A 60948-nucleotide genomic window follows, 5' to 3' on the forward strand; every position below is an offset into this window, starting at 1 on the left:
AGCCTCTACCACCCCCTCCCTTCCCTCATTCCCTCTCTTTCTTTCTCTCTCTTCCAGCCACATTTCTGCCAAGATGGAGTGTTTCTCCTCAAACCATTGGCCAAAATAAACCCTGCTTTCTTTAAGTAGTTTCTTTTAAGTATTTTGTATTTTGTCACAGTGAGAAGAGTAACTAATACAAATGCCCGTAAATCTGAAGATTTAGGTCACACTAAATATGTTTTCTGACTACCATGAAATTAAATTATCAGTCAGTAACAGATCTGGAATATTCCTGAATATTTAGAAACCAAAACCCACTTATTTTGTGTGTTTTGGAAATTTGATATGATCAGGTGTGCACATGTCAGTGTGGGTACATTTTCCCATGCATGCATCTGTGAGGCCAGAGGTCAATGTTGAGTGTCTTCTTCAATCACTCTCCACCTTATCTTTTGAGTCTAAGAGTCTCTCTGTGAGTTGGTTCTTCTCTTTAGTCCAGTGGTTCTCACCCTGAAGGCCATGACCCCTTTGGAGGTTGAATGACTCTTTCACAGGGGTCACATATCAGATATTTATATTATGAATTATAACAGTCGCAAAATTACAGTTATGAAATAGCACTGAAGTAATTTTATGGTTGGAGATCGCCACAATATGAGGAACTGTTTTAAAGTGTCACAACATGAGGAAGGCTGAGAACCACTGCTAGACTGGCAGGCCAGCACCAGGTTCCAGATGTGTGATACAATGACTAGCTTTTACACGAGTACTAGAGATCTGAACCCAGGCCCTTCCACTTACAAGGCAAGTAATTAACCCACTAAGACACCCCCAGGCCCCTAAAATCCAGTCTTCTAAACAACCTATGGGCCAAAGAACCTGCCAAAACAGAATCCAGAAAGCATATTAAACTAAATAAAACAATGGCACAGCACATAACGCTTCACTGCCTAGGCGTCAGTCAAGTCAGGTCCACAGAAAACATTTACACTTTTGCACATCTGTATCGCAAAGAAGAGTGTCAAATACACACCTTGGCTTTCCCTTTAAGAAACAAGAGGAGGAAGAAGAACAAATTAAAGACAGAGAAATGCCCAGAGGAAGGGGTGGTGAAAAATAAGTCAGAGGAAGATGGCCCTGCAAATGTGGGAACCTGAGTTAGAGTCCCAGCACCCACATGAAAATCTGGGCATGGTGACGTGTTCTTGCAATTCCCACACTGGGAAGACAGAGACAGGTAGAACCCTGGAAATTTCTAACCATCTTGTCCATAAGCTTCGGGTGCCCCAGTAAGAGACCCTCCCTCCAAAAAGGCAAGGGCTTGGGAGATAGCTGGTTAGGTAAAGGGCTTACTTTTCAAGTGTGAAGACTGGAGTCTGGATTCCCAGAACCCTTGTAAATGGCAGGTGAGCATAGCAGCCTGTGTGCGTGTAGTCTCATAACTTGGGAGGCAGAGGAAGGGGGCCCAGGGGCAAGCTGGCAAGACTAGCTGAATCAGAAAGTTCTTGGTTCAAGTGAGAAAAATACCTTCAATATATAAACTAGAGAGCAAACAAGAAAGACATCTTGATCAACCTTGTGCTTCCCTGTGCACCTGCATACACACATACTCCAAAATCAAGCAACAGCACAAACAAGGTAGACAGTTCCCAAGGACTGATACCCCACGTTGGCCTTACATGCACGCACACACATGCACAAGCTCTCTCACACGTATGCAACCATTAAAAAATGCATACAAACATAAAAGGAAATAACACTGGATCTCAGAGAAACTTGAGACTTTGCTAAGATCAACAAAGTGTGGGAACATCTGACCTGACCAATCAGGGACCAAAGAAAACAGGAACTACTGAGAGTACTTACTAACTGTGGTGAAAGCATACAGGAACTAAGCCCTGTTAGAACACAGGTGCCACCATTGATGGTGAGCATGGTGAGAGAACACAGAAACCACAGGCAGGAATGCGCACAGTGACACACCTTCAACAGTGGACATTTATAAGAGTGTGACAACCTGACAGTGCAACTCTTCTCAACTCAGATAAGACGGACAGATTCCTGGAAAGATACACACATCAAAGCTTACTTGAGAAGAGGCAGAACAGCCCTATTTCTATGGAGTTATTTGATTTGGGTCAGAGACAACATCACTGGGAACTTCTGCCAACATTCATAGAAAAAATAACAGCACTCTGCACAAGCCCTTCAAGAAACCCAGAAGGGACATACATAACAGGTATAAGCTTGTCCATGAAGCTAACATTGTTCTGATACTAAAACAAGGTGCAGGAAAAAAGCCTCCATTGGGCACTCTTCATGGATGCAGATGCAAGCACCCTTGAAATTGTTTGTAACCCACATTGAAGGGAAAGGCAAGAGTGAGCACTCCTCATGTCCACTAAGTTGACCAGGTGCTCCAACCAGCAAAACCCTACAAGAAAAAAAAAGCACAATGAGAAAGGACAGAAGAAGATTGTTTTTATTGGCAGAAAACGTGATCCAGAACTGATGAAAACGCCGCCAGAACTCACAAGAACCTCTGACAAGATTCAAAGACATGAAATCGAGATATGAACCAAACTTAATTTTGCATTCTGGAAATAAACAGTCAAAAATTAAAAGGCTAATTTATGGGAGTCCCAAAACCACTGCTATGGCAGAGGCCAATCATTTTGTGTGTGGCAAGCCACAAAACATTGTAGAGCAAAATGATCAAATGTTTTGTATACTGGGTAAATGGATCGAAAGCCCAGCAGTGTCAAGAGCCCAGTTCCTTAAAGATCCCCATAGGAGAGCGAGGGGTGGTGGCTTAGGGCCACAGTGCCACTTACTCTGGAGGCTGAGACTGAAGAATCACTCGGCCCTGTGAGTTTCAGGTCATCATGGGCAACATAGCGAGATTTTGATGTTAAAAAAAAAAAAGTCCTGTTCAAAAGTAAGAAGACAATTGGAGGATGACAGCCTGAGGAAGATATCTGGACAGATAGCGCACTATAGGTGAGTTACAGATAACAAGCCCATGCAAAGATGCTCTCCCACTGCAAATCCTGTCAGTCAGGAACCACGGCGTGGACAACGGTCTAGGTGCTGAGTGCTGGCAAGGACACAAGAGTAAACAGAGGCACTGAAAACAGACTGGCCAGAGCAGAATTTCAATCGTCAGAGGAAACCCCACAGAAACAAAGGCAAACTAAACATGCCTCAGACAACTACACTGTAGAACATCACGAGCAAACAGCTCTATACTTCAAAATATTTAGTAGAACTTCCTCAGAAGGAGGGAAAACAACACAAGGAAGACATTCAGATCTCTGCAGGGCAATGAATGAGCTTAGAAGGCACCCATTGGCACAAATACAAAAGTCTTTCTAATCTCTTGAAAAGATAATTGACTGCTAAAAGCAAAAATAATAATAGTGTGCTGTGGAGGTTTAGCATATATAAAATTAAAATATGCAAGAGCAGTGGCAGGAAGGGGCGGGAAGGGAACAAAAGTGGATATTGTGGAGTCTCACATGTAAAGTGGCATCGTATTATGTGAAACGCCATCAGAGAGCACATAACAAGCTCTAACCCAGATACAAAAATGTTAAAGAGGTATAGCTAATGAGCCAATGGTAGAGATAAGGTGGCAAGCCTCCTGAACTGGTCCAGAAGAGAAAAGCAGAAAGCAAGGTCAGAGAAGCAACAGAAAGCAAGCAGCAGGACTGAGCAGCCAAGCCTACGTCTGCTGGCGCCCCCGATCAAGAGCTCTAACACTGCTGTTTTGGTTTGCTTGGTGGGGTATGGGAGGGGGACTTAAATAAGAGTCTTGCTGCGCATGTTAGGCTGTCTTTGAAAATTACAGAGATCAAGCTGGGCATGGTGACCCAATCACTGTGAGTTCGAGGCCAGCCTGGTCTACAAAGCAAGTCTAAGGCAGCCAAGGCTACACAGAGAAACCCTGTCTCGAAAAACCATTAAAAAACAAAAACAAAAAACAGAGATCAGCGGAGTGCAGTGGCACATGGCCCTAATCCCAGCACCAGGGAAAGCAGAGGCAGGTGGATCTCTGTGAGTTCGAGGCCAGCCTGGTCTACAAAGCGAATCCAAGACATCCAAGGCTACACAAAGAAACACTCTCTCGAACCTCCATACCCAAAGAGAGAAGGAGGGGGGTCCTCCTGTCTCAGCCTCTTAAGTGCTAGAATTATTGGATGAATCACCAAGCCCATTTGTCTAAATACTGCTGCAAAAAGGACCGTATTTTGAGGTTGGTTAAAACCCAAAATACATAACAAGATGGGGAAACATGCCAAAAAACAGCAGACAACAATAAGAATGGGTCAGAGACTCCATCGTAATAAAGGGCCTGATTAGTGGAGGAATAAACCCTCTGAGTATGTATGTGCCTAATGACACTGCTGCAAAATACAGAAGACAAGAGCTGAAAGTATTGAAAAGGAAAATGGAAATGTGTCCAAATAACCTCGGCCTCAGTAATTAACAGAAGTAATTAACAAGTAACACAAGTTAAGTGTAGGAATATGTGGAACCTGCACAAAACTATGCACCAATGCAACCCACCAGCATTCACAGAATACTCCACCCCAAATGCATAATTACAGGCCACAAATACAAGGAGCTCACAGAGCCTATGTGCTGGGACCACAAAGGAGTTATTAAAATTAATGACAGAAATGTATCTGGCACCTTTCCAAATATATAGACATTACTATGCAGCTAGCTAAACAACACATGGGGTCAAAGAGACCACTCGGGGAAATAGAAAGAAAATTAAAAACCAAAGGAAAACGGATGACCAGCAAGCCAGCATTTGCAGGATGCAGACAAAGCCGTGCCTATAAGAAAATGGGTAGCATTAAATGAGAAAGGTCTGCAACCAGCAATCTGCACTCCCACATCACAAAGACAATGAAAGAATAGCATATTAAATGTGAAAGAGAGGAAAGGAAATAAGCTCCACCACTACAGCTGTAAAAGGGCTTGCGGTTTCCATGCTGCCACTCTCCTGCTACGTGAGAACTTGGCGTCCCCTCTGGGGAATGCCATGCTTATGTGGCATAGTGGGAGCAGAGATTGGTTCCTCCTCACACCCCAAGCCTGCTGGCTCCTATTTCAGGCTTGGAAGTGTAAGAGAATAACTTTATGTGCTTAATAAACTACCCACTCCTGGGTGTTTTGTTACAGCAGGACAAAGAGACTTAAGACAAAGAGGATGTTCTACCTGGGCCTCTAACGTTCGATGATCTGTGAGGACTGTCTTCCTTTTGACAGTCGCTTTCTTGCCTCTGTGTCGCATCAAAACACGATCTAAACAAATAATTTCCTTCCCTTAGTCTCCAAAAATGTCTCGTTGACCCAAGGATCCACTCTGGGTTTCCACCAGGCCAAATTTCCCATGGGGCTTCTCCACAAAGGCAGAGGCAGGGCAGGTAGCTCAGGCGAGTCCTCTCCTGGGATTCACAACAATGACCCAGTCTGGGCTATTCATTGCTTAGATTGCAGGGCTGGGACAGGGTGCCCCTCCCACCCTCATCCTTTCCTGGACCCACACTGTACTATGAACGTCCTAGGGCTGTGAACAAACAACTACAAACTGGGATGGAAAAAAAAAAAAAAAAAAAACCATCCAGATGCATCCTCTCATAGCTCAGAAACACCAAAGTCCAAGATCGAGCTAGAGGCTGCTCCCCATGATGTGTCTAAGGAAGGACCTTCCCACTCTCTTCAGCTTCAAGTGGTTGGGTGGCCTATCATCAGCAAAACTCTGGTCTTACATCGCATGCCCTCCTGCAATTGTCTCATTATTCAAACCTCCCGTTTGTAAGGACATCGCTAACACTGGACAGGACCCACCAATCTATTAAACTCATCTTGATTATCTGCAAAAGATTTTCTCTCCGCATAAGGTCACCTCCACAGTGCTTCATATTAGGACTTCAGCGTCTATTGGGGAACCCAACTCAGTCCACAGCACACTCTGAACAGCTCCCCCACAAAGCAAGATCTTTAACTGGGTTTCTGCTCATGTCAGTAGACATCTTGCTCTTACACACTACCAAACACAGGTATAGCACATGGGCGCATGGGTGTGTGTGTGTGTGTGTGTGTGTGTGTGTGTGTGCGCGTGTGTGACACAGGGTCTCCTTGTCTAGTGCCAGCTGGCCTGAAATTTGCATCCTCTCGCCTCATCCTCCTCACTTGTGCAACTACGATGACAATACCAGCACACCAGGCTAACATCAAGTATCTGTAACTCCGCCCTGTCTCCCTCGATTGGAGGAGCTGGGCTAACACAGCTACACAAGATGTTCACAGCTCTCAGAGACCCAGCTCTTGATGTTCCAGCTATCCTGGTCCAGGATACCCTCAGGCTTGTTTGCCCACAGATTTCAGGTGGCACCTAGACAGCCTGTCTTCCTTGGAGGTACAGGTCTGTAGGCAAGGCTGCCAGGCCTTTGCCCCTTGATGTTCTTGAGACAGAGCTGTAGAGCCTTGGATGCTGCATCTTGTGTCTGAGATTATACAACAAATGGGAACTAGAAGCTAGGATCAGAGGGACTCTCATGGCTAGGCCACAGGACAACACAACAGAGCGCTAAGACTGCTCATAGCTCTTCAAGGTCTAGTTCTTAGCCAGAGGAGAGGCTGCATACTGCTGCTGCTGCTGCTGCTGCTGCTGCAAGGCTCATTTGGCAGAGGGGACAAGGAGGGTCTCAAGACAAAGTCAGGTGTTAAATACAAGATGAAGCTTTAAAGGGACAAGACCTGCAAGTGCAGTTTCCTCCTAGGCAATTTATCAAAACAAAGAATGGGGCTTGGCATGGCCACATTTCTGTCAGCAGTTATCAGAGGCTCTGGTCACCCCATAAACAGGATGTGGTGGGGTCTCTCGGAGCTCTGGTGCCCACAGGAACATTTTGGGGAGGTTAGATGGGAAACTAAAGGGATCTGGAGTTCGGCAGAACTTCGCTCCCTCCTCCTGTCTGGTGACTAAGGCTGGACTCTCTGTCTCCCACCCAACTACTTGTTGAGGGTTCTAGAAGATACACAAATAAATGCACCTGGTGTCACTACAAAAGGCGCTGCGTTAGTTTTTCAAATGTGTACATTTTGACCGGAAAGCTATTTTGTATCCTAATTAAAAATATGATACAAACTACAAAAGGCATTCAGTGAGTCAAATGTATACATTTTAGCAGGAAGGCTATTTTGAGCCCTAGTTAATAGCGAGGCAAAAATTATGGTCCCCTAACGTTTCCCCTTCACCTAGGATGGCGACTGGTGTACTTCAATGGTCAGGGGAAGGAAGCTGCCTGTAAGGGCTATACTGAGCTGAGAAGCGGGCTTGGCACAGTCCCGGGTCTCTCCAAGAACCTTCCTCCGTGGTCGCAGGTTCGGGCGAGTGCAGGCCCGCCCAGCTGGGTCAGTGGGGTCCTCAGCGCCGCTATGCCCACAAGCCTCCGTAGGACCTCGTTCCAGCGGCCCAAGTCGCAAGGTCTCCCTGTAATTGGGATATCGCCGGTTTCTCCGGGTTCTAGGTTAAGTCCAAGAACCTCCGGAGGCGCAGGCGCATTTCATAGTCAAAAAAAGCAGTCGGGGCGGAGCAGCGCGTTGGCCCCACCCACGTCACGCCGCCCCTCCCGCGCCTGCGCCTCCGGGCAGCCGCGCATCCTCGGCCCTCTCCCGCGCGCTCTGCTAGGTCTGCAGTCTTCTGCTCTCGGCTCCGCTCCGCTGAGCTCCGTCGGCTGTGCTCCATCTGCTCCACTCCTTGCTCAGGCGCGGGCCGCCATGAGGCTGCGGGGTCGCGGGCCGCAAGCTGCCCCCTCCTCCAGCTCTGGGGTAGGCGACGCGCGGCGGCTAGCGCCCCCGGGGCGGAACCCCTTCGTGCACGAGCTGCGGCTGAGCGCCCTGCAGAAGGCCCAGGTGGGTTCTTCGCACCGCTTCCCTGCTCTGTCCAGGATGCACCCGGGATGCGGTGGGGAGGGGCTAGGCGCCGCGCGGTCCTTCAGGAACCGCGCCCCTCCCCTGTAGCACCCTTCGAGCCCGCGCCAGGGTCCCACTTCCCGCCGCCTGTGCGCATGCTGACTTACACCCTCTTTGATTTCGGCATGGGACCCTTCACTCCATCCCTAGGGCCCCGCACCCCCATCCCAGGCCTGGCACGGATTCCCGCCAACAGGAGGCCTGGAGGTGGGCGGGGGTGGGGTGGGGTTCCTCGCATCAGGCAGCCCCTTTCGAGCGCCCTGGCTTGGCTAGGAGAGCAACTGTGAGTCTCCATGGCCTAGTGCGAGAACCTGGATGGTCATCTGGAGCAGCGGACGTTCGGGGGCCCCTAGTATATCCCAGCGGGATGATTCCCACATCAATGTTTGCAGATTGTTTCCTGTGTCGACTACACTATTTCGGCTGTTAGTGACGCTCCCTTGGGGTTGCTGTGCCCGGAATTAACTTTATACAACCTAGTTCTCACGTGAGAGGGAACCGGTGTGCCGCAGTTTGGCGGTAGTGAGTGGGGACCTGGATCCGGGCACAGTTGCCATCTGTTCATGTGGCTCTCACTGTGATACCCGGCATCTGGGACTCTACAGTTCTAGGACCAGGTCTGCGGTGCTGTGGTTACTTTTGAGACCCTTCATAGTTTCATACTTCTTTGGTCCTGTGGTTTATGGGAAGAGTAATATTTCCAACTATGAGGAACCAGCTGTGGGTAGTTTATCAGACATAATATTAAGGTTTAGTTTGTGAAGTGCATTGAAGTTGTCACTTTCCCAAGCACCGTCTCCCAATGCGCCCCCCCCCCTTTGATTTTTCAAGACAGAATCTTTCTGTATAGCCTTGGCTGTTCTGAACTCGCTTTGTAGACCAGGCTGACCATGAACTCACAGCAATCCGCCTGCCTCTGCCTCCCGAGTGCTGGGATTACAGGTGTGCGCTAATCGCCCTTGGGAATGTGATGGTTGAACGGGTTGAAAGGGTACAGGCAAGGTCACCTATCAGGCCCCAGGTCTTGTCCTCTTCCCTGCTTGTCTCTGGAGCCAGTGGGACTCTGCCTGGCGCTTTCTGTTGCTGTCAGTTGGTCCTCACTGCCCGGGCCCAGCAGGAGGGCTTAAGATGCAGTCATCTTTGAACCTAGTTACCCTGTTTCATTCTACAACCCCTAACCCTACAGCTCTGTCCTCTGTCACTTGTGGAACCGGTGGGTCTTCCTCCTCCTGGATCTGCTGCTTGTGTGGATATGGGAGCCCCTCCCAAGCCAAGTCCATTCTGGTTCAGCATACCCCATCCCAATCCAGTCACACTAAATAACCAATCCCCAATTATCCTGTCCAATCCTAGCCTTGCTAGGCCGCCTCTGACCCATCTTGGTAGGTTCCCACCGTATCGGAATCTCCTGGGTCTGCCTCACTCTCGTGGTGCCTCCACACCATACAATATGTTCCTGTCCCTCCCCTGCCTCTATGTACTGCCTCTACTCAGTCTGGATGAAGCATATCCCCCACCTACCCAAAGCTACCTCTCCACCCTTATGCATCCATCCAGCCCCGTTGCAATCTTAACCCACTTAGTCTGATTCTAGAACCAGGTCTTTGTTGCCCAAAAGCACGTGCCCCCTCAGGGCCCTACCCAGAACCTTGGTGTATATATACAAGTGCTTGGGTGACTACAGCCTGTGGCCAAAGGACATATTTATAAATGCCCCTCAGAATTTCTCTGTCATACATTCCCCAAGCTGTGCTTTGCAAGGCCTTTGCCTTTATGGAAGGCTTCCATTGAAAAGTTTCGACAGGGTGGGTGGATGACCCGTCCTTCAAGCAAAAGAGCCCTGCTTCCCCCTTAAGGAGGAAGTCCCTTAAGGCTGAAGCTCAGAAACTTCCAACTTCAAGTGGCTCTGAACTGCCCTGGGGGGGGGGTTACTGTACAGCTTTGGATTAAGGACACACAGGCCACCTCAGCCCCTAGCAGCCCCATCTGTCACTTAACTACAGATTTAGCAAGCAGCTTAAGCATTTAGTGGACAGAAAATAACAGGCTAAGATCTGCACCCTGGGTCTGAAGTACTCGCTGCTTCCTGTTACAGCAAGGATACAGATGAAGGGCAGGCCTCAGAAAGTCTTGAGCTGTAAGATAAAGTTCTTCACCAATTGTTATTTTTGAGGTCTTAGAGTAGTTTTCTGCCACAGGGTTTTGGGGGGTACTCCCCGTGAACTCTGTAGTACAAGCATTTCCAGTCACAGCTCTGATGGGTTTTTCCCAGTTTTGAAATTTAACTAGATTTGAGTTTATTTCCTGGACAGCAGAGCCACCTCCTTATGGAACCAGTCTTGCTCAAGCCGGTTCAGAGGAGGCTGTAAACCCAGGCTCATCCCAGGTGATGGTGAGGTCAGGTAGCTGACAAGTTCTGCCCTAACTTCCGAGCCCTCAGTGGAATTTGCCTAAATACTGCAAGTCTCTTTTGGCTGGCTTTTCTTCTAGTGTCTGAGTTAAGGCAAAGCGCAGCTGGGCTGTTGCTGTGGCCTGGCTCCAACGGAGCAGAGTCCTGACAGCACATATCCTGTAGCTCCTGAGGATAGCCAGTGTTTTGTGTTTAGTCTCTAGGCCCCAGGCATATGGGACAGCAATGTCCTCCTGACTTTTGTTGCCCACTGGGCACCTGGACACTGTAGGAGACTCAGTGAGGGGCACCCTGTATTTAAGAGATCCTGTTGCACCTCACCATGCCGCATGGAGGTGCTGGTGTTCTAGAGCCTTATGGACACGGCAGGGGCGGGGGAAGGGGTGGACACCGGACAGGGGAACACCAGACAGGGAAGATTTGTCAGAGGGGAGGAGAGACACTGGAGTCCACTGGCTTGGGCTGCACAGTGCCTAGCCCTCCAAGAATGCCTGGAGCAGATGTCAGGGTTGGGATGCATACTTTCTGCAGGCAACATGGCATCTGATGGTCTACCCCTGTTGGTGCCTGTGTGTCTTAGAGAGACCCAAGGTTGTTTCCTTGTGTCTGGCCTTTGGTCAGTGTTAGGCAAAGTCCTCAGAGCAGTGGTTCTTAACATGCAGGTCGAGACCCCATTGGGGCTCAAGTGACCCTTTCACAGGGGTCACATATCAGATACCTTGCATATCAAATATTTAGACTATAACAGAATTACAGTTATGAAGTAGCAATGAAATAATTTTATGGTTGGGTGTCACCACAACATGAGCAGTTGTATTAAAAGGTCGCAGTGTGAGGAAGGTTGAGAAGCACTGCTTTTGAGGCCAGTGGAAGGGCCAGCCTGAGTTTCCGTGTCTAGGATGAGGGTAGGCAGGCCCAGGCTCTGAATTGTCCCTGGCTCACAGCACTGTGGTGTACCCTAATGTGGACATCTGCTTGCCTTAACAGGGAACCCTTATCTGTAGTGAGCAGTGGGAACTGTAACTGAACAGTGGCAAAGGGATAGTTGGGAGAAGGGCCTAACTTTCACTTGTATAGCCTTTTAGAATTTGGGCTTCTAGTGTGAGTATTTATTTGTATGTACACACTTTACATGTGAATGCACAGTTTTGTTCTGAGCCTACCAGAAAGCACAGGTCGGTGCAGAGGTTAAGGCATGGACCCTGTTTTAACTCAGTGTCATTGGAACAACTCATCGCACTACAGTTTTCTTCAATTGAATTATCTGTCCTTATGCTTGTCAGATTATAAGGGACAGGAGATCATTTTGTTGTTGTCCTCGACACTTTGGTGCTGCGATGCGTGCATGCGTGCGTGCATGTTACATGCACATGTACATGAGGCCAGAGACCTGACATATGAGTATTTTTCTTAGTCTTCATCCTGCGTTTTGAGACATGATCTCTTACTGAAGTCGGTACTCACCAGTTCAGCGAGGCTGACTGGCTAGGAAGCCCCAGGCCTTTGTCCTTTCCACCTGCCCAGCACTTGGGATGGCACCCACTGCCACCACTGGCTTTTATGTGGGTACTGGAATTGAACTCTTCATGCTGTGCAGCAGCCACTTGACCAGCTGGGCCATCTGCCCAACCCCAGTGCTGTCTTTTGTTTTACTTTTGAACTCTGCGGGCTTCACTTCCACAGCCCTTAGTGACAGAAGCGTCCGGCTGTTGACTGTTCTCTGCACTTTGCTGTACTGGTCTCCACACAAGGCCTAGATAGAGTGGCACTTTCCACAGCACAGATGGGCACTAATGCCGAGAGCCTCCTCTCACCGGGGCCCTGGTCACAGCTCCCAGGGACCAGTAGAGCACACACCTTTGTAGGTATAAATATGATCCTGACCTCGAGACTGCTGTGATGTCAAGACCTACCCCCTGAATAGTGCCCAGGGCCTGGCTCCCTGCTGGATGCAGTTGGTGTCATAGCTCCCTCAGCAATTGCTTGGGGAGCGGGGGTGGGGGGTGGGGGGTGGTTGGTGTTCCAGAAGGAACCACTGGCTGGTGTAATTCCAGCCCTTTGCTACGTAAGCCTTTTAGTTTAAATTAGATGTAACCCTTTCCATCTGCAAATGGCCACCAATCATACAAGTAGCCGTGACCTCTACCTAACTTGTGAAATGGCCTTAAGAGTATGGAGCTTCAGGGAAGCTGTAGTTGCTGGGAACCCCAGGTCAGCCACCATCCCTCTAGGCCTGTGCCAGTTTCTGCAAGCAGACACTGGTATTGACTTCCATATGCTGGTGTACATGGCAGCCTGAAACTTGTAGGATGGACACGGAGCCTGAGGCTGTTTGCAGGCTGGCGTGGATGCCACTCTTCTGTACTTGTCTCCCTGTGGCAGCCTTAGTCTTTATTGCCAACATCAATGCACTATATTTTTGTGCGATTGAATTATTTCCTTTTTAAAAAGTGTGTGTGTGTGTGTGTGTGTGTGTGTGTGTGTGTGTGTGTCTGTACATGTTTGCATGTGTCCCCACTTGTGTTGGGGTCTGAGTGTGTGTGTGCGTGTGTGCACGCACACGCATGCACACACACATGCACATGGAGGCCCAAGGTTGATGCTAAGAATCATCTTCAATAGCTTTTCCACCTCATTCAATGAGGTAGGGTCTCTTAATCACACCCAGAGCTCAGCAATATGGCCAGTCTAGTTAGTCAGCTTACCCTGGGGGATCCTACCTCTCTGCCGTATGAAGCTGGGGTTACAGGTAAAAGCGGCTACACTTGCTGGAGATTTTCCTGGATTCAGGGGGATCCCAAATTCTCCTCTTCACAGCTGTCGGGCATGCACTTAGTCAATGAGCCATCTCCCTAGCCGAGTTTTATGTTTTTCAAGATCGGGAACTTTGTGCTTTAAAGAGTGGGCATCTAGACTCAGCTGCAGACCCCTTGCTGGGGGCCTACTCACTGCCCTTGTCAGGGCCTTATGTCCTGTCCCTCTACTGTGCCCCTCCCCGTAGCAGTGTGTCCACAAGTCCAATTATCTACTCCCTGACCGTGTCTGAGAAGGTTCCCCAGGCTTCCTGTCCCAGGCCTGTGAGGCTTGAGTGTCCAAGCAAATCTTTCATTAGACTCTGTCTCTCAAAGTGTCATTCCAGCATGCCTGACCCAGGGATCCAGGAGGAATTACCTGAACATGGGGCTCCTGGAAATTTAGTTTCGTTGAACATAACCTAGGGGAAAGTGTGACCATCCCAAATAATCAGGATCGCAGTTGCTCTGCACTCCATCCTTATGGGTGTGCTGTAGCAGGGTAGAGCATCCTTACTATTCCTGCGTTGGAGTCTAGATGTGAATTGTGGTGGAAATCAGCCTGGAGGGGATACCCAGTGTTGGGGGTGGGGCGTGTGTGATGTTTCACTGCAATGATGGCAGCCCACCATACATAGTATTGCCATGGCAATTTTCTAATGAGTTAAAGCTAAACCATGTGGTCCCTGGCTGTTTTTCATGCAGTGGCCCTTCGAGCATGCTGCCAGGACCATGGGTGGAGGTACGAGCTGTCACTGGACCTGGGACATGCCACTGGGGAAGGCCGTTAGAGCTGGTGACAGCTCCTTTCCTGAGACAGCACATTACTGTTCAGTCCTGTCTGCTTTAGAGTCAGAAAAGTGACTTGACATCTATAGGCTTTTTTAAAATAAAATTTTAACTGCCCAAGTAGACACAGGCCTGGACTGACCTAAAGTCTGGGAGGGCAAGGACTGGCTCTTGACCATATAGTGGAGAGGAGAGCTTGTGCTGGTCTATGTAGAGATAGATGCCTGTAGCTAGACTCAGGCTGGGTCAGGCAGCAGGAGTCTCTTAGGGTCTTTTATCCTTGCCAAGTTATCCTGTAAGGGGACAACTCCAATGGACAGATCAAAAGGTCCACCTGTCCAACAGGAAGTCTCTGACCTACAGGAAGAGGCCTTTGATTACGTCTTAGGATGTCCTGCCAGTTGTTCTTATGACTTTCTCATAGTGTCTCAAAAGTTCCCCCAAATCCCCCTCGCAAACTGCCTTCATCCTTCCCTTCTCACAGGCCTCTTTATTCGGCTCCCGTGGTCAGTGAGGTGGGAGCCTTCTCAGGAATCAAGTCAGCTCCATCCTTCGGAGGAAAGCCAGTCTCAAGGACATGGTCCCCGTACACCTCCTTCCCTGACCAGCTCAAACAGACAAGATGTACTAGGGGGGAGCCCTGTGTCTGCAGGCGGTCCGGGGTATGTGGCTGTGGTCTTACCCATCGGGGAGCGAGCGCTAGGGGCAGGGCTCCCCCACACGGGTTGTGTAAGCACCCCTCCTACCAACAGTAGAGCTGTGACCCTCCCTCTTTCCAGATACCCTGCCTGCAGCAGGGACAGAAGCTAATGTTCTGGCCTTGAACCCTGCGATTTCTCTCCCACCCCCACCCCACAGCCCAGGCAATGGGTCTTGGGAAGCCATAGGTTGGTTGGAGTGGGTCTCAGTCCTGGCTCCCCAAGGAAGATGAGTCCCTACCCATCTCTCAGGTCTGTCTGTCCCACTGCATGGTGGACCTCTCCTGTTGATGCTTTCCCAGCTGCCCCCTCCCTGTGTTGTTTTGATATTCATGGGTCTCATCCCTCACAGCCCCAGAGGACACAGTGCTGCAAGTCCCCTCTGCATTTCAACATTAGAGTTAGGATGTGAAAATGGTGCTTTGGCCGGGAGACCATGGCTCACCCTGAGCCCTGGCTGGCTGGTATCCCTAGGCAGGGCCTCCGTACCCTGGACCTGAGGAAGGAACAGTGTGTTAAAAAGTAGACACTTCTCAGCCAGCTGATACCTAAAGCGCCCTCTTCGAGGAGCCACCGTCCTCGGCAAGTAGGAGCAGCGTTAGGTTAGGGTCGGTGGGAGCCGGCAGAAGCAGGCCTTTTGACTCTGGTCTCCTGAGACTGGACTGTTCACCCATAGGAAGCCTGGACTTCTGCAGAGTCACAGGCCCTGGGAAGCTGCTGGCAGGGCTCCCGTCTCTGCACCACCTGTTCCTGGTAGCCTTGGGCTGTTGCCACACGTGATGTTGAGCCTAGTGCCTGGAAAACTCCGTTTTGGAGACTGTAATTATGGGGAGTCCTGCCCATCCGCCTCCCCCCAGTGTTCCCTAAAGTAGGTCAACAGCCATTGAGTCCCTGTAGCTCTGGAGAGGGATTTAGGACCAGTTTCTGGGTTTGAGGCTTATTCTTAGAAGGGAGTGCATACAGCCCCCCAAACGCATGACTTCAGGACTTTCTGCTGCGGCAGAGCCCTTGGGTGGCAGGCCACCCTGGCAGGACCCCAGCTGCAGTTTATTTCCTTGCAGTGTTTTACCTCTTAGGCTACAAGATTGCCAGGACAGAACTATGAGGACCAGAGGGACAGAAACCAACCACCTGCCCCCCTCCACTGCGCGCGCGCACACACACACACACACACACACTGAGGCACAGGGAAAGGACTTGTGTTGACAATTGCATGTGTAGGAGGAGGAGTGAGAAGAGCAGCCTGGAGAGACCCCTGAAGCCAGACCAAGGCTAGAGGAGAGGCCCTCACACACGCCTGCCAGGATGGCCCTGGGTCACAGAATAAGCATTGTCCTGGGTAGCCGTGTATGCTGCCCGGCCAGGGCCCTCCCACCTAAGAACTTTGCACTTACTGCTCCTTGTGTAGTACGCTGCCTTCTGCCCATTTTCTTAAGCCTTTCTGGAGTCCACCGGTCACTGCAGAGGCCTTTCCGAGTGTACGCGCCTCACACACCATTAGCTTCTTACCATGCCTCCCCCCATGTGCTCATCAATGCCAGGCCTTGGCACGTGCCGTTCTTGGCCACATCGAATAGAGACGTCGACATCACAGGTGTTCATGTGTCTGCTGAGTGGTAAGCCGACCTTCCGTCATATGCCTCTCCGTTCAGTCACATCACCCATGTGTCTGCCCAGAAGACTGCCAGCAAAGGGCTTCTGTGCTGCTGTTTTAGGAAGCCTGCCGTCAAGACAACATGTGGGTATAAGGCTGGTTAAGAGCCCAGTTCATGGGCTCCCAGCTGGAAGAACATAGTCCAGACTGGCCAGAGGAAGAGGGTGCCACAGAGCTGATGGCAACTCAGCCTTTCTAAGAGCTGGACAAGAGCACAGGGCTGCAGGCCTCTCAAAGCTCAGAGGCCTCCATAATGAGGCTAAAGAGTAGTTAGAAAGGTTTTGTTGTGGTGCCACACATCTTTAATCTCAGCACTCGAGGCAGAGGCAGGCAGATCGCTGTGAGTTCGAGTCCGGCCTGGTCTACAAAGAGAGTCCAGGACAGCCAAGGCTAACACAGAGACATCCTGTCTTGAAAAACCAAAAGTAAAAAATAAGAAAGGTTTTGTCTAACTAAGGTGGCTCCAGAGCCCTTTTTTGACAACTAGTTTGTTTTTCTCTCTGGCCTCAGGGGATCCTCCCCTAACGTGTGCCTTAAGGGAGGGTAAGTGCTTCTAGTGTGGTAACGTCTTAATCTTAGAGTGAGATGGCCATACTTGGGTGTGCTTAGGATGTTTCTTCTGAGCTTATCTGGAGCTCAGGTCGTCTCTGACACTGCAATGTCTGATAGAGCATGCTCTCGGGGTGGGGTGGGGTTCCCAGGCCTGCAGTTACTCGTCTGTGTATCTAATGCCTTGCTTCTTTCCTGCCCAAGGCAGCACTGTGTGGTTATGTAGCTTTTCCTCTAAATGCACAAGTGTTAAGGCCAGCCCTGGGCCCTCCCTGCTGGCGATGGGCTGTGCTGAGATATACAGCTACATAGCCTACCTGGCTGCATGGGGCTTGCACATAAGGAGACCTAGCCACATGGTGTCAGGGTGTGTCCTGTGGGACCTGCGGAACTACATGGATGAGCAGTTGCACAGTGGGCACCAAGTCCCAGCACCTGTCTATGGGTACACAGCTGTGAGCAGGGAATGGCCAGGTGCTAGTGCTGCACCTGCCCATGAGTGCACAGCTGTGAGCAGGGAATGGCCAGGAGCTAGTGCTGCACCTGCCCATAGGTGCACATCTGTGAGCAGGGAATGGCCAAGAGCTAGTGCAGCACCTGCCCATGGATGCACAGCTGTGAGCAGGCAATGGCCAGGTGCTAGTGCCGCACCTGCCCATGGATGCACAGCTGTGAGCAGGCAATGGCCAGGTGCTAGTGCTGCATACAAAATGGCATGGGGAGACCTGACAGGTAACCAGGGTCCTTGTTTGTTAAGTTAGGGACTTCCAGAGCTGTCTCTGGGGCCTGACCCAACTCTTCACATACTCATAGGATGTCTCGAACAAGCGATTTGTTTCCAATCTGTGTTACAGTTTGCAAAGAGGTCAACCATGTGTGGTTGGCCACAGAGAAACAGTTATATCTGGACGAAGGAGACCGACCCTCTGTAGTCTTACTTAGCCTGCAGCCTTCCATGTCACATACCAGTGTCCCCAGGTCTGGAGCAAATGCCAGGGTATTCTGGCACCGCCCCACGAATGTTGCCCCCAACATTGCCATCTGTGCCCTAGCAGTGAGGCTCTATACACAGGCCTGAATTGGGAGGATCCAGCTAACAAAAACAGTTCCCGGGGTCTTCCCACCAGGCTCACAAAGATTGATGAAAGTCATTTCCACCCTTGTGGTGTGCTGAAACCGGAGTGGCTGTGAGGACTGGACCGTAAGATTGTGTAACAGGGACAGCCCTCGAGGAAATCACTCCTGTAATTGCCTGTGTGGCTCCTAAGGTGATTCTGAGAGTTTTGAGTGTTTCCCTAAAGACAGGCTCAGCTCAGCCTGCATCAAGGATGCTCTGGATTGGGTGATACTCCCAGACTTCATTGGACAGCTCCTGGGTGAACCTGGCATAGACCTGGGGAGTTGGGACTGAAGGTTTAGAAGAAAAAAAAATAGCTCCATCTTAGAAAAGCTATATTTAATTTTAGATTTGAGTGGGAGAACTAAGAGGTACTTATAAATAGCCATAAGCACAGCCTCTGAGGAAAGTTCCGACAGAGACGTGGACATTCCTAGCTGTGCTGGAGCACCTGAAAACTCCAGCTCACTACACAATTGGGGTCTAAGGCCTTCAGGGCAGGGACATCAGCATGCTGGTGAGAAATGGACAAATGAACTCAGTGTAAACAACACTGCTGAAGTGTTCCTCAAATGTCCCCTGTATTGAGCCTTATCTTGGCCTCTGGGGTATATAGGATACTGAGCAGTGGGCAGGTGTGATACGGGATTGGTCTTGTAACATGGTTAGGGCCCGGGGAGCCTGTTCAACAGATAAGGCTCTTTGTGGTAAGATGGAGTGCCTGCAGCAGCTTAAGTCGCCTTCTCATCTTCTGCTGCCCGAGCTTTGGTGCTAAACGTGATGGCTGAGCCGTGTTCAACGGGAACAATCACCCTGGACCTAATTAAAGTACTGGGACTACCTAGGGCAGGGGTACCTGTTGGCTAGTCTGTTCATTTGCTTCCGTAGGGTCTAGCTCTAGTCGAAGTCACATGGGGCTCTGGGCTGCTGTGGGCTTCAGCAAGTGTGCCTTTGGGTTCTGGCTGAGCAACGTGTGTGGTTTGTAGTGCCTTTTGAAGCTTGCATGTGATATAAAGGAATGCATGAGATTAGCTGCATCGGCCTTGCCTGGCTGGCTGGGCAGTGCTTCTTGCAGATGGTCTTTACCTTTATAGTTGTGAGTGCTGGCCCACAGCTGACCCCAGGGCTGATTTTCCCCCGAGTGTCTCAGTGCCCTGAAGGCATCCCTGTAGTTTTTAACCTCTCTTCTCTAACCCATTTGGGAAGCCCATTGCTGTATCCCCCAGAGCCTTGAGATGTGCAGGTTGCCCACCAGCCTCCCAGGATAGCTTTACTGGAATACACAGGGACCAGATCAGCCTTCTGTTCTAGGCTCAAGAAATTCCTCTCAGGGACAGACAGCCTCGCTTCCAACAGGGCTGTGGCCTAGACTCGTACTTTTGGCTCGGATCAGTTTGGTGCTCAATGTTTCACCCATTACTTCTTGTGCTGGGGTCATACCTACCAGGAATGTGACATTTGCAGCCTTCTTTCCACCCCTCCTTGGCCACCATAGTAGTCCCAAACCCAAGAGCCAGAGGCCCATCTTGGGCTGCATTCTGAATTTGTTACGTAGGAGAAATCAAAATGCGCTGGTAAGAGAGAAAGACAACCGTCCCTTGGGATAGGACGTGTGGGGCGGGACAGCTGTACTCTGGAGAGGGGACGCAAGGAGGAGGGCAGACTCAGCCACATGCCCGTGACTGTTGGGTCCGCTGCTGACCACAAGGTGTCAGGAGGTCCGGTTGGATGCCATCGTGGTAGCACTGCCCTGCATTAGAGCCAGCATGTCAGAGACGTCCTGAGAAGGGTATGGGTCCCCCAAGTGGTCTCCTGTTGTTCCTGGAACCCTGGCCTTGGGCTCTGATTAGCTGCTGCCTTGTTCTACTCTCTGGCCAGTTTCTGGCCATTTTCCCTTTGGTTTGCAGCACAGCACTGCCTCCCTAATAGGGTTCTCTTTGTTTTCCTCTGCCGGAAGGCTGGCCGGCCCTGTGGCATGAGAGGGCATGGTCTGCCTGCCTTTCTCTGTTTCTCACTCTCGGAGGCCCACCTGTATTTCTCGTTCCCTCTAGGGTGGGTGAGGGTTTAGGTCAGTGTGTGTGTGTGTGTGTGTGTGTGTGTGTTGTCTGTCTGTCTGTCCCTGTGGCATGAGAGGGTATGATCTGCCTGCCTTTCTCTGTTTCTTATTCTCAGAGGCCCACCTGTGTCTCTTGTTCCCTCTAGAGTGGGTGAGGGTTTAGGGCAGTGTGTGTGTGTGTGTGTGTGTGTGTGTGTGTGCGCGCGCGCGCGCACACACACACATGCCTGCCTGTCTTGTCTGTCTGTCTGTGTGGTGCTGAGACAGCCCCTTGTGGCCCAGCAGCCCTTCATATTGCACACCCTCTCACCCAATCCCTGAGCAAATCTCCTAGCTCCTCCCCTGGATCTCTGGATGAGGAGATAATGTGGACCTCTGGCTTCTGGTCCATCCGCTCAGGTAGCAGGCTATGTGCTCCGTTGAGTGTGATGATTGGGCCCCTGTTGGTTTATTTTACAGTTCTGCAGGCTCTGGCTTGGGCTGGGCGCACTTGGATGTTGGCTCATTGCCTGTGATTCCAGCTAATGTTGTAGCACCCCGTCCAGTGTCTGTGGCCTCCAGACTGCTGCACCTGTCCGGCACTCCTCCAGTTGGCCATCTCTGTGACCCTTGATCTGTGTTTGCCCCCAAATGCTGAAGTCATCCAGGGAGCTGGGGAGCCGTTTCTGTTTGTTTTACCGTCCCTAAGCTTGTTGCCTCGGATCTTTCCTTGGTGCCTTGTGTGTTTTGAAGCTCCACCCTCAGTTGTCCCACAGCGAACCTAGACTCACCTGTCCCCCAGTGGTGCCCCTAGGGTGGCATCCAGCTCTGTTGCCACCAGCAACATTAAAGTTGGCAGCCTCGGACTGTCTCCCTGATGGATGGAGGCATGTAGCTCCCAAAGCTAACCCACGTTCCCACTGAGCATACAAGACCTGCATTACCTTCTGCATGGAACTGTCTGGAATAAAGAATTTGCCCTGGAACCTTCCAAGCTCTTTCTCAGGAATCCCAGAAGTAGCCCTGTCAGGGAGGTAGAAAGGTAACCCCTTAATAGATCTGGCACATCCCTTGTAGGCGGGAGGTAGAGGGGTGGGTGGGGGGGGGGGGGGGGGGGGGGGAGAGCGCGAGCACGCCAGCCTTAAGTTTGGGGTGGCTAAAGCTGTGTAACTATGGAGACCAAATGTGTGGAAGGGTCTTTGTCCAGAAACTGGACAGTGAGGCAGAGAGAATGACTACCTCCAGAGTGCAGGGACACCTCTGCCAATGGCTCTGGGTCACTGTGCCAGCCTAGGGCTACACAGCATGCTTGTGGAAGCCAGAGGACAACTTGAAGGAGTCAGGTCTCTCCTTTCAAAGTGTCAGCCCTAGGGATCGAACTCAGGTTGTTAGGCTTGGCCATCTTTACCCTCTGAACCGTTGGCTCAGGGCCAGGTCCTCAGGACCTGACCCTCCAGGCCTCCCTTTGTTCCGCATCCCCCGTGGGGCCTAGCCTTACTCTATCCCGCCTGAGCCTTGCTAACTGCCCCCCTACATACCACTCCAAGTACCCCATCCCCCACTGCTCACTATCTTCCTTGCTCCTGGCCTGTGTCTACAGGAGACTGCCCGAAGAACAGCCCTCACAGGAGCGGTGCTCTGCGTCACAGTGTCCCAACTGTGACCAGCCTCGTATGTAAGAGCTGGTTTGGCGGTATCTACCAGGGACGGCGGTGAGAGTAAAGTGTATCTGTGCTGGTTTGAAAAGAAATGGCCCCATAGGCTCATGTGTATGAGTGCTTGGCCCATAGGTAGTGGCACTATTAGGAGATGTGGCCTTGCTGGAGGAAGTGTGTTTCTGTGGAGGTGGGCTTTGGGGTCTTACAGGTGCTTAATCTAGGCCTCCTGTGGGGTCTCCTGCTGCTGCGGATCAAGATGTAGAACTCAGGCTGGGGTGGTGGCACACGCCTTTAATCTCAGCACTTGGGAGGCAGAGGCAGGCGGATCTCTGTGAGTTTAAGGCCAGCCTGGTCTACGGAAGCAAGTTCCAAGACAGCTAGAGCTGGTACACAGAGAAACACTGTCTCAAAAAAACAAAAAACAAAAACAACAACAACAAAAAGAGCTCCTTCACCATGTCTGTCTGCACGTTGCCATGGTTCCTGCCATGATGATAGTGGACCAAACTTCTGAACTTGTAAGCCAGCCCCTATTTAATGTTATCCTTTAAAAGTTGCCATGGTCAGGCATTATATGAATGTTGCATTCATGGTGTTTTGGCTAATTGTATTTGGCAACCTTATAGAAAACATCTTTCCTGTCTTGGTGATTGTAAAATTCTGAATGAGAATCAATATCTGTCATATCTCATCTCTGTCAACTTAAAACATCTATCTAGACCTAAAAATATCTTAACCCCTAAACAGCTAAGGTTAATTGTAAGACCAAAGTATTTGGTTTCATGGTTCTTCTTGTTGTATGTAATTTTTTAAATTTAGGTGTAATAATATAAATGTATATGCCAAAAAATAAAATATAATTTTTAGAAGGAAAAAAAAAAAAAGAGTGGCCATGGTCATGCTTATAATCCCAGTACTCAGGAAGGCAGAGGCAGGTGAATCTCTTGAGTTGGGGGCCAGCCTGGTCTACAGAGCAGTATGTGTTCATGTGTTTATGTGTTTAGTGTTTGAATGTTGGTCCACATTGTATGTATCAGTATATATGTATATCATTGTGTCTGTTCAGTGCGTGTGTGAATGTTTCCACGTTGTATGAATTGGAATGTTTGTGTGTCTATAGATCTACCTATAGACCGATAGTTAGATAGATAGAATATGTTTAGTGTGTATATGGATGTGTCCATGTGGACACTGGGGATGTATGCATGTATCACTTAAGTATGTCGTGCCGCAGCCCTTGTGTCCATTGTCTTCATTGATGCTTTGAGCCTGTAGGCTCCTGCGTTGCCATTTTTTATTGTGTCCAAGTTTTGCTACACTAGATACTGGGGTTCAGTCCACACTTCCTGTCCTTGACCCAGACCCAGCTTACAGGGAGCCTATGTTTCATGGAATTGATGTGGGGGGGGGCCTGCTGTTGGACAGAATCCTTTTGTTGGGGACCCTCAAAATCTAATTCAGACCGTCTCCTCTGGGGCTGTGCTGGACTGCGTGTGTACCAATGCCTGTTCATCCAGACTGCATCTCTCTTAATGGGTTGGTTTGTTATAATCAACGTTCAGAGGGCAATTTAGGTTAACACAGCCTCAAGCCAATGTAATCCCTTACTGAATTGTGGTATAATTCCTTCTGGCTCACGGGCAGGATGACCACATGATTTGCTAGGCCTGGCACCTTTGAGAGTGATGTGGCTCTTTATAGTGAATGGGGTCTCCACTGTACGCAGCTGCTCTTAAGAAACCTGGGCTTCGGGTCCCAGCATCAGTGGCGCCCTACACCTTCTGTGTCCATGGAATTTTCATGGAGGTGCAACCCTGAGCCCCACCTTGTTGTCACCTGGGAGCATGGCTGAGTCTTTTATTCCATGTCTCTCCCCTCTCTCATCTGTCCTGTAGCCTGTTCCAGGCTGCCCCTCACTGGCTAGCTCTTCCCTGGCCAGATGCTGGTATCTGGTATCCATTCTGCCACATGCTACGTCACTTTCTCTGGTGGACAGCCATATTGAGTGTATTCTTGGTAAAATTGGCCCTGGAGACCTCAGATAGGTGTCTCAAGTTGGCATCTAGTGTGGCGCTGGGCCTCATGAGTGTGCAGATTGGACTCCTGCCTTCCTCCCAGAATCCCTCTGGCACCCTGTGCTCTTGATGTGGACAGAGCTCTTGGTTCCATAAGCTACAGCAAGAAAGGGTGCCTTGTAGGCTTCGGTAGAGGCAGGCCCTGTCCTGGCGGCCACTCACACCTGGAAGGCATCTAGAACATTGGCATCAATAGAGGCAGGCTCTGCCCTAGTGATGGCCACCCACACCTGGAAGGCAGGGCATCTAGAACGTTGGCATCAATAGAGACAGGCTCTGCCCTGGCGATAGCCACCCACACCTGGAAGGCAGGGCATCTAGAATGTTGGCAGACATCCTGCTGCCTGATTTTCTAAGGCTGACTCTTGTGGCTGCCTAGAGCTTAGCTACTCTGGTGTCATAACTTCCTGGCTGGCGGGTTCCCTTTGTAGTGGCTCAGAAACATTGGCCTCTCCTATGGCCTGTGGTTCCCTAGTCTGTTTAGACCAGTTTGCACCACGGTGGTCAAGTGATGAAGTAGAGACCAGTTGGCTGTGCTGAGCGCTCCTGAAGATGGTAGCCTGTGGAAGTGTCGGATGTGCAGAAGGTACAGTAGTAGGTTCTAGAAAGGCCGTGGCAGGCCCCTTCAGTCCTGCCTTGCCAAGGGGAGGGTTCCCTGCTCCCTGGGGGTACAGACAGAAGCTGGAAGGCGAGCACTGAGTGAAGATAGGGGCAGTGCAAGCACCTGAGGCCTGTTAACCCTCCGCAGCATGCTGTACTCCCCGGCTCCATGACCCACCCCCACACTGCAGTGCTTCAGAGGACCGTCCATTCCCCTCCCCCATGCAGCGCACCGATGCAGAGGGTTTCCTTAGCTCACATCGCCCTAGATGCTGAGCAGCGACGCTGCAGAGGCTACCTCCTCGACTCTCAATTTGGCATTGTCAGGAAGCTTGCCAAGGGTTCTAGGAAAACTCCTCGTGGAGAATAAACAAGATTAACCCAGGGAGGGGGATCCTAGAAATTCGGAAGCTGCAACCAGCTAGCCGGAGATAGGTCGGTGGGAGGTGGCAGCTACAGCAGTGTGGGGCCAGCGGGGTGTGATAAGTGTCTCACCTGGATTTAATGAAGAGCTGATCCAGATCAGTCACCAGCAAGTCCAGCACCCCTAACACAAACCCAGTAGTGCAAGCAAGGATCTGACATTACAGGAACCCTTGTCCCAAGAGAGAGAGAGGCAAGAGGGGTGATTGGTGGTGTCCTTACCTCCAGAGACATCTGAACAGCACACTGCAGGCTTCTGTGGGACAGAGGAGGTCGTCACCAGACACAAGATGCTGTGTGTCATTATGGCTCCAGTGACTGAATTAGGTATGGAGTAGATATTGGTACCCGGATGTGCCCTGTCCTCAGGCCACTTGCAACTGTTTGGTCTTTAAAAGGTGTGAGTGTGGATTGACCGAGCTCAGTGTCAAATCCATGCTGATTTCTACGGATGTGAAAAAAAAAAAGTCTTCCATCAATGCAGCTCTCGGATCTGCCCCTCCTCAGAGCCCCAGGCAACCACCTGGTCCTGTAGCCTCCTGCTGCCCTGAAGTGAGCACTGGTTAGTGAGCCGTGCCTCCCTTGGGCACTCACCTTCCGTCCAACCCAGCCATGGCTGGAGAGCTGCCCTGATTTCTCTGCTGTGTAGTCCAAGGGACTGCATGTACTGTCTCTATTCACACCAACAATGTGTGCGTGTGCACATACATGTCGAAGCCTGAGATCAGCCACAGCTGTGGCCCCGCATTTGAGACAGGGTATCTTACTGGTCTGGAATTCACCAAGTAGGCTAGCTGGCCAGTGAGCCCCAAGGTCCCTGTAATCCCTAGAGCTAGGATTTCAAGTTTGGGCTACCACACCTTGTTTTTTCACTTGTATTCTGGAATTGAACTCAGGTCTTCAGTTCGTGACTCAACTACTTTACAGACTATCTCCCCAGCCCCGCCGTAATGACTTTAGGGTCGGGTAGGAAGGTACCATGATGTGTCGAACAAGGTGTGGGGGCCTGGCTCCAGCTTTGGGTGCCAGGTCCTCTGCTTGGATGTGCGATCTGAGTCTGAGCAGAGCTGAGTGTGTCATTCGAGCTCTGCCGTGTTGTTTCCAAAATGTCCTTGAGTGTCTTTAGTCAGGAGTGGAGGATGGAAGCCATGGTGATGGCAATGAATTGGCAAGCTGAGACCTGGCACTGCAGGACCCCAGGGTGCAAGGAGCTCCACCGTGTTCTCAAATGGGAGTGCTTAAAAAAAAAATAACACCTGTCTTCCCAGGTGGCTTTCATGACATTGACGCTGTTCCCCATTCGGCTCCTGTTCGCTGCTTTCATGATGCTGCTGGCCTGGCCCTTTGCCCTCGTGGCCTCCCTGGGACCTCCTGACAAGGAGCCAGAGCAGCCCCTGGCCTTATGGAGGAGGTAAGTAGCTCTGTTGGCTGGCAGTCTGCATGGTGTGTGTGTGTGTGTGTGTGTGTGTGTGTGTGTGTGTGTGTGTGTTTGTTTTCATGTTCCACGTTTCCACATTTGCTGTCACAATGTCACTGCTCACTCAGTATGAACCTGTCTCTCCCTTTCTAAGCTTGCTTTACTGGACCAGTTCTCCAGGCACCAGTGCTTGCTGCTTCCTTTGAAACTAGCCTGTCCCTGCCAGTCCCTCGCTCTGGTCTTTAGGCTTTGTCTTCAGGGTTCTATGGGTCATGTAGCTGTACTCATGTCCCAGAGCACAGAGATCCACCACCACCATGGCCTCCTGTGTTCCAGAACCTGCTCTGTCTCTTGATGGCCTAAGACTAAAAGCGGACCTCCCAAGCCATCCTCAGCCAGCTCTGGATCTCCTGGTGGAAGTTGGGGAACACACTCTGCTTGGGCCCCAAGTGGACAGCTCCTAGGCTGAGTTGGCCCAGCACCACAGTGACACAGGTTCCTGCATCAGCTGCCACAGAGTGGGTGCTGTAGGCTGGGAAAGGAGCACATCTCCCAGATATATTTAAGGCGGTTTCAAGAGGAACGCTTTCTGAGCAGCGCATCACAGTTGACACGCCCTGCCCACCTGCAGTCACTACAGGTAGACACGCCTGCACCAAGTCCAGTGATTCGACACCTTAGCCCACTTTCTGGCCAGACTTGACAAAGCTGAAGCTCTGGCTAGCACAGGCTGGGGCCAGACAGTCCTACCCTTGTAGGCTTCACCTTTTTCAAACCTACTTTATTTGGGGTTCTTTAAATGTTTATACCTCCCTTCCAGCCCACCTACCCTAGATAGGAGAGAAAGGAGATTTATGGGAACAGGAGAAGTAGACCTTGGTGAATTCAGTTCCTGGGAGCAATCCCCCTGGCGTAGTCGGCAGGATTTCAGCAGACCAGCAATTCCACCAAAGTTGCTGCTGGAACATGGAACAGCAGCCAGAGCCCAAAGCCTCGAAGCATTCTCTGGAGCTATCCTCTCTAGGAGCATCTTGAAGTGGAGCAGTCAACAGCCAGACAATACCAAGACCCAAAACCAAAAGCCAAAAAAAAAACCCCTCAACCTCCTGTTGTGGGCATATATCTCCTCCCAGAGTCTGTACTAGGGTGTTGGGCAAAAACCAGGCCCCCCTCCCCCCACAAGGTGGTTCAACTGCTAAGTGGATAAACATCACCTGTTCTTTCAGAAGTCTGTTCCCCATCCCACACTTGGGATCAAAACAAAAACAGGTTTACATCCACTACAAACCCTAGTGAGGACCTTGAGGCAGTCCATGCCTCCTAAGTGGTGAGCACTGTCGCTGTAGACCGAGTCTCTCTCAGATCCAAACTGCCCCCCTGCCTTTAAGTGTTGGGTGTGAGTGAACCTCAGCTCTCTAAGATGGGTGTGTGGGGAACACAGCCAAAGCGAAGCTCCGTTAAACCACCCTCAGGTGTCAAGATGCCACAGGCACTTGGTTTTTTGTGTCTTTCCACCTGTGACAGGTATCTTAGCCAGAGCTCCAGGAAGAGTGTTCTGCTGTTGTCTCGGGAGCAGCTTCCACCCGCTCAGAAAGACAAACACACCCTTGCTGGAGGTGCTAACAGAAAGGGCTGCAGGCCAGATCTGGCTGTCGTGCAAATAGCTTTTCCTGGAACACGGCCAATCCTGGGGTACTTTCACAGGAAGATGAGTTGGGTGGGTGTTGGGGAATTCTGGGAGCCCAAAGCCTAAACCATCACCACCTGCTGCTCCCTGAGCTGAGTGTTAACCCAAACCATCCAGATGTTCTCTTCTTGTGAAGATGCATAGGATGTGTGTTCAGGAGACAGGCAAGAGGGGACCTCAACATCTAGACTCAGCTTTCTGGATGTCAGACCTGAAGATCTGTGAGCACCCAGTGTGGGTGTTGAGTGAGGCTGGCTGCCTGTGAAGTTGTGCTTCCCCTCAGTTCTTCATTTGTCTGGGATTTTCCTAATCTTCTGTGACTAGCATGCTGTATTGTGACATGCTTCGAAAAGGTTAAAAAAACAAACAAACAAAAAAACCTTCACACGTGAGTCTGGTATGAAACATAACCTAGCATATCAAGTCGAGGCCAAACCAGATCCTCGTTCTGAGCTTGCTGAGTACAGAAGATCTGCTGGGACGCAGATTTGGGTGGACTTAAAGGTACTTGGGTAACAGGTGTCAGCTCCTGGCAGTCAGGGGCTAAGGACACTTTGTCACCGTTGCTCTGCATGCTGCCTGCCTGGTATCACAAGGGCCTACTCACCACTTTCTCTTTCTCATCCCAATTCAGAGTCCCTGAGCAGCAAGGACCATCTTAAAAGTGGGTGACTTGGGCCCGTACTCCTGCCTGCTCCCAATCCTCCTGTAGTGTCTTGGGGTTCACCTGTGTGCTCACACATTGGGCTTTGGCAAGCTACAGAGGCCACAGCAGACTATTTTCAACAACTCTATTCATGTGTATCCAAGTCACTCAGTCTGTTCACAACAGCGTCAGTGCACAAAGGTGATGCAAGTGCTGTCTCCATGTGCAGTGTGTGAGAGGCCGACAATTCTCATGGTCACAGTTTCCCTTGAGCTTTGTATGTCCTTGTCTGCTCAGGGTACATGTCTTTCTGTATGAGAGAGGATGTGCTTATGTGTGGGTTTGCATGTGTATAAGGGTGCATGTGCGTGTATGTAGACTAGTGTGTATATGAAGCAGGTACATATATGAATGTACACACGTGAGAATATAAATGTGTGTGTGCTTGTTGGAGTGCATATAGATGAGAGTATGGATATATTTGTAGGTGTTGAAACATGTATGTGTTGTGTATGTGTCAGTATATGCACATGTATGAGTGTACATAGGTAGAAGTATGTGTGTGCACCTATTAGAGTGCATGTATGTGTGTGAAGATGAGGCGTTAGAGTATGTATGTATGTGCATACATAGATACGTGTGCTGGACTGTGAACATACATGAATTTACCAATGTATTATACATGTGTGTGCAGGTAAGAGTATGCAGGTGCATACATATTGAAATGTGCATATGTGTTGAGTGTACATGCGTGTGCATGTTGAGTATATTTGTAGGGGTGCATGTACACATGCATGTATACACAGATGAGAATGATTGCATATACAGGTTGGAGTATATGTAGGTGAGTATATGTACATATGTTGACAGTGTCATATGTACAGTGCACAGGTGAATACTGGATCTGCATGTACAGTACTATGTCACACGAAGCCCTAGACACCTTCGTTCATTATCTGTGGGAACTCAGTGGCTTTGTGGCCCTGGGCTCTGATGGGTGCTTTTGACTCCTGAAAAGAGACGTAGTAAGAAGAAGCCTTAGTTAGAGTGGCACAGAATTAGGAGAAAGCGGGGTTTAAAATAACGGGCTGCAGAGTAGTCAGGGTTCTGCCGCGGGACAGCAACAGATCCATTCAGACTCATGCTACGTTTGTGAAGCAGAGCTCTTGTGAACAGATGGATGTTAAAGACATTTTTTTTTTTTTTCTGAATGAAGTTGGTAGCATTCAGACACTCCTGAAAAATCTCAGGCTTTCAATGAATGACACAGTTTTTTAAAAGAGGCTTATTTTAAGTTACTTTCAAAATATGTGTCATTTAAAAAAAAAAATCATACTACTGCCTTTGGGTAGTACTGGCCCTGGACTGGCTCCTCCACCCACCAGAGCAAGTCCCGGGGGGTCGGGGTTGGGGGGCAGGTTGCCAGCAGTCAGTCAGCGTCCTTCAGTTATTGGTCCTTGGCTGACAGGCAGCCTGAGAAGGGCTTGTTCCTAAGGTTTATAGGATGCTGCGTCCCCCACCCGTGAGACTGAAGGACTGAGTATCCTGCCCAGGACCCTCAGGGAGGAGCCCCCACTCCTGAGTGACTTCCTGTCTGCAGCAGCATAGCCACACCCTGTGATTTAGAGTTTTAAATTACACATTCCTCGTTTTGCATTTGGCCTTTGGTTTTGGTTTTTTGTGTTTTTTTTTCTCTCTTGCAGTTTCAACATCTCCTTTTTCTTGTGTGTGGCAGAAAGAGTCTCAAAAGCCCCCAATTCAACCTCAGTTCCCCAAGCCCTGTGGTCAGGCCGCACTGTAGAGTGGTGCTTGCTTCCTGGGGCATCTGGGTGAACCACTGTCTGAAGTACCTGTGGCACCTCTCAGCCTGATCTGTCTCTGAGCCTGATCGTTGTTACCTCCTTGGTTTTTGTTGCTGTTGTTGATGTTGTTGTTGTTGTTGTTGCTGTTGATGATGATGATGATGATGTTGATGATGATGATGATGATGTTGCTGTTGATGATGATGATGTTGTTGTTGTTGTTGATGTTGTTGCTGTTGATGATGATGTTGATGATGATGATGTTGTTGTTGCTGTTGATGATGATGTTGTTGCTGTTGATGTTGTTGCTGTTGTTGTTGCTGTTGATGATGATGATGATGATGTTGATGATGATGATGATGTTGATGTTGTTGAAGTTGGATTCTTTCTGGGGCATCAGGTTCTCTTCCCAAAGATGATTTGCAAGAGGATCTGGGATGTGATGAACTGCTGACAACCAGCTTGCTTGCCTCTCTGCCTGGCTTTCTGGTTGGCCAAAGTGCAGCATGCATGTCCTTCACCTAAAGGGTGCAGGTCTACTGTCTTGGGATGCATGCACCTTTGTGTGGGGACCAGCCGCTTCTCTTCAGAATCCTGTGGCCAGAGTCCCAGGTCTTCTTCAGCACTGAGCAGCTGGTTAGCTCGTATTTCACCCCCTCCCCCTTCTCCTTGATGTTGCTGGAGCTTTCTTTGCTGGCCTTTCTATAAGACTTGACCTCTGACCTTGCCCAGAGCTCACTGTCCCCCTGCCTCTGTGAAAGTACCAGAAGGATGAAGGGTCTTCGAGCCTGGAGGTTGATGGTGTTTACTTCCCAGCTCCTCTTTCCCTCTTGCTCTCCGAGGACCCTGTTTTAGCATAGCCCTTCCCAGAGCCTCACTTCCCCAACGTCTCCAGCTTCCTCTTCCCCATAAGAGTCCACTGAGAAGTGTCCAGCTGACATTGAGAGATGCATACCCGTGTCTCACACCATCCTAGAAATAGAACCTTGAGCCTGCTCCCCAGTGTCTCGTTGTAACTACGGCAGCTACTTATCCTCCAAGTAAGCAAAGGTCTTTCTAAGGTGACTCCTGGGGGTGGGGGCAGACTCTATACCAACAGTGATTGGCTACTGCTTAGATCTGTGAGGGCTTCTCTCATAGAACCTCCAGAGGAGTTAGCACTTCAGGAAAAATCGAGGAACAAGGTTTTGAGCTGTGTGTGTGTGTGTGTGTGTGTGTGTGTGTGTGTGTGTGTGTGTGTGTGTGTGTGTTTTGGTCGTCTGGTGGCTAGCCCACAGCCAGTGAGACCTGGTTCATTCTGCAGCAAGCTTCCTCTGGGTACAAAGCTCCACCCAGGACTATGTCACTGCAGAGGTGTGTGTGCTGAAAGGTGTCTGAGTGGTGACTGAAGTATAGCTTGTTAAGGGTGAGTAGAAAGGAAAATACTCAGGCTCGAGCACCTATGTTCTTACGTGCTTTAAAAGGATGCCATAGGAACCAGGTGGATGGTCTAGACCAGTTTTTTCCCTCTTCTATAGTCATGTCCATCTACGTCCTTCCAAACGCTAAATGTGTTGATTCATGTGGTCAGGCTCCAAGGCAGTGTGCCCCACGGGAAGGAGGTCTGGAAGGTTCCCCAGGACACTGCCCCTGCTCTCAGCTGATTCACTTCTAATGGGTGTTGAACATGCCTTGTCTGCCCATGCATGGCCAAGTGCTAACATGAGCGGCTCATATCTCAAACGTGAATGTCTTTGACCTTGTCATGTGGCCTTCTGTCAAGGCTACCATGTGGTGGACACTTGTCTGTCGTATGAGGTGGGAGACATTGGTCACGGGTGCCCCAGAATCGGGTACACCAGCTCTCCTCTTAGGGTAGCTGCTGCAGTAGCCTTCAGCTCCTTGTAACACTGCCAAGGCCCCAGCACCATTTTCCCATGCCCTCTTCATGCCTGCGTAATGGCGGGAACTCAGTGTTGCATATTTCTTACAGGGTCGTGGACTTCCTGCTCAAGGCCATCATGCGCACCATGTGGTTTGCCGGTGGCTTTCACCGTGTGGCTGTGAAGGGGCGGCAGGCCCTGCCTACTGAGGCTGCGATCCTCACACTGGCGCCACATTCCTCCTACTTTGATGCCATCCCTGTCACCATGACCATGTCCTCAATTGTGATGAAGGCGGAGAGCAGAGACATCCCAATCTGGGGAAGTGAGTAAGCTCCTAGGAGTGGGCGAGATCGTGTAGGAGTGGGTGACACTGTGGGAGTGGGCAAGGCTGTGGGAGTGGGCGAGCCCCCTTGGGACCAGATGAGACTGCAGGGGTGGGTGAGACACCTTGCCACTGACAACAGGCCCTGTCTCTGCTCTGGTTTTATCACTGCTTCCCCTGTGGCGTGAGCCCTTTGGATTTATCAGCGTCTATACTCCTCTCGTCCTGGCATGTGAAGAGATGCGTGTCTGAGGTCTGTCTTACAAGCAGGCATTTTCTGTATCACAGTGCAGTGCAGGGTCTCTTGAGCGGCTAGGCAGCCCGCTCCTCAGCACCGGTGACTCCTGGACCAGGAACAGCAGTGACTCGGGGCCGCTGGTCAGATCACATAACCTGAGTACCGTGATGCAGCACAAGGTCTTTCTGTCACATTCTAGGAACCACAAGTCCAGGGTTACAGTGTGTGCCAAGGGGAATCCCTCCATAGGCTACACAGGACATGGTCCTGGCTGTCTGTTCACATGGCCAGCCTTCCTCTGTCTCGCATCGATATGTATCTTAGCTAAGAACTATAATCAGTGGATAATCCAAGATGGCCTCATTTCAAGATCCACAGTTTCATCTGCATAGACTTTTTGCTCACAGTCCTAGGGTAGAGAAATGGGGAGAACACAGCGTTGACCCTCAGCTTCTTCTCGCACCCTGGCTGGCTTCCTTCATGGGTCCCCGGCATCTAGTAGATGGTGTGCAGGTTTCCTGAGACGAGGCGCAGTGCTGCGGTGTCAGACGGTGGAGGTGGTTACTGGGTACTGTGGTGGTTGTGGTAACTGGGGTGTCCTACAAGATCAATGGAAGGAAGAGAGTTCAACCTGAGACTGTTAGAAAGCCCACAGCTCTGTACCCACAGCATGGTGAATGAATGCCTGCCGGTCGATGGCAATGAGAAGGGAGATGGGCTTGGCAGAAAGGCTCTGCCATGTTCCGCAGCCCTGCTCTAGGGGCCGAGCACTCTACCTGTGTGCAGATATTCTGGGGGTAAATCTGTGGCTCTGTGGGTCTCATGACCACGGTCCTCAGCAGCCTCGCCTGCACTACAGAGCACAGGCTTGTATCTTCCAGGCTTTGTGGGCCCTGGCAGTGTCACTTAAAAACAGAGGCGCCTCTTGGTGTCTTAGTTAAGGTTGCTAATGTTGTGATAAAACACCGTGACTGAAAGCAGCCTGGGGAAGAAAGGCTTTATCTCAGCTTGCAGATACACATCACCACCTATCACAGGAGTACTGCTTACTGGCTAGATCCTCACTTCTTGCCCCGCCTGCTTTTTTATATACCCCAGAACCACCTGCCCAAGGGGTGGCACCACTCAAAATGGTTTGGGCCTTCCCACATCAATCACTAATTAAGAACATACACTATAAGCTTGCCCAGAGGCCAATCTAGTGGTGGCATTTTTATTTTATGTGCATTGGTGTATGTCTGCATGTATGTCTGAGTGAGATCTCCTGGAACTGGAGTTACAGACAAGTGTGAGCTGCCATGTGGGTGCTGGGAATTGAACCCAGGTCCTCTGGAAGAGCAGCCATTGCTCTTAACCACTGAGCCAACTCTCCAGCCCCAGGTGGTGGCATTTTCTATGCTGAGATTCCCTCCCCCCAAATGACTCGAACTTGTATCAAGTGGTCATAAAAGGTAGCCAGTATACCTGCTATCCTGATCTCTCTGTCCATACCAGGCTCCTGTTCTTTGGCATTCAGAGAGGCGTCTGAAATCTTGAGGTAAATTTGCCTGGGAGATAGGCAGAAGAAAGGACTTGGCCACCACTCCAGGCTTCCCAGCCCTTACCCAGCTGCGTCTCCTAGACTAACCCACAGAAACAGCCTGCGGGCACTTGGCCGGATCATGAGGAAATGTTTCTCACTCTAAGGGCGCTGGGTTTTCCGGGTGTGCCTGCAGTAAGGGCCTTCTGTCCTCACTTTCATCTCTTCCTTTGCTGTTAAGCAGACACGCTCCCCACTGCCTATGGAAACACAAAGGAACTGGCTCGTGGCCATAGGGAAGCACTTGCTCAAGGGGGCTGGAACCTAGGCAGAGGCCAGGCAAGGTCCCCAGCCCCGGACCAACACAGATATCCCTTCCCCCAACACACACGTGACTTTTCAGAGGCATCTAGATATGGCTAGGTCCATGGCAAACATGGCCTCCATGGCCTATGTGCTCACCACCTGGAAGGTGGGGTCATGCCCACCCATGGGAATTGTGAGTCTTACCCCATGGGTTCAGGTACCACTGTGGTCAGTGTTCTGTTTGGGCTTGGCTAGTGACTTGCTGTTTGTACAGAGCACTAGATGGAAGTGTGTCATCTCTCAAACATTTGTCTCAGTCCCCTGATCTAGATGGCCAGGGCCTTGCAGAGAGGGCAGCAAGAAGGCAGAAGGGGGGGGGGGTGCTGTATACTCGCAAGTGGTACAGCAGACCCTGTAGACAGAAATGAGCTGGCCAGAGCAAGGACATCAGTTATGCAACAGCTCTGAGCAAGCAGGGCCGCTCCCCTTCTTGATGAGACTCCTTGGGTCCTTGTGTTGTTTGAGTCATAGGCTGTAGGTTTATCGGTCTGACTGTCAAAATAAAGGGCGATACTCCGCAGGCCTGGGAAGTTGAATTGAATTCCAAGGGTTTTTTGGTATCTAGGTGGGCTTGTAGTTGGGAGATGTGCAGTCCACCTTGATAACCCTGAAAGATGTCAGAGAGTCTAAATGTCACCGTATGTGTCCCCCGGCAAGACACCAGGCCTATTGGTTTTCACAGAGATGTTATCACGGTGCACATGTTCTTCCTGTAGTCTGCATTTCCTGGTCACTTACAGACCACAGACCCGAGAGTGAGGGCTGGTGACAAGTTTGTTCAAAATGTTCCATTATGCAGACACAATGGTGTGTGCCTGTCATCCAGCCAAGAGGGTCACTGGATCCCTGACTTGGGCATCAATACCTTGTCTCTAGAGGGAGAGGAATATTGATTTGTCCAAATGTAGCTCATCTCAGTTGGCTCCTTACCCAGCTACCCTTGAAGGCACTGTGCCAGATGAGGTACTCTCCTGGGCATGCAGTTAAGAGTCGTCTTCACCCCCTTGAGAACCCAGGATGTATTCTGGTTCCTATCTCAGAGCAGGCTCACATAGGCAATGGCTCGTTCCAACTTCCAGCCCCTCTTTTGGATCCTGTGACAGACAGGTCCTAACTGTTGAAGAGAGGAACGTTTAAAAATACCTGAAGTGTTTTCATCTTTAGGTCGGTCGGTGCCAGGAGTGTAACCGGCGTCATAGCTTCTTCTGTCTCTCCGTTGTCAGTCTTCTGTGATTCAACTTTGATTGTGTCTGTCTTAGGGGTGTTTTTCCCCCCTGTGATGAAACCCCATAGCCAAAAGCAACTTGGGGAGGAAAAGCTTTATTTCAGCTTGCACTCCAGGTCACAGCCCATCACTGAGGGAAGTCAGGGCAGGAATCTGGAGGCGGCACCTGAATAGAAGACATGGAGGAGTGCTGCTTACTGGCTTGCTCAGTCTCTCAGGTGGAAGGCACATAGACTGTGAAGGCCATGCTTGCTTTATTAGACAACCCCGCGGTGTGTCTCTGACCATGTTCCAGGCCCTCTCACATCAATCATTAATCAAGAAGATGCCCTACAGACTTTCCTGTAGGCAGTCTTGGGGAATCATTTTCTCAGTTAAGATTCCTTCTTCCCAGATAAGTAGTTTGTGTCAAATTGATAAAACCAACAGGCCTAGAACCCTTTCATTCAGTGAACCGGTCACATGATGTTCAGAGGTAAAATACTGAGGGATGCTTCACTAAAGGACCAGCAGGCATCTTCCACTACCTCAGTCAGTTTCTTTTCTTGCCATCACAGACACAGAAAGCCTCTGTACTCAGCCACATGAAACACAGTAGACAGCGAGACCAGGGGAGCCCCAGTGCCTCTGGGAAGATACGGTGTTGTAAGGCAGAGTAGACAAGGTCAGGATTGTGACACAGCCGCACAGCACCCTGCCATTTCTCTTCCCTTCTACTATCTGGTTATTTTTAGCAGCATCAGGAAGTTGACAGAAAAGGATGAAATAATTGCTAGAATGACAAAACAGTAAAACTACTCAAGAACTAGAAAAACGTGATCCCTCGCCCCTGTGTGTGTGTGTGTGTGTGTGTGTGTGTGTGTTTGGCTTTTTAAAAGAGTTTTGAAGACCCAGTAGGTTATTACAAGATCAAAGGGATTTTCTCCCTCCCTCCCTCCCTCCCTTCCCTTTTCTTTTCCTCTTTTGTTTTACTTTATTTTATTTCTATGCTTTTTGGAAAACCTCCTAGGGAAAAAAAAATCACAAAGTATCCTTTTCAAGTCTCAAAATGACTTCCAAAAAGAACCTACAGCTAAAGTGATCCTGGCACATCAGCTGCAGACACAGTGTGCCAGGGGCTGCGGCGGCCCTGGGCCCCACTTCTTTTGTCTCAGAACACAGACTTACCTGAGGGCAGTTCATATTAAAACCTTTTCAGGGTTTTGCTTTGGTTTTTTAGCACTATCCTATCTTTGCATGGTCTTATTTTGGTGGTCCCCAACATTTTGGTCAGTTGAGCCCCGTTAATCATGGCAGAATGAGTGCCTTGAACCTAGACCAAATGAGGAGACACTGTGGGCAACATTTAGTCCAAGGCTGGGTGAAATCTCTGGGCATTAAGAGTTTGTTCTTACCACTCCGGAAGCCAGGAGTCCGAGAAGAGGGTGTTGGCAGCCAAGTGCATGGTGACAGCTGGCAGTCGTTGGTACTCTGTAGCTTGAAGGCACATCACATCCTTCCTCTCCATGTAACCTGTTCTCTTACGAGGACATCAGACATTGATTAAGGCCATGCTAATTAGGGTGATGTCATCTGAACTTGATTATCTGCAAATATCCTATCTCCAGTTAGGGTCACATTCCCAGGTACCAGGAGTTAGGGCTTTATCCCTGACTTTCAAGGAGGCAAGCTCAACCCACAGTGGGGCCCAGGAGTGTTGAATCTCCTTGTTCTGCTGACAGGGTGACAGCAGATCATCTGTGTTTCGGTGGCATTAGGATTCCACTGTGTTGTGCATTCTAGCTGATTGACCCATGGACTCTGCTCCTCCAGGGCACACAAGTTGTGGGGGTTCACTGGAAGGCCCCTCGCTCTCCAGGCATCATCATGGCCCTAGCATGGCCCTGGGAGGGAGGTGTCTTTGGGGTGCACAGCTCACTATGGCCCCTGAGAGGCCTTTGTTTCAAGCCTGTAGTTGGAAGCTATGGATGCTGATACCCTGTCTGGACTCCTACAGCTCTGATAAGGTACATCCGGCCTGTGTTCGTGTCTCGGTCTGACCAGGACTCTCGAAGGAAGACAGTGGAGGAAATCAAGCGACGGGCGCAGTCAGATGGAAAGTGGCCTCAGGTAGAACTACCCTGCTTGCTTTAATGGGCTCTTCCAGAAGATGTGCACTTTGAGAAAGAGAGGAAATCACCAAGGTCTCCATCTGTCTCTGGTGCTGAAGTTCACCTTGTTCTGTCTGTCTTGCATGCATGTGCATCCAAGAGTGTGCTTGGTGTTGGGTACTCTGTGTTTAAAATGAAAACATATTCTCTCGAGTGTCCAGTTCTTACATCATTGTATGGGGTGGTGCCTTGCTGACTGCTCTGGGTATTGTCTACTTTTCCAGTTAACTATGAGCCTGAGGAATTCAGTACTTCCAGATCCTAGACTGAGCCTCTGGTCCTGTTGCCTGGCTCCTACAGCTGCACCCATAAGGCCTACCTTTGCCCATGGCCCCTGTAAGCTTGAGCTGCCTTGGTGTCACACATCTTCTGGTTTTTTCCTTTCCCCCTTGAGCCAACAATAGAGGCTGGAGGGTTTGTAGGAAGGATGCCCTGTCTGTAGTTGCTCAGAAGCACTGTCGATCTGGCGTTAACTGTGTAGGCTTCTGGCTTCTAAGATGTGAGAACATCCACGCGCGTTGTGACGTATGACGCGCACACACACACACATACACACACACACACCTGTGCTCTTCAGGCAGGCCCACTGAGCCCACCCAGCCCCCTCAGTGCTCAGATTTGAAAGCTGTGTGAGCTGTGCTCTCTACCACAGGGAGTTGTAGCTGTTCCCAGTGGCTGCACAGTTCCTTGCTTGCTCCCTATTCCTCATGGGGAATGCCCCCACCCACCCCCCGTCAGCACCTCCACGCTTGCCTTCATCCTTTCCTGTGATGCCTGTGTGACTGAGAACCACAGTGTCCTTCACCAGTGCTTACTTTGTGTTAACAGTGTTTCTCATCTCACTCCCCTGGTCCCCAACTTGACAGGGGCTTCACAAAGTCCCCTTTCCCCTTGCCAGGAGCCATAGCCTAAAATTATGTCAGAAATCGAAAACACACAGGTGGGCTCCTCTGGACTCTGGATTTAAGTACAATGATTTAATGCTATCTTTTTCCTATTTTTAAGATAATGATTTTTCCAGAAGGAACATGTACAAATAGGACCTGCCTCATTACCTTCAAGCCTGGTATGTAGTGTTTGTTTGTTTTGTTTTTATCTTCCTCAAAAAGAGGAAACCAGGGAAGATACAAGTGAGGGGATAACCTGGATGTAATCTGAATAAATCATAATAAATTAATTTAAAAAAAAAAAAGGTGAAACCAATCATGACTTTTTAAGTGATGTCATCTGCTGATAGTGAAAATATCTATTGTTGTTTTGTATGACAAGTTTTCAAAAGCATTTCTAGAAGTCGAGGGAAAGTCTTAGTGTTTGAGCCAAGAACTCTGACAGTTTGCCGAAGGATGGGGAGATTGTGGTAGCAGTGGCTGTCATGAGGTAGTGAGGTTTGTCTGAGCTCTGAGGCCCTGACCAGTAAGGCCTGCATAGACCTGGCCCCTGGGATACAAGGTGCCCTGGGCCCTGGCAGTTCTCGCTGACTGTAGTGGTCTTCTAGCCTGTAGCTCACTCTTCTGGTTTCAGAGCCACAGGAGAGCAGCACCCTCCCTCCATGGGCAGGAGCTGTGACCCATCAGTTTGAACACCTCATGGCATACCCCCAGCCAAGCACAGTGTAGTAGTGATGGCTGTACAGAGTCCACTCCTGACTTTCCAGTTGAAAGTTTTGTGTACCCTGGGACGTGTAGCAGGTTTACCCCCTTGATCCTGCCACCTCTCTTAGTGCTCTTAAGATGTGGGTGGGACTCAAACTCTCTGTGCACGAGGTATGCACAGCAGCTGCTACAGACTGGACGCAGCTGCCAGTGTTCTGCTCTGGGCTGCATCATACTGCCCTGTTGGGGAGCCTTTCCATTCTTTTTAGTGCTGGATGGTAAATTCCAGAATCTTCCACTTCCCCAGGCCACTCTTCGTTCTGCTCGTGTGCACATGGCTGAGCCCTCTCCTTCTTGACACATAACAGGGGTGGCAACTTTCATGGGCAGAGAGAGATACAGTGCAAGAAAGGGAATGTTTATTCTCCTTTCAGTGTGTCCTGTTTGCTCTAAAATAGGCTGAGCAGCTAAGGCAGCATGTTGTGACCAAGACAGGCCTAGCTGCAGGAGAGTCTATAGCCTTCCCCACCTGGACCCCTTACCCTGGGCATGGCCCATAAAGGCTCCCCACCCTTTTGTTTGAGACCTCAGTGGTGATACCAGGCCATGTCCCCAAGGCCACAGGAAGACTATAAACAAACTCTGAGGGAATTGTGGGGGCGGGGGGAGGGTCTCCAGCCATGACAGGTAGCTGCAAGGGGACCATCCCTCTTCCTTAGTAATGAGTTTGCCTGTCCTTGAAAAGAGCGCCTGAGGACTAGCTGCCGGCCTCACTTCACAGAGGCAGCTGGGCTTCCTGCTTGCAGCTGAAGGCATATAGGCACAGAGGGCAGCGTACATCATGGGGGGAGAAGGAGGTTGAATGCCACAGTTACCCATGAAGACTGGCTGTGGTGCCCAACTGTGGCTCACGCCCTAGATACCTGGTGTTTATTCAGCCGTGGACCAGCGTCCAGCCAGCTACCACCTTCTATGACACATGTGAAGCCTCTGTGGTCTGAGCTCCTGTGTTCTGGAGTCTGGGGAGAGCCTTCATCTCCTGAGGGTATCCCTGCTGCTGGCTGCTGCTTAGGAGGCCTGATGCCAACCCAGCACCTGTTTCTCCCACACTGTACTTGCTTTCATGGCCATGTGTAGTCAGATGCACACGTTCACTAAGCTCCGAGATTAGACATGGGAGGTTTGACATAGTGACTTTTAAAACAATTATGGCTTGGTTTTAACGATGTCACCATGACACATGTCAAGATGAAAGTGGCAGTGAACAAACACTGCAGTCAGACTAGTAAGTCATGACAGTCCTTGTGGTCCATGGTTAGTCCCCTGAGGTGATGGCCATGTTCACTAGCATGCAGGCCTGAAAATTCTGGAGCCCCAGAGCCAGGTATTGGTGATGGAGTATGAGCCAGGGTCAGTGCTGACCATGCCTATGTCTGTGTTCACTGAAGTGCTAGCTCAGCCATGTGATCCCAGCCCTACAAGACCAGGGGTAGGACTGAAGGTCAGACATGGGGACTGTAGGTAAACCTTGTACCCGAGGCAAATGGAAAAGCAGTGGAGGCCACCTGTACGTCAGGTGCTAACACTAACAGACCGGATGACTCTACCAGGTATTGCTGAACCACAGAAGAGTCCATTTCCTATCAGTTTCCTAAGGAAGAAAATGGACTCAGAGAAGCAGGAACTTTGCCTTTCCTCATGTTTCTAAGGTTCATATGAGCTTCCTCAGCCATATAGCTGCAGAATGTACCTCTAGAGCTCGGGTCATCGGCTCTGACATGTCCTGACACTGGTCTGTGGCTTAGACCACTATAGGAGAGCTGGGCTTAGAGGCAGAAACTCTTGGCAACCCTGTGTGCAGATTTTTCTAGAGGTGTACAGAAATCCCAAAGCAGGACCATCACCAAGGCCCTGAACTGGAAAGTAGAGGAATATTTGGAACAACCAGAGAACTTCCCTCTCAGACACATGCGCGCGCGCACACACACACACACATATTCCAGAATGGACACACAGCACTGATGGACGTTGATTTCCATGAGACTCTGGACTAGTCCAGAAGAACACACCTCCCCTCAGATGTCCATCCCTCAGCGTGGGGTGCTCCTGACTCCTCAGTTTTCACAGGTTTGGGCCTTTAAACAGCCTTATTTAAATAGATCAGAACTTCATAAGCCAGGCTTGTCAGCTTATCAGTATATTGACAGTAGAAGTGACTGGCAGGACTGTCCTGAGGTCGCTCGGGTAATATCTCTCCAGTGGTCAGACAGGATGGGTAGGCTAGACTGTCCTAACCTAGGTGAGACCAGCTGTGCCTCATCCTCCATGGTGACCTACCCCAAACCCAGTCATGGGCAGTGAGTAGAAGCCAAGGTCAACAGAGCAGATGTATAGAAAAGAGGTCCTAGCAGTTCTGAGGCCCTGAGGTATAGACGAACTGGAGGCCCATGTTGCTGTTGAGACACCAGCAATTCCTCTCTTCATGGGTAGTACAGGAGTGCAGGAGACAGTCCAAAAACCCAAAGAATGCCTTTACTGACCAGGAAAGATGGCATAGAAAAGCTCAGTTTGCTAAGGCCACAAAAGTGCCACAGCCAGGTCTCGCCTTCCCTACGTCCTGTTGGCAGCAGTGAGACCCTTCACTTTCCTCGGCAGGTGCATTCATCCCCGGAGTTCCCGTCCAACCCGTGGTGCTGCGCTACCCAAACAAACTGGTATGTCATGTCCGTTGAGGGTGTGTGTTGTGGGGTGGGTTCAGGAGGAATGAGAGCTGGGTGGGTGTTTTGGTTGTACCTGGATTGCCGTGTTCCTGTGTCCTTTGTTCATGCACAATAGTTGAAAGAGCAGTTGGCACCATCACACAGCCTCAACCCAGAAAGGGAGGGCCAGGCTCCACAGGCGGAGTCCCAAGTGTAAGCTAGCTCCCTGGTGTATTTATGACAATTTTAGCATAGTCTCAGCCTTGGCACACAGAGCTCCGCTTTTCACAGGCCCTGAAGCAGTCAGTGCCCCTCTCCAGACTCATCCCAGCATTTGATGACACCCCACACACAGACAGACAGTCCTCAGGAGCTCCCAAAGCCTGGCTCATACTCTGGCAGTTTTAAAATCAGGGCTGCTTAACGTTCTAGAAAACTGAGCAGTAAGTAAGGAATCTGGTGGCTGTAGAGTCACATGCCTTTGTTGGTTTCCTCTACTCCAGTTGGAAATCTCATTGACTTGTTTTAAAGTAAGACGGGGCAGAGCTCCTGGATGGCCTGGAAGGACCCTGGCTCAGAGGAGGGAGGCTAGGTTTTGCCTCTCTTTCAAGTGCCCTTAATCCTCCCCCAGCCCCTAGGGAAAGGTGTCTGGGCCAGCCCTTTTCACAGAGGCCAGCTATAGCCTCCCTTCTCATATGACTCTCGGAGCAGGTTTTCTCCGGCCTTTGATGGCTTCCACAGTTAGAAGTGGCCGCTCTGTGAATGTGAGCCCAGGGCCCTGAATGGGTGCTGGGCCCATGTGGTATTTCTTGGTGGAGTAAGCCTGTGGTGGAAATAATAAAGTGGAGATGCTTACCATAGTGACTTTTTCCTGTCTGCAGCAGTCAGACACCATGACAGCAGAGGACAGTCTGGGAGATAGTGTCTCAGCCTACAGTCTACAGTGGCTACAATGTAGGGTACAGCCTACCTAGGCACAGGGTCACCCGAGGCAAATGGGTAAGCAGTGGAGGCCATCTGGACCGTCAGTTACTAACACCAATAGACTGGATGACTCTACCAGGTGTGGCTGAACCATGGAAGAGTCCATTTCCTGTCAGTTTCCTGAGGAAGGCCCTGCCCTCTGCTAAGAGTCAGGACACCCAGGAATAGAGCAGCCTGGCAGCCTATGTGTAGGAGTGAGGTTTCCATGAGGCCATAGTCCTCACTGGTCCTCTAGAACTTTGGAAGCTTGGTTACGAGAGAAGCAGGAAGCTTGCCTTTGCTCATGTTTCTAAGGTTTATATGAGCTTCCTCACCATATAGCTGCAGGATGTACCCCTACTGCCAGAGCTCTTGAGCACAGACCCTGCCTAGGAAGCCAAGCCAGATAGGAAGAATAGATCGAGAATAAGGATGGAAAGACGTGATGTGAGGTGGCCAGTAACTATTACTCAGATCCTGTAAAAATGTTTGGTACAGCTACTAAGGGTAGTTTCTGAAATCCTTTTGGATACACATAGGGTGAGGCAACCAAGTCCCTGAGGAGGCAGTGGCTCCCTTTGAAGGCCAGGTTGGCCTCAGGGGAGCATGCCTGTGATGGTCATGGCTAGACACTTGGGATATGGATGCAGCCTTGGATTGCAGAGGTGTTGAGATCATGTGACCAGGTCTAGTCAGTCCTTGTCTGAGGTGCCTGTGGGAGCATCCTAGAGGGGCAGGTGACATAGCACAGTTGGGAAGTACAGATGGTGGTCACTAGAGCATTTTTGGAGAGAAGGGTAGTGGGTACCAACACTGCTTAGGCCACTATTAGAATTGGCAGCCTCAGAGGCGTGATGAAAAAATGGTCATTTGAGACTTGGGGTTATTCAGAGCCTTGAAACCCAGGGCACAAGCCTCCTGTTCTCTGCCTATAGTGATGTGGAGGGAAATAACTGCATCTCTGGGCTGACGAGGTTGGCCCTCGTGTGTCTGACTACTTTTGACCCGTCTACTTTCTCATTCCCAGGACACCATCACGTGGACATGGCAAGGACCTGGAGCGTAAGTTGGACACCGTGTCATCCTGTCTGTCCTCATTCTGTGGATGCACAGGCCTCTCTGACTCCCTGTGCTCTCACTACTTCTGCAAATGTGACAGCAATTAGGGTCCGCCCATTGTGAAAAGGCTAAGTGTTCCTGTGTGGCTATGTAACACTCCTGGATTCTGGGGATGTAAGTTCCTCTGTGGCAGCACCTACGGGAAGGTGACTGAGCCCTTCCTTTACCCACCTAGTGCACCTGGTACTGTCCAACCAGCAGCACCTGGTGTTTGGGGATGGCAGCTTCTGTGCAGGCAGTGGGATTCAGGTGGTGCTAGGTGAGGGAGGTCAGCTAGAGAGTTCCTGCCTCCTGGCACAGACACTGTTAATTAGCTGGCCTGTGGTCCTCAACCCAGTGGAATAAGAGAAATAAAAACTACAGCAGCCAGACTTGGGGCACCAGGCTGTTCATAATACTGGAGCTGCCATTTGTGTGCAAGGAGGAGGGGCCAGGCAGAGACAACACAGCCTCTGGGGCTTCAAGGAGGTAGTGAAGTCAGACAGTAGGCAGCTCCCAGGCCTTCCAAGGCATTTAGAGTGCAGTCTGGAGAAGTACCACTGCAGTGATGTCAGACCACCACCTCTAAGGCAGGAAGGTAGGTTTGGAACTGGGCTCCAGTGTCTTGTCCTGGGCTCAGAATGACATGTTGAGGCAGAAAAAAAATTGACTCATAATTAGGGGATAACCAACTTGGGGGGGGCCGGAGAGAAGAGAATATGGCCTCGGGGATGGGGACTCCAGGTAGCTCTGTAATTCCATTCAGGCAAACAAGTAGTGGCAATCACACTGAAGATCCAGGACCCTGGAAGTCAGGCAAATGGGCCATGGCATGGCTTAAAGCCTGGAAGTCTGTCCTGACTATATAGATAGCTGGCCATCCTGGAGACAAGGCTGCCAAAACAGGAGGGCAAAGATTGTGTGGCTCTCTAGAAGATCTCTAGTTAATAAAATCGTCTTTTCCTCACTGTCATTTTTGTTTTTTGTTTTTTGTTTGTTTGTTTGTTTTTTGAAGGCTCCCCTTCCTCCTCTGGGCATAATTCAGAGTCATATAGCTACAAGAATTAGGAACCTTACTTTTTAACCATGTTGTAAAAGTATTCAATGCTGGTTTGTTTTGTTTTTTTTTTTTAAGGTTGAAAATCCTGTGGCTCACTCTATGCCAGTTTCAAAACCAAGTGGAAATCGAGGTGAGTGGACATAGTGTTGTGCAGTATGGGTCATTGTCTGGCCAAGGGCAAATTCTGCTGTACTTTTGGGATACTGGATTAGGTTGGAGTCTGAAATCTTGCAGTGTTGGAATAGTATTAGACTTGGGGCTATGTGCATAGTGTCACAGTGTTACATTGGCGTCTGTATGGATACATACAATATGCTACACTGGGGTCTGTTACAACAGTGTTAGCCCCAGTTGTGTGGATACAATAGCACATAGTATTACACTAGGGTCTGCAGGGATACAGTATTGCAACAGTGTTAACCCAGAGCTGTATGAACACAATGTCAGATAATGTTGCACACAGCTTCATACTGTGGGGCACATTGTTAAAATGCTATTGAACCAAGAGACATGTAGACTGTTACATAGTATCTAATCTGTACAGATAATCTTACATGTCTGTCCTTGAGTATCTTTTCATTTGTCTGGGTCCTAGAGGAACTTTCTAGTCACTTTTCCTTAGTGGCTTTGTGTCCTTTATGTGGTTTAAAAACATTTGAATAGGTTTCTTTTTTCTTTTTTAAGATTTGTCCATTTTTATTTTGTGTTTGGGTGTTTTGCCTGCATGTATGTGTCTCATATATATGTATTGCCTACAGAGCCGAGAAGAGAGTGTCATATCCTCTAGAACCGGAGTTACAGATGCTTGTTAGCTGCCATATGGGTGTTGAGAACAAAGCCCTTGGCCCTCTGCAAGAGCAACAACTGCTCTTAACTGCTGAGTCATCTCATTAGCCCCTGGACAGAAATTTTAAAAATTATCAAGGAAAAAGCCAGGCATGGTGGTGCACGCCTTTAATCCCAGCACTTGCGAAGCAGAGGCAGGCGGATTGCTGTGAGTTCAAGGCCAGCCTGGTCTACAAAGTGAGTCCAGGACAGCCAAGGCTACACAGAGAAACCTTGTCTCGAAAATCAAAAAAAGAAAAAGAAAGAAACAAACAAACCAAGGAAACTAAAGCTATCAGTCTAGACTAAAGCAACATCATTTAGATGACTGTTGCCTAAGAGTATATAAAATTGACACACATAAATTTTCTTTCTGCCAGCTGGGCAGTGGTGGCACATGCCTTTAATCTTAGCTCTCAGGAGGCAGAGGCAGGCAGATCTCTGGCTCCTAGGCCAGCCTGGTCTACAGAGCAAGTTCCAGGGCAGCTAGAACTACACAAAGAAACACTGTCTCAAAAGAATTATGTTTCTTTTGCCTTCATTATTAATACCAGTACAGCTAGATTTGAATCGCTAATGTATTCTGTCATCATCCTGTTTGCCTTGCTCATGGAGTATGCCTGCCTTCCCAGCTTTCAGCTCCTGTCAGCTTCCTAAGTCCCAAACTTACCCTCTGGGTTAAATTGAACACAGTCATATATATGTGGCCTCTAGAACTTTCTCTGAATAGAAGAAGTGGTGTTTTTGTTGTTATTGGGTTTATTGTTGCTGTTTTAAGAAAAAACACTGGGCCTATATCTGAACCCAGAGATGAGTTATATGCAACTTTGTATTCAGTGAAACAGTCTGTTCATGACCCATAAGTACTGCAGAGCCATACAAAATGAGCAGCTGAGCTAATGTGGCTTTTACGAAGAGCACAGCCCAGAGAGTGTCAGTCCTGCCACTCTGGGTGATCCTGTGGCTCTTCTCTGTGCCTCTGTGGTTCTCTCAGCTGCCAGGAGAGAACAGGATCAGGTCTGAGAAGGAACATGGTCTTGTCCTGGCTTAGAGCCCTGTGGTTTTAAACAAGTCTATTACAGACCTGGTCTCTCATTTTAAGATAAAAGAGACTGAGAATGGCCCTGTGATATGTTTTGTATGTCCTTCTTCACATTGCTGGTGAATGGTGCCAGTGTTAATGTAAAAGACCGTTGTAATTTCGAGGAATTCCTAAAATGTAACTGTGAAAGCTTATATGCATATAGTGGGAATTGATAGCCTTTCAGGGTGCTCCTATATTCCTAAATATCTTTATTTAAGAACAGGAATCAGGGGATGGTCTTTTGTCCTTTCATGCACTGTAGAGTTGGCACCTGCATGGGCCACTAAGTCATTTAAAATGCTGTATTTGTAAGATGACTTATCACGGTGATGTAGTAGATGTCAGCTGCCAGGTGGGTTTCAGGTGTAGAGACTGCAGAGGAACTGGTCTCAGTACTCACTGAGGGATGGAGAGAAGGTACCGTTCTCAGTAATCCCTAAGATGAAATCGCCATTGAGGCATGGCAAGATGCATGAGGGGAGGAGGTAGACATTGCAGCCTGGGCCAGTGGGTACTCCTGATTAGCAGTGCAGAGCTATAAAGTTTGCAGGTGTGTGTGTGTGTGTGTGTGTGTGTGTGTGTGTGTGTGTGTCTGTCTGTCTGTCTGTCTGTCTGTCTGTCTGTCTGTCTGTGTCTGAATGATGTGGGTGTGGATTTAGATATGTGTATGTTGAGTATGGGCATTGTGGGTACGAGTGTGGATACAGGTATGGGCATGGATGGACTATTCCAGAAAACAAGCTCTGCCAGTCTTAATGTCGCACAGTTACCATTTATGGTGGCTCTGGTGGGGTCAGTGTCCTGTATTAACAGAGATAACACGGTTTTTCTATCCTCAGTTCTTGCCTGTGTATTGCCCTTCTGAGGAGGAGAAGAGGAATCCTGCCCTGTATGCCAGCAATGTGCGGCGTGTCATGGCCAAGTGAGTGAGCGGCTGCCAGTGGTGCTGGGGAAATGGGCTTGTACAAGAGTGAACAAGCAGGTTTTTCCTATGCTAGCGGTAGAGTGTGCTTAGCCTGGAGTTTGTCTTCTACTTTTATCTGATGATGTTTTAACTTGTTTAACATTTAGAAGATGGTTAATCTTTGCTTCGTTTTGCAAGTTACATACCTGCCATAGTAATTAGTGACCCTGGTGACCCTGGTGTGTTTTCTGGGGCATGTGCTGACCTGGGCAGATGTCAGTCCCAGGTTCCAGCCTCCTTGAGGCTTCACTGTGTCTGTCTGTGGACTCTTTGTTGGCAGTCTCACTCCCCCTGCTGGAGGAATTGTAGTGTCTGTATGTTTACTCCCCTAGGTGTCCTGTGCTGCCTGCCACCTGACCCTTGTGCACAGCCGGGAACATAAGCGTTGTTTTCACTGTCTATTTCCTCCTAGTCTAGGCAACAATCATGTTACCCAAGTGCCTTCTCTCCCTGACTTTCCTCCACTCTCTGGGCCCCATCTCCCCATACATATACTAAAAACAAGACCCTTAGCATTCCTTATACATACCAGGTAGTGGTTGTACCCCACTGTAGCCCCATGGGGGACAGGGTTGTCAATTCCCCTGAAGGGGCTGTGTACAGTGGAGCTGAACTCTGCTCTGCCAGTGACAGCTACAAGGATCTTTGAGATTCCTCCACCTGGACTGGAGGCCAGTCTCACCCTCAGTTGCTGACAGACCTGGAGAGAGTGTACTGGGAGCACTTCTGACGGGCCCCAGCTCAGATCTCTAATCACTGTTTAGAGCTGGCTCTTGCCTGTTTCCCCTTCACCGCTCTTGAAGGGCATTTGCTAGAGCAGAGCTCGGAGGCTACAGCCTCCACTACAGACAACTCTTAACACGTTCTAACTAAGGGAACACTCGGGCCAGGCCAAGGTCCCTGCATTCCAATCTTCCATTGTGATTTGATCTGCTTTGGGGAAGAGATTGGATCTTTTTAGGACTCAGCATGTGATTGCTACCACTCTTTATTGCCAGGTTATAACACCTGCTCAAGTTGGATTTGGAGGGATTTTAAGGAGTTAGTGCTGAGAGCACAATATTCTCTTCGAGTTACACCCCGTCCATTCCGAGTGCTGTGTTCCTGTCCCGTGCCTGTCTCCACCCCCTGCTTCAGCCTCTTCTGTGGAACAGTTTGCAGCCTACATTCCTGACCCCAAATGATCATGTGCTTTCTGGTTGCTTGGTTACACAGCATCACTGGGGCAGCACCAGACTTTTACTATCTGAAGCCATTTTCTGTTTCTGTTTCTGTTTTTGTTTCTTTCTCTCTTTCTTTCTCCTTTTTCTTCTAAAGAAAGAGAAAGAGCATGAAGTAGGGTAGGAAGGACCTGGAAGGGCTTGGGAGAAGGGGGAAATGATCAAAATATATTGTATGAAATTTTTTTCAATAAAATGCTATTTTTGAGATTATAGTATACTTAATTCATCTCCCTTTCCTCCCTTCAAACCCTCCTGTGTGCCCTCCCAAGCCCTAGTCTCTGTCAAATTCATGGCCTCTTTTTCTTTAATTGTGTATGTGTTAGTGTGTGTCTGTGTGTGTATGTGTGTGTCTGCGTCTGTCTGTCTGTCTGTTTTGCTAAATACATAAATACAACCTGTTTGGCCTTTTTATTATCCTCTTTTTCTTTCTTTCTTTCTTTCTTTCTTTCTTTATTTATTTATTTATTTATTTATTTTACATCCTGATCATAACCCCCTCTCCTCTCCTCACAGTCCCACATTCCCTTCTTCTTCCTCCTCACTCCTCCCCTGTTCCTCAGAGAAGGGGAGCCCCCCTCCCTACCCACCAACCCCAGCTCATCAAGTCACAGCAGACTGAGCACGTCCTCTTCCCCTGTGGCAGCCCCACCGGGGGGAAGTGATTGAAAACCAGGCAACAGAGTCCATGTCAGAGACGGCCCCACTTCTCCTTACTAGGGAACCCACATGAAGACAAAACTGCCCATCAGCTACATCTGTGTAGGGGGCCTAGGTCTAGTCCATGCCTGATCCTTGGTCAGTATTTCAGTCTCCACAAGCCTCTCTGGGTTCTGGTTAGTTGGTCTTCTTGTGGATCTCCTGTCTCCTCCAGGCCCTTTCTATCCTTTTTCCCACTTTTTCACAAGATACCTTACACTTTGCCCAATGTTTGGCTGCGAGTCTCAGCATCTGTTTCAATCTGCTGCTGGGTGGAGCCTCTCAGAGGACAGCTATGCTATGCCCCCATCTGCAAGCATAGCAGAGTATTGTTAATACTGTCAGGGGTTGGCCGTCTCCCATGGGGTGGGTTTCAGGTTGGCCCAGGCTTTGGTTGGACTTTCCCTCAATCTCTGCTCTATCTTTATCCCTGCACGTTTTGTAGGCAGGGCAAATTTTGCGTTGAAGTTTCTGTGGGTGGGTTGGTGTTCCCCTAACCCCATGTGGACTCCTGTTTAGTTAGAGGGTGTGCTCTTAAATCTTCATGACGCCCTGAGACAAGGAGTCTCAGATACCTACCCTGTCATAGATCTCCAGCTTGTCACAGACATGCCCCTGCCCATGTTTTCTCTTCTCTAGGCAGGCCCTCTGTCCTGCTTCCCACTCTCCCCAGGTCTGATCTCCCACCTATTTCTCTCTGTGCTCCCTCTCCTACCTTGTTCCCTTTCTTTAGCCACTTATGTTGTCTGTTCTATTTCCCCTTCTGAGTGAGATTTAAGCATCCTCCCTGGGGTCCTCCTCGTTATCATCTTTGGGTCTGTGAATTATAGTGTGGTTATCCTGTGTTAAATGGGTAAAATCCACTTATAAGTGAATACATACCATATGTGTCTTTCTGGGTCTGGGTTACCGCAGGGTGATATTTTCTAGTTTCTTGTGTTTGTCTGTAAATGTCATGAGTTCCTTGTTTTTAATAGCTGAGTAGTATTCCATTGTGTAAATGTACCACAGTTTCTTTATCCATTCTTCAGTTGAGGAACATCTAGGTTGTTTCCAGATTCTGACTATTACGAATAAAGCTGCTATGAACGTAGTTGAGCAAATGTCCTTGTTGTATGGTGGAGCATCTTTTGGGTATATGCCCAGGAGTGGTATAGCTGGGTCTTGAGGAAGAGCTATCCTCAATTTTCTGAGAAAGCGACAGATTGATTTCCAAAGTGGTTTTACAAGTTTCCACTTCCACCAGCAATAGTGCTCCTCTTTCTCCACATCCTCACCAGCATGTGCTGTCACTGGAGTTTTTGATCTTAGCCATTCTGATAGCTGTAAGATAGAATCTCAGATTTATTTTTATTTGCATTATCCCTGATAACTAAGGGCATTGAACATTTCTCTAAGTGCTTCTTGGCCACTAGGAAATCATGAAATTTGCAGGCAAATGAATGGAACTAGAAAAGATCATCCTTAGTGAGGTAACCCAGACTCAGAAACACACGCATGGTATATACTCACATATAAGTGGATATTAGCCCAACATAGATGTCTTCTGAGAGAGTCCACCCAGTGGGGGATCTGGGCTCACAGCTGGGACTCTGGGCAGAGCGCTGAGAGTCTTATGTAAGATTGGGGAATGGAAGGACACAGAGGGTTCAGGAGGCCCACAAAGAGACCAAGGCCTGTGGATTTAGCCCGGGTGGGGGAGTAGGGGCTGCACAAACTGATGCATCAACAAAGGACAATTCATACAGAGAGCCTAGGCCCCTGCTCAGATGTATATAAAGGACAGCTCATTCTCCGGGTGGAGGTGGGGGAGAGTGAGAACTGCCTTTGGCATCAACTCTGGTGCCCGCGATTTGATCACTGCCCCTTGGCAGGGCAGCCTTGGGGACACAGAGAGGAATGGGATGCAGGGTATCCTGATGAGACCTGATAGGCTGTGGTCAGATTGTGAGGGAGAAGGGTCCCCCCTGTCAGAGGTCTAGGGGAGTGGAATAAGGTAGAAGAGGGAAGGAGGTCGGGAACGGGAAGATATGACACAGTTCAGATTTTGAATATTTATATAACGTCAGTTGTTACATGTTAAGTACTTTCAGGCTTACTAAGGAACCAGTTCAGGCTTAATTTTCATGCTGAAGTCAGGATCCTGGGGTTTGTTAAGCTCTCTGCTTTGAGCCACATCCTCATTGACTCTTCTTCAATTTTTGTTTTCTGTGCACTTACTGTAGACTCTTACTCAAAGAAGTGCTTCTCCATCCTGAATTTGTTTTACAGTGCTGGGAAGTGTGCCTATGTGCTACACACGTGGTCTCCCACTCATGGCCCTATTGCTCAATTTACAGAGCAGTTTGATCCTTATTTTAATGGGTTTCCTAATTTTGAAATAGTTTTAAACTTTGGAAAGAGTTCTAAGATACTCCGGAGTTTTCCACATGGGCGCTTCATTCAGCTTCCCTGAAGTTAACCTAATCCCACTGTAACCAAGACTAGGTAGTCAACACTGATACAGCAATATTATCTAAACTATAGTTCTCACTTGAGTTATGCCATTATACCCAAGTCTCACATTCCCCTCCTCCCCCCCCAACCCCCCGTGGCCAGATTCAACCTAGTATTTCCCATTTAATATTTTCCTATTTTTTTAATTTACATTATTTTTGAGAATTTCATATATGAGTGAAATTCATTTAAATCGTTTCTGCCCCATCTTCCCCCGGCCTCTTCTTGTGAGTCACTCTTTCTCCTTTTGTAACTCTGCCGTTGCTCTTGTCACACACCCCCTTTAGCATTCGTGACCACTTCTTTTGTAATTAATATTATTAAGTGTCTACACACACACACACACACACACACACACACACACATACACACACACACACACACACACATACACACACACACACACACACACACACACACACACACTGAATTTCCCTGTCTCCATTGTCTCTTTGGATCTGTCACCGTTCCTCAATCTTTCCATGTTATTGTGACCTAGACATTTGATGACAGCTAGTTGGCTATTTTATAAAATATTTCTTACTTTTGTGTGTATCACATTCCCCTTTGAATAGATTAAAAATTGTGCATCATTCACAAGAATGCTGCACAAGTGGTGTTATCTCTCTCTGCCTGGTTCTTTTTTTATTTTTTTATTAATTCTTTTTTTCTTTTTGTATTTTTTATTTTTATTTTTTATTTTTTTTCCGAGACAGGGTTTCTCTGTGTAGCCTTGACTGTCCTGGACTCGCTTTGTACACTAGGCTGGCCTCGAACTCAAAGTGATCTACCTGCCTCTGCCTCCTGAGTGCTGGGATTAAAGGCGTGCGCCACCACACCCGGTGGCAGTTAAATTCTTAGAACAGGACTTTGGCCTCAGCCCTGTGGGTTGATTCTGTATAGCTCCTCCAGACCCATTAGGTCTGACAGCCTATGCTGTACTGACCACGTGCAGGACGTGCACACCTTGCAATTGTGCAGACCACAGACATGCACGGTATTAGTGGAATGGGTGGCAGGAACAAGCAGCTGCAGGCCTGAGCGGTCTGTGTGCCAAGAAAGGGAAGTGTGAAATAGGCATCACGCATGCATGCAAATTGTGGGCTGTAATATAGAGCTCCTGTGGGACTGAGTGTTCTGCACAGCCACCCCTAGGGACTCAGCACTCAGCACTACTTCCCTAGGGGACTCAGCTCTCAGCACTGCCTCCCAGGCCTTCAGTCAAGGCTTTTGCTGGCCACAGCCTATTTCCTCTTTTCTAGGGTTCACGTAAAAGTCTCATCTTGCCTGGCTCTGGGGAGTATTCTGGCTACAGGGGTGTCAGTTCCTGTTTGAGGCTTGTGTGTGTGTGTGGTTCCCTCACCCATTCCCTCCAAGTTTTCATTGGCAGCCGTGGGAGGGGCCAGCTTCCTGGAGAGGGCAGTGGTATTTCCTGCTTGTCTGTGCCCAGCTCAATAACATAATGGAAGAGTTGCCCATGTCCTTAGACCTAGAGCGGTAAGGCTGGGATCCAGGCCCTGTCCTGGGCAAGCTCCTCCTTTCTAGCTCCCCAGCCCCGCGCCCCCCACCTACCCACACACCCCCAGGTTCCTTGAAACCCCATGGGAAATCATGGCACATTACCACAGCCCTGAACCTCGGCTGGATGTCAGCCCTCACCTCTAGTGGGCACCCAAAAAGGGTCTGATGGGCTAACAGCAGATGATGACCCTGAGGACCAGAGTTGAGAGGCTTTTCCTGCTAACCTGAGTGTGTGTGCTTCCACAGTGGTTTTGCAGGCATCCCCATTGGTTGTCTGAGCATTGCCAGCCTGCATGCTCACGGCCTGCGTGATGTAGCAGCACTCTGTTGTTCTCGGATGCCCTGGGCAGGGCGTGTTGTTGGGAAATGACAGTCACTCTTGTTTTGGCTTCTGTTCATAGGAATTTCCTGTCTCGGTATTTAACTTAAAATAATGTTTTATGTGGCTAAAATATTAGCACAGTGAGACCTCAGCGAAGGCCTGATCTACACATGGGTAAACCAGCTCCTGTCTAGGTCCCAGGAGGGAGATACACACATCATGGTCTCAGACATGGGCACGTGATGATGCTCTGCAGCTTCCCCTAAGGGGAGGCCCCTGTTAACCTGGCACCTCAGAGCCAGGGTACTAGGGTATCCTGTAATCAATGCCTCTGGTAACCTCTGGGTTTTCCTCTTGGCATGGGCCGGTCTGTTAGAGTGAGTGCTCCCCTGCAGGCTACCAGGGACTGGCTGCCCTCTCACACACATTGCCACACAGCTCTTGTGGGTATTGTTACTGCTGGGTAAATGGCATGTGTGGCAGGGTTGATGAAAGGGTCCCTCTCTCGCAGGGCGCTGGGTGTCTCGGTAACCGACTACACATTTGAGGATTGCCAGCTGGCTCTGGCAGAAGGACAGCTTCGCTTGCCTGCGGACACCTGCCTGCTGGAGTTTGCCCGGCTCGTGAGGGGCCTTGGGTGAGTTGTCTGTGACTCTCAGGCGTTCATTAGTGGTGTCAAGGTTTCAGGGGGAGTTGTCAGGAAATCCTCTGCTTATGCTGGGCTTCAGATGTCATCAGCAGGACCTTAAAAACCTTCTCACTGGACACCAGCTGTATGTATGGGTGCTGCCCCTGTACACCATCCTAGGAATACACCCAGGGGGACAGACAGACATGGAGACTAAAACCTGGCCTCCTATAAACGGAAGATGTGCCATGCTCAGAAACTAATTGGCTACCTGATAAGAAACTTTTAAAACATTTTGATGGGTCTCCAAACCTCATACACAGTAAGTCTCCCGCTTTAGTTTCTGTGCTGTGGTCTTTTGTCAATAAATCTTTCCTTCGGTTTTTTTTTTTTTTTTTTTTTTTAGACTGAAACCAGAAAACCTTGAAAAAGATCTAGACAAATATTCAGAGAGTGCAAGGATGAAGAGAGAGGAGAAGATCGGGCTCCCAGAGTTTGCAGCCTACTTGGAAGTTCCTGCTTCAGACACGCTGGAGGACATGTTCTCGCTGTTTGACGAGGTGTGGGGAACTTGGGGCAGAGCCTCTGGCTTATCAATATGTTAAGTCGTTCTCAGTGGCGTGGATTTCACAGAGATGCTGGCCAACCTGTTCTGTAGGTGCAGGCCTTGGGGTGCTTTCTGGCGAAGCTTCACGTTTGAGAACTGACTGGGGTTCGAGCAAGCCTGCCTGGGAATCCTCTTCCAAGGCGTAGTCTTCACATCTGTAGCTCTTACCAAACTCGGACCGGGAGAGCCAGTCAGCTAGAATGTCCCTTGGGACATGCAGGCATCCACGCCATCATCTGAATACGTGACTCTTTTGCAGAGCGGTGGTGGTGAGATAGACCTTCGTGAATACGTGGTCGCCTTGTCTGTGGTGTGCAGGCCATCCCAGACCCTGGCCACCATCCAGCTGGCGTTCAAGGCAAGTGGATTTCCTGAGCGGGATTTGTGTCTGTCCGTTACTCTTCTTATTACTGTGACAGGCACCTGGCAGGAGCATCTTGAAGGAGGGAGGGAGGGTTTATTTGTGGATGTTGATCTGTGGAGATGCAGCCGTAGTGGGGAAGTCATGAAGGCTGTGAGGTGTGACTGGTTGTGTTGCACTAGCATTAGAAAGTGAGAGGTGAATGCCGAAGTTCACTGGGATTCCTGCTTTCCCCCGCCCTTTTATTCAGTCTAGAACCCCAACCTATGAGGTGGCACCATATTGTTCAAGGTGTACCTCCCTCAGGTTAAACCTCTCTGGAAACACTGTTAGAGGCGTGCCCGCGCCTGCATCTCCAAACTTCAAACTCTCCCATTTAGAAGTTCCAAACACCTAAGAACTGTGAGCAGTTTTCTATACTCATCCTTTGTTACTACCGTAACCAACTACCTAACGAGAAGCCACGTGCGGGACTGGAGAGATGGCTCAGCAGTTAAGGGCACTTGCTGCTTTTGCACAGGGCCTGAGTTCAGTTCCCAACACCCGCGTCAGATGTCTCACGACCACACCGTGATTCTGTTCTCGGGCCTCCGTGGGTACCCGCTTGTTCATGGTGCACATACATATAGACAGACACAGACACATAAATAAATCTTAAGCCACTTGGAAGAAGGATTTCTTTTGGTTTATGGTTTAAGGGGCGACTGTCCAGCGAGGCAGAGAACTGTGGCCACAGGAGCATGAGGCAGTTGCAGCCACAGCCAGAAATCAGGGCTAAAGGACTGTTGGGCCTCAACTGACCACCGTCTCCTTCCTCTCCTTTTGCTCTGCTTGAGACCACAGCTCATGGGATGGTGCCACCCGCATCCAAAGTGGGTCTTCCCTTCTTAGTCGAGGTTGTCTGCTCAGAGCTATCAGGAGCCCCTAGTCTCTCACGGCCTCCGAAAGCTTCTTTCTCTTTATCTGGTGTACCACCCCACAGCAGTACTAGGCAAGTGTTGCCAGGGTGCCTTATGCGGGTCACTCCAGGAGAGTTAGCTGTGCGGTGTCAACGCTTGCAGGCTGATTAGGAAAGCTGGACCCTCCTGTATCTACACTTGTACTCTGTTCTGGTGGCTCAGACCCACTTGGACTCTAAAGTCATCAAGTAGAATCTGTCATGGTATCAAGCAACACTCAGGTGCCTTGGCAACACAAACAGCAGAACATGGAGTCCAGGCCTCTCACAGCTCCCTAGAAGAACAAGTGTGGCAGGCAACCGAGCATCCCGGTGGTCATGGCGGGGCTATATTCCTACTGTGATAGGTGAGCAGGCATATGGTCACTGTTCCCACAGATGGCTGTTGTGGCCCGTTGTACCTCATTCCTCGGGCCAGCTGTTACCTCTCAGCCTGCCCCAATGCCCCACCTCCACCTGGACCTTTCCCAGGCCACTGTTAACAGTGAGGCCCCTGTCCTTGTCTGCCGTCCCAAGAACACCAGACAGGAGTGACAATGACACAGTATTGGTGGAGTATTCACTAGCAAGGCTGGGTGTCCCATGACTTTCTGGGAAGAGATATCTCTTCACCCCGTCTAAGAGACAGACCAGTGAAAGATGCCAGCAAGCCCAGCTTGGCAAAGTAATTTAGGCTCCTTGTGCAGCACTGCAGCAATCTGTGATGCGCTGTGGATGCCTCTCCTCACACCACAGTTAGGGCCAAATGCCAAGCTGTAAAACAGACTTGTGACGATGAGTAGGACCCAAGAGATGTGTACTCTTAGGTACTCCCGGAGGTTGAGTCAAATACATGTCTCTGCCCCTTTTGGGGGGTCTCTTCTTGTTTTCCATGTTGGTATCAGTCCTGTAGAAAACTGTCACAGGAAGGGCTTTGGGAACACCTAGTAGTGTGAGGAAATGGGAAGAGAAACTCACAGGCCAGGGTTTATGTCTTCTGTAAGCCGTATTCATTTTCTCATACAATGTAGAGATCTGATTAGAAATGTAGACTTAGTTCTTGCCTTCTTCAAAACCACAGCCCCAGTGCCATGTCCGCCTGATCACCAAAAGATGCTGCAGTTTAATCCATTGACCACTAGGTGGCACTGGAGGCACATTGTTCCACTTTCCTAGTTCTTGCTTCAAGAGCCCTATCTGCATCTTCTCTCTGGTATACTGAGCCTCTGCCCATCATCCTCAATTTGTCGTTTTGCTCTCACAGTTACCACAGCATCCAAGTCTCAGCCAAGGCATGTTTGTGTAGTGTCCATAACGGACCTGCCGAGGCCAGGAGAGGCAGGCACAACTCTACCAGGACCTTACTATCTACTTGTAGACACCACTCCCTCAAGGTGCCGGCTGTCCTGACAAGGTGGGGTCAGGACCACTAGGGAGAATGTACCAGGCCTGGCCAACACCTGAAGAAGGGTCCCCAGTATAAGTCTTCACTGTTCCTTGCAGATGTATGGATCACCTGCGGACGGCAGCATTGATGAGGCCAACCTGTCCTGCATCCTCAAGACTGCACTGGGTGTATCAGAATTAACAGTGACTGACTTGTTCCAGGCTATCGACCAAGAGGAGAAGGGAAGAATCACATTTGGTGAGTGGAGCAGAGTGCTGTCAGCCCCACACAGGGGTTGGATGTAGTGAGCACTCCAGCCCAGGTATAGAGGAAGCTTAGCCTCAGGAGCCCTGGGCCCAGGGATTGAGCCCCCACCCTGTGTGCACACACCAAGCTGCTCCCTCCCCTCGCGTTGCACTGGATCCCCCGAAGAAGGTTCTTCTGAAACCCAGCAAGATACAGTGACTATGGGTCCAGTTTCTGCCTGTGATGTAGAAGCAAGCTTAAAGCTTAGTAGAGCCCACACCAGGCAGAAGCTGGAGCGGCTTCTGATGTAGGTACCCAGCTGGCAGGACACCCACTCCAGCCCCATTGGAGCTGCTCTCCTGAAGGCTTTCTCTATGACACCAGCACCCAGAGCCCTGCCCTTAGGCCCTGGCCTGAGGAATGTATGGTCATTGGACCAGTGTTGGGGTGATGACTTTTCTTGGAAAATTCATCTTTCTGAGTGGTCTCTGACCAGTGACTGGTCGTGGGGCTCTCTCCATCCCAGTAATCGGCTTCCTTGTCTTTCCAGACGACTTCCGTGGGTTTGCAGAGATGAACCCTGACTTCGCAGAGGACTATTTGTACCCCGACCAGACACATTTTGACAGCTGTGCACAGACACCCCCAGCACCGACTCCCAACGGCTTCTGCATTGACTTCAGCCCTGAAAACTCAGACTTTGGGAGAAGGAATTTTTGTAAGAAAGTAGACTAGAAGAGTCTGGGGGAGTGAGTCCCCCTCCCACGTGACCACCTGCCCCCAGTGGCCTGGAGCCCATTTGTGTGTTGCACCGTCTGCGTTTCCCTGTTTCCTCATGCCTGTCTCTGTATGTCTTCAGACCTGAGGTCCAAAAGATTTGCAATGTTTTTTGTTTTCTGTAAAGTCTGTCTCAGGGCCCAGCTGGGCATTTGCAGGGAAGCTGTGTGTATACTCCATCTGCCCAAGGCAGGCAGGCGGGCGGGTGCTCGGGGCCTCCCTGTGGGGCAGGACTCCACAGGCAGGGTGGGCACAGATCTGATTGTATGCTCACCTAGAATATGCTGGTCTTGAGTTGGCGTCAGTTTTTCCCGTGTCTGTCTGTGCAGTGTGCACAGTGCGGGGCCTCTGCACACACGCTGCACAGACCAATCCTGGAGCAGTCGCGTCGTCCTGACTTGGTGCCTCTGCCATCTCTGACTCACAACGGGGTAGGGCACCACCCGAGTCTAAGTGTTTCTGTGTCTGTGCAGGAGCTCCTGACTATTTTATAAACCTCACTTAGGTACTTTGGAAAACATTCATCATTTTTAAAAAAAAAAAAAGAAAGAAAGAAAATTGGTTTTCTACTTCATTTTTCGTGTTAACATAAGAATATTTATTTCCAAGCTTGTTTTTGGTAGACTCTAAGACTGTCTCCGGCGGCCACAGTATCAAGGCCTCTCTGCCCTCCTCCTGTTTAGGTCATGGGACGTTTAGCCACAAAGACTGGCCCCAGGATCTTTTTCTGCTTTCCTTAAACCTTCCTGAATCCCCCTCATTTTTTATGAACATTGCCAGTTTGGTATTTCAGTTTCAGTATAACGAAAGCTACTTCATGTAACTAGTGAAAGAAGCAGGGGAGGGAAAGAGCTGGAAGGCGTCCCCTCGTCTTCATGCTGTCATTCTAGCTCTGCACAGACATGCATAGAGGGTCCCGGAGATACTGCCCAAAGCCCAGTTACCATGGTGACTTAGGAACAGCTGGCACCCTCTGAGTCCAGTTATTCTGTGGGGGTGACAGCTGCAGGGGACAGGTTACACAGTTTGCTGTGTTTGGCCCCTCATGAAGTTGGGGAGGAACAGGGTCCAGGCTGTCATCATTGGCATTACCTGGTTCCTTTTTTTTTTTTTTTCAATGACAAACTTATCCTTAAAGCACAGTGGCTGTAGGTTTAGTTTGTTTCCTAAGCAAAGGTTGCTTTGGAATTTTGTTTGTTGTTTGTTTGTTTTACATTTGGGGCATTGGTATAGAAAATGACCACCAGGCCAGTAAGGGCAGGAACAGGTATTTTCTACCTTTCTCAGAGAGAGTGTTAGTGTGTGCTTTCCCCAAGAGGAATCATAAACAAAAACCTCTCCACCTCAGTCACACAGCGCCACACTGCCACAGGATGGGCAGGGAGACTGAATCTGAGCTCTTAGCTTGTTAGGTATGAATGAAATGTGAAAAGAGAGCCTTTGTAGCTAAC

The 60948-nt window shown here is 49.6% G+C and overlaps 1 protein-coding gene across 1 annotated transcript; it reads left to right on the top strand.

The window, feature by feature from the left end:
* Positions 1-7655: 7655 nt before the first annotated feature.
* On the top strand, positions 7656-59683 carry Lpcat1 (lysophosphatidylcholine acyltransferase 1). Its single transcript, XM_051151076.1, has 14 exons — positions 7656-7914; positions 26043-26185; positions 32299-32513; positions 37858-37970; positions 39017-39077; positions 42259-42317; positions 44293-44327; positions 45499-45553; positions 48172-48254; positions 55066-55191; positions 55589-55742; positions 56049-56147; positions 58591-58732; positions 59271-59683. The coding sequence occupies exons 1-14, from the start codon at positions 7780-7782 to the stop codon at positions 59453-59455; spliced, it is 1605 nt and encodes a 534-aa protein (XP_051007033.1). The 5' UTR covers positions 7656-7779; the 3' UTR covers positions 59456-59683.
* Positions 59684-60948: the final 1265 nt, after the last annotated feature.

The sequence above is a fragment of the Acomys russatus genome, chromosome 9 (genome assembly GCF_903995435.1).
Source record: "Acomys russatus chromosome 9, mAcoRus1.1, whole genome shotgun sequence".
NCBI lineage: Eukaryota > Metazoa > Chordata > Mammalia > Rodentia > Muridae > Acomys > Acomys russatus.

Coding starts and splice junctions, on each gene's coding strand:
- Lpcat1 (XM_051151076.1), top strand. CDS start 7,780: ATGAGGCTGCGGGGTCGCGGGCCGCAAGCTGCCCCCTCCTCCAGCTCT. Junction 26,186..32,298: donor CCCCTGGCCTTATGGAGGAG/GTAAGTAGCTCT, acceptor TATTTCTTACAG/GGTCGTGGACTTCCTGCTCA. Junction 48,255..55,065: donor GTGCGGCGTGTCATGGCCAA/GTGAGTGAGCGG, acceptor CCTCTCTCGCAG/GGCGCTGGGTGTCTCGGTAA.